Genomic DNA, 72,089 nt, shown 5'->3' with positions numbered 1-72,089 from the left:
TTGTTTGGGTCCTCCCTCTCGTCCCTTGGTCGATATCGAATTTCCTCCCTCGCCTCTCCCTCCAAATGATCAACCAAGAAAAATGCTTGATCAACCGAAGAGAGATGGCGAAGCCGCATGCAGGCCTGAGCCTCCTCCACCCATTCCTCGATCATAACGCCGGACCTACCGTTAAATTTCGGGCACTTACGATCTCGAGGAACAAAAACGAAACGATCAGTTGCTGATGCACCGGTACCAGTGAGTGGAGGATCTACAACGGCAGACACAGGAGCATCAGATGGGCCAGGTTGTGCAATTGGCACTTGCTCCTGTCGCAATCTTTCATTATCTGCCCTTAATTGGGCTACCAATTCTCTCAACTCACGTAGTTCGTCGTCCATAATTGCAAAACCCGCAATTACTTACCACTACTGATGCACATATGAAACTTGGGATCTACTCTTCACACCCACAAAATTAAAGGACTGCTGCTGCCCAGCCTCTGAAAAAGAAAAATGAAATACAAAATATCCAAAACAGAAATACACAAACAATACCCACGTCTTCTGCACTACACAACAGAGATCCTGCCGACTACGCCAGAATGTGGCGAGGAAGCGGTACAGGTTAACGCACACACAAGCTCAAGTTTGACTACTTGTAGAAAATTCGACTACGCCACCTGGGAGGGTTTCACCCAGGAAATATAAATAAACCCCAAAGTTTGTTATTAGGTCACACAGGTTCGATTCTCTTAAAAAGGAATGTAGGCAGGAAACGTGGGCATCATATAAAAATACAAAAATTTATTCACAACTTGAATTCAAGATAGAAAAATCACTTAAAATAGACTCAATGATATAGTACCATTCATAACAGCTCTATCTCAGTGACACTGCAAAATAAATTTACACAAAATGAAATTTCAAAAAGACAAAAACAGCACACAGAAATAATCACAAACTTAAATTATACCAAATTACAAAAAAACAACCTTAACAAAAAAGGAATGTCCTCACTGGTAACAAGGTCCAGTGACAGACAATTACACAAATAACAAAAACAAACAACCAGAAAGAAGAAACATTAAACAAAACCAATTTACACAACTTCCAAATAAACTAAGCAATATAATATAATTACAGGGCTGGGGTTACCCACCGGAGTGATCACCAGCGCTAGTTATCCAAAAGCACACTTCCACACACACCCCACCGTGAACTCAGATCACACACTCGTACACTTCAAAAGTGTCACACGGCAAACGTTGAAGCAGCACCACCACCACAAAAAGATCTTTCACCCGTGGGACCCCAGCTCCTGAAAGAAAGCAAAAACAAAATAAATAAATCTCAAACAGAAATAAATGAAAAGCAAATTACAGTCACAATTCCACCGTAACACGATGGGCAACAGTCACCACAACACAGTACAAGTCACCGTATACAAATCTACAAAAGAAACACAAAAATAAACGAAAAACTATTAAAAGTTTGAGGAAAACAGGACTCGAAGGAGCGGCCACGTCGTCCTTAGGCCAGCCCCAATAAATGTACGATCGTCCACCCCAAAATAAACAAAAGAAAAAAAGTCAGTTAAACCCAATCACAGAAACCAGACGGCAGCAGCAGAAGTCCCTTTAAATAGTTGTAATCCGATATCGTTCGCTCGGCGCGCTGCGGAGACAAAACCGAGCTGCAATAATAATCGCCCAGGACGAAAGGGAGAATCCTATAGCATGCGTGAATGATACAAACACAAAACAGGGTTACTATTAATTGCACAATCACACACCGAAATTCCCCCCCGTAAACCCAACAAAACTTACCAAATGCGGATAGACGAGTTTTACAATCAGTTCACTGCTCAGGATACACAGCCTTCAAATAACCCGCTGGTAAAACTGAAGTACAGGGACTGCACATTAATCAAACCACCCGCCCCTCAGTGAAACGAAACCTAGCTTACAATAAAACTTCCTCATACCTGAAAGGAGGGCAGTAATCGCATCCAAAACAGCATCCGGAGAAACACACAAACCGATGAAAAGACAGGCTGGTGTACAATAAGCAAGCTATTAGTGCAACAAGCAATAATAAACAGTTAGCAAAATGCTACGTGCTAACAGCACATACCTGAAACCGCTGAAACAAAACAGAAAAAGGGGGGGGGATCCGGACGTGACGCATCCCAGGCTGCAACCAACCAGCCCTGAAATAGTGCCCACTCGCTGCTGATTGGTGCTCATGAGCGTCAATCACCAGCCTTACCTCATTCATACTGTCACAAGTAGATTTATGATTTCACACAGAGTTCTTACTGTACTCCAGTTTCATTGAGAGTCTGGTTATTCACCCAAACCCAGTGTCCTTCAGTGTCCAGATCATTGAGACCAATCTAGTGTGACACTTTAATTTTAGAGACCAGAAAATCCTAAAGGAGAAAATTTGTTTTGATTATGTTACACATCTCATTACATCCAATTCAGATGCCAAACTCAAGCCGGAAATGCTTCATATACAACTTGGGTTAATAATTTCCTGCAACAGTGCAGATTGAAACCAGTGCAGGAAACAGGTGGTTTTGGTTATGATGTTGTTCAGCTTCTTCTTCTTGAGGTTGTAACGAATGTAGCGGTTATTAATCAATTTATGGATGAAATATGAATATAATAATTCATAAGGTTATGAATAAATTATGATTCATATATCGACCCAACGGGGAATTAAACATATATTGTGAATCAATTACAACGAATTATAATCAATTACATATATGATTAGTTCTGGTTTAATAATTATTTAGAGAAACTGTTCCGTTGTCCAGCAAACTAAGTCCCTCACAGAATATTATAAACTATGAAAATAACTTATAGCATCAAAGCATAAAGCGATCGAAAAACGTTAAAGTGACTTGGTTTTCAGCTGAAAGAACAAACAGAACAATCAAGCGTGAATAACGTTTTAATATATGCAAACTACGAATACAGAGGTTATACATCTAAATATATATACAAGGAAATACACACCTATGTACAAGAGTGGAAGTAGAGAAGGAAAGAGAGAAGGCTAGTAGCAAACTCACAACCAGTCCTAAGCCAGCACGGAAATCAGTTTCATCATCTAAGATTGAGAAACGGCAGTATACTTGCATTGGTTGTGTGTGTCGAATTTCAGGTTAGCGCTGGTGCAGTTCGTTGGCTTCCTCCGTTCCACGGGAAGGTTTAAACTGAGGACTTGAGAGTGAGTTTCGCTGGAAGATGGCGGTCCCAAAGCTGAGCGCGATGGCAGCGCGTGGTCACCGGAGATGTCCGGGAAAAACGTGCACGAGATGCTCGTGAGACAATCGGGGGAGAACACACAAGAAATTGTGCGTCTTTGCTTTTATGACAGATAAGCCGACACACCTCCTTGAGGTGGGGTAGCCAATAACATGGGTGCAAAGTTGGTGGGAAAGCTTTCCCTTTGTTTGGCCTCACGACTTAATCTGCATGATTTATGACTGTCAGATCAGATCTCCAAATGGAGTGCGTTCTTCACAGTATCATTAAACACATAGAAAAATGCATTTGTCAGCTGTGTGACATATCTCAGTGAATAGCTCGTGTCCGGAGCTTTACGGAGAGACCAAACTCGACAGATCAGAAAGGCATAGACAAGAAGTTATGGTTTACAGACAGAATTCCACTATTAAAATGCACACTAGCACAAATACACTCATTTAAACACTAGGAAACATGCATAGGCCCTAAAATATATGAAGTATATATTTCAGCATAGTGGTAGTTTACATATACAGTTAAAAATGTATGATTGTGTGTTTCTGTGTGTGTCTGTGTGTGTGTTTTTGTGTGTCCCTGTGTGTGTGGGGTGTTGGAATGTGGATCTGGTCAGTCTCTGGGGGGGGTGCTCCTTTTGAAGTCACCGAAGTGAGGAAGTTGGGAGTTTTCTGTTTACCCTCGCAGGTCCACAAAAGTGTCAAGTGGGCTCATCTTTAGCAGACTGATCGGAGCCGATTTAGTGATTAAGAACACAGTTCATCAGGTTAAAAGCGTTCTGAAAACTCCAAAGTTTATTGACTCTGAACGGATCCATCCAGACGTTACAAGGTTCACACCAGTGAAGTGCCTAAAATATAATAACAGAGAAATATAAAATATTAGGTGTGGCACGTAAAGATTAATTGCTCTTAAGAAGACAGACAAACCCCCACTGCATTCACCTCATAAATCTTCTAAGTTGTTGCCATTATGGCAGTATGTCTTCTTTATTTCAACTTCAATTTGAGGCATTAGAAGACCTTAGTATCTTTGAGGAATGCAGACAGCATTATATTACCTTGTCAGCAGTGTTTAGCAGAAAGAGCAGTCTAAACACATCTAAATCAAATCATGTGAGTACAGTGGTTCAATATTAATATTATAAAGCCACGAGAATATTTTTGGTGCGGCAAAAAAACTAAATAACGACTTATTTAGTGATGGCTGATGTCAAAATACTGCTTCAGAAAGCATCAGAGCATGATGAATCAGTGTATCGAATCATGAATCGGATCGCGGGTCAAACCCGCCAAGCTGCTGAAATCACGTGACTTTTATATAGCCATCACTATATAAGTCGTTATTTATTTTTTATTTTTTTTGGTGCACCAAAAATATTCTCGTGGCTTTATAATATTAATATTGAACCACTGTACTCACATTAATTGATTTAGATGTGTTTTTAGTACCTTTATGGATCTTGACAGAGGCCTATGTAGGCCTCACGGAGCCATCGGATTTCAACTAAAATATCTTACGGTTTTTTACAATCACTTTGCTACTATTTTCAAAACCTTGATGTCATTTTTCAAAACTCTAGACACAAAACTCAAAACGGTTATCACTTGTAACACAGGCTGTCTAGTGTTCAAAACATTGCATTGTGCTTTCACATCTTTAAAGAAATCTTGCACTTGCACAATCATTGGTTCAAAACACAAATTTACTGTGAAATACCATTGAAACATAACTATAGATCACCAACACACAAGCAACCGATAGTTTCACTGTGTCATTGTTTGTACAATCATTAGATATTGTAGAACAAAATAGGTGATACAGGTTTCATTATGGAACTACATGTACTCTGTAAAACTGCAGTAGAGAGAATATTACAGACACAGTGGAATGCAGCCAACAAAGTTTGTAATATATTGATGCAAAACACTACAGTACAATCACAACATAGGTTTATTTGAATCAAAGCAAAAATAATTAGCTATGAAATAGAAAAGAAAAGTCAGTACTGTAAAACATCAAATGCAGTGTTCCTCAACTTGCTTGTACTGTAAGAAACAAAACAGGAGTGCACTGCAAAACATGCTGTTCTTACTTAGAGTTTTTGTCTTGTTTCTAGTCAAAATATCTTAAAGTTCTTAAATCAAGAAGCATTTTCTTGACAAGTAAAAATTATTTTCTTGTTTTCAGGAAAAATAAGTCAAAATTAAGTAAGTTTTTCCTGAAAACAAGAAAATAATTTTTATTTGTCAAGAAAATGCTTCTTGATTTAAGAACTTTAAGATATTTTGACTAGAAACAAGACAAAAACTCTAAGTTAGAACAGCATTTTTTGCAGTGTGAGAAGGTGGTACAGTATTTGGGGCCATAGACAGTGTCTGATGAAGCATTATGATAAAATATTGGGCTACATCCATGGATATTGTAGTCTGGTTCATGCTCCATGCTAATTGGTGACAATGAATCTTGTTATCCTGAAACTTTCATGATTTACAGTAAACATGGAAGATTATTTGTCTGTTTCCATACAACTATGCATTAAGAGTAATGCAACAGTTACTTATCATTTTGAGCAGTTGTATCAATTGATAGTTAGATCATTGTAAGGAAATGAACAGACACTCATTTGAAATGTAATGTGTGAATTGCCTTTTGAAATAGTAGTAATTTGATGTTAAGTTGTGTCATATTGAACAGGTGATTTTTGTTGAATGAACAAATGATCTATGTTTCATGTGTATTGTATCCAAGCAATTGAGAAAAGGGTTAGAGTTTTGAAAAATGTGCATTTTGATCATTGGTTGTGAGTTTTGTGTCTAGAGTTGTGAAAAATGACATCAAGGTTCTGAAAATAGTAGCAAAGTGATTGTAAAAAACTGTAATTTGTGTTGTGAAGATTAATGGTCTTACGGGTGTGAATCCATTTCATGAGCCTGACAGAAGATGTGTCCACTACTGCTTTTTGTTCAGAATAAAATGTCATTCACATTAATACAGACAGAAAATAATGAAGAGTGTAAATAACACATCAAGCAACTAATATTTCATATTTGAATATATGAGATATAGTCTCTGAAATAAGGTATAATTGGGGCTATATATTTGATTCTCCAAGAGAGAAGAATGAGGATGTTGGCAATCGAGATATACTGTACAGTCTTAAAACATTATAAAATGTCTATTGCTTCACTAGCCCTATTGTTAGAGTTATGTTCTGTTTCATTGTGTTTCCCTGTGACCTAGTTTTCATGCGTGTATTCATTAGCCATTTAGTTCACCTATAGTGTTCATAAATTATCTCAGTTCCCTCATTTAGTTCTGGTATAAGCACTACCTGTTTTGTTCAGTCTTTTGTCCTGTCTCATCTTGTAATGTGGACGTTACCTGTGTTTCTGCCCTTTGTTTCTGCCCTGAATTTTTGTATTGAAAGACTATTTCCTTGTACTCTTAATCTTCGTGCACTCTATATACAGCAACCCCTGACACCTATTAAACATGAAATCTCAAATGATCAGCATCAGGACACCTTCTAAAATAATAATTTGACAGCCATTCAGTGGTAGTTGTGCACTTTTATTGCAATAATTACTGTAAAAACGCATCACCGAGTTTGGTACTATTTGTTTCTGCAAGACTTTTTCCTGTTCTCATCCGTTCAGATGCCTCATCCAATCAAAACAATATGCAAAATAACATTAATAAATTACATTTAGTAATTTATTACACTCTTTTATTATTAAAGTGACTTACAAATGATGAACATCACAAGAAATTTATCATGGAGGAGCCTTCAATAAAGCTCAAGAGGATGCTGCATTACTGACCTCTTGTAGAGAAAAGAACAGAGAGAAATGCAGAACAGGCAAAAGTGGCATGTTATAAAAAATGCAAAATTATCAGATTGTCAGTGATTGAATTCTGTTCTGTTTCTCACACAAACCTACAATAGTTCTTTACAAGACTAAAAATAGATGTAGCTCACATTAAATTTACATTATTCATTTAGCTATACCACACGGCTCTTATAGTTATTAAAGTTACTTGTTGCTGTTATTTTAAACACAAAACAGATCTTGTCCAACCAGAAGAACCTCCTTAAGCTGCATTCACACGGGGCGTCAATGGCTGCATTCCAGTTCGTTTTTTAAATGCCCTTCCCTCGGTCTCGTTGACTCGGATATATGTCATTGCTTATGTTGCATGAGTGCCCACTTCTGGCATAATGCAATGGGCTGAACTGGAACGTCCTAAGCCCTTGATCACTTGGAATCCGCAATGGAGCTGATTTATTATTTATTTTTCCCTCTTACAGGGGAAACAGCATTCTATATGTATATATGTGTGTTTTAAATGTTTAAAAAAATAATTAATATATCATAGAGTTGTTTGTGGTGGGGTAAATTAAACACGATATGCGGTGACATCATAATCGTGTTGCATTGTGGGTTATGGAGCTGCCTGAAGTGTACATATGAAGTAGACTCGCTCCCTCGGTTAAAATTGAGGGAGCGAGGGTCTGTCCATATAAACTTCCCTTGTCCACTTCACGAAGTGGAATGCACTTCAAAATGGCAGCAGGGATTCCCCAGACAGGAAGTGCTTAGGGAAGTTTGCGAGTGCGTCTAAAACTGGAGTGGAATGCAGCCAGTGTCAACACTTGACGGAGGGCGTGTCTGAAGCTTGTGTTGACGCGATCGTTATAGTGATTACAGCCAATCACATTACTTTCCAGTGTTGCACGAACGCAGTTGGCTAACGACTGCTCTAGGGTATTTGTATAGGGCGATCTGATTGGATGACGCTTGCGTTGGCGCTTGAAAAGTTGAGAAATCTTCAACTTCTGCCGCTTGCAACACGAGTGAAGCGAAGCGACGGAACCCACAATTCAGTTCGGCAATGCATGGCGTCACCCATTCAAAGTAAATGAGAAGCGTTAACGCCGGCGTCACGTATCCCTTGTTCCCTGGACTCCATTTCCCATGATCCTCCTGTTTCTTCACCTGCACTCACTTCCCTCGTCAGCTCCTCATCATCACGCATCACCTGCACCTGGACTCTATTATCATCACTCCCTTTATATGGCACTCACTCCCTGCACTCCTTGTCCGTTCTCTGTTTAAGTTAAGTGTATGTTCGGTGTTCTTTGCCTTCTGTTTATTAAAAGTATTGCTGTTATATTGGAAATCCGTATCAGCCTCATCTCTCTACCTGCATACGTAACAGAAGAACGGACCTTTAAACCGACCGGATTTCCATTAAGCAAAGGATGGAAGTTTCCTTCAGCTCCCGGGCTCCAGCTTCTCCCTTGCCTCCCATAACGATGACAGCGGCCGATAAATTGATCGGGCTCCTCCAGTACGGACGTTCGCTGGAGAGGTATGTGGAGGAGTTCGTAGAGCTCGCTTATCTGACTAACTGGCCCGATGCTTATTTAATCGCCCTGTTTTTGGATGGGCTGGATGACAACACTCTCCGTTTGGATGAACCTGATTATCGTCTCTCCTTAAGCGAAACTATCAATTTAATTTTGTTTTTGAATGATTCCAAATTTATGGTGGAACAGGTTCAGGATGAGTGGTTGTCTCCAGTCCGTCCAGAAACACGGTTAGCCAGGCCAGTTGGTCAGCCTCCGTATTCCTCCGCATACCCCTCCAGTGAACTTCCTGCCCATCCCACGCTGGACCCTCACTCTCCCGCTGGGTCCAGAAAGCGGAGGAGGAGGAAAAAAGCTGCCCCAACTTATCACGAACCAGCCGCCGCCGCCGAGCCCTCAGCTCTCAGCTCGCCACCGAGCAATCCGCTCCAACCTTTCACGGGCCGCCAGAGGATGCTGGCTGGTTGATAGACTTTGTTACAGAGCCCGTCGCTCCAGCCCTCAATGAATCCTCAGCTCCAGTAGCGGCCAACGAGCCCTCATCTCCAGTCTCCGCCGCCGAACCAGCCGCTCCAGTCTCAGCCGCCGAGCCAGCTGCTCCAGTCTCAGCTGCCGAGCCAGCCGCCCCAGTCGCCGCAGCTGAATCAGCCCCTCCATGCACCGCCAAGTCAGCTCCATGCTCCTCCACCCACATATCCACGGTATTTCTGGGACTCCTCGTAACTATCCTAAACATCCCCAAGTATTTTTTTGGGGGGGGGGCCAAGTACCCGTGGGTGGGGGACATGTGGTGGACACACATGTGGGTGGGGCTTTGCCATGGCCACCCAAGGCTCCTGACCCGCCATGGCTGCCCACTGCACCTAACCCGCCATGGCTCATGGACCCGCCCTGGAGACCTCCACTCCTACCCATGCCTCTCCCTGCACCGGCATGATGTCTCCAGGGCGCCCACCCCCCCTCCCCGGTGTTACATCTACGGCGCGAGGACACGCCTACCGGGAGGGGGAGGTACTGTCACGTATCCCTTGTTCCCTGGACTCCATTTCCCATGATCCTCCTCGTCAGCTCCTCATCATCACGCATCACCTGCACCTGGACTCTATTATCATCACTCCCTTTATATGGCACTCACTCCCTGCACTCCTTGTCCGTTCTCTGTTTAAGTTAAGTGTATGTTCGGTGTTCTTTGCCTTCTGTTTATTAAAAGTATTGCTGTTATATTGGAAATCCGTATCAGCCTCATCTCTCTACCTGCATACGTAACAGCCGGTGCCCCGTGTGAATGCAGCGTAATTGAAATGGCCCCCTGTTCTCATTTCTGTCACTGTACAAATCAGAAGTGAAATTATTTTGTAGTTTTGCCACTTTTCCTTCACCTGTAGTATTGTGGTTTTATAAAACGCAACAGTAAAACGGCACTGTTTAAACTCAGGCATCAGAGCAAATGAAGCGGTTATTAGAGATTAATTGAATTGCGTATGAGTTAAAATACCTGTGGAACATACTGACCTATATAACTAATGAGACATTTATATGTATATATAATGAATACATTTGGCAGATGCTTTTATTCAAAGCAACATACATTGCCTTCAAGGTAATATGTTTTATCAGTTCATGCATTTCCTGGGAATCAAACCCATGACCTTGGCATTACTAGCGCCATGATTTACTGTTTGAGCTAATGAAATGCAGTTGTTTTGACAGTTTATTTTAAAAATGCCAGACAAATCACAACTGGATACATTTCACTGGAGGAAAATTACATCACTTTAACAGAATAAGCAAGCAAATCCAAAAGAATATGTACAAAATAGACCTCTTTCATTACAAATCACTGATGGAGGTAAATTAAAATTTCTTTGCACAGATAAACTTCTTCTGATAATTGCAAGAAATATCAAACCAATCGTCTGAACTGATGACTTCATATTTCACAATAGCACAGTTCTCTCCAGTGGGATCTTCTACTCTCCAGTTATCAGGTTCACTTTTCTGAGTGTCGCGCTTGTGCCAAAACCTTCAATAGCAGAAACAGACGATCAGGGTTAAAACCATATTCTTCCTTTCGACAATATTTTGAAGAAAACCTAGCTGTAGCTGAAAACCCAATGGTGACAAAGTTAGGATACCCTTACTGTTATAGGAATTAAGAGGGTAAGTAACAGTCAGGCGCTGTTAATCAAATGTCTTTGATTAACTGATCACCAGCAAGTGTGATCACCTCTATAAAAGCTGAAGTTCAGGCAGTTTGAGCATCTGGAGACGTCAGGTGTGTGTTACAGTTTTTTACAATCGCTATGACAGTTTTTTCAATACATTTAACAAGTTTCCTAAACTCTTAACACGGTTAGCACAACATCCGTCTTTGTAGGCTATACAATTAACACATTTCTTGTTGCTTTGACACAAAATGCATACAGTTAACACCAATTTAAAATGCTTGAACTTCTTTTACACACAAGCTTAACCAAGACCAAAACAATGTAATTTTACAGTCAAATTTACAAATGCTTTCACACCGTATGTCAGAACAGATAACATCATGTTCTAAACATAACTTATATAGGCTAAAGTCAAAGTGAACAGCTGTTCATATTGTGAATTGAAACACAAATATATTCCCTGTATTTTATTCCATTGCTAATGAGAAACAGCTTATTGCAATTATGCAAATATATAAATCCAACATCACCATGTGTGCCGCAAATCTCCAACAATGGTGCACTCCTGCATATGTGAGATTGGCCCCTACAACTGTTGTGAATGGAGACTCAGGCAGGGGATCCAAGTGCAGCGTTTATTAAATAACAAGAGTGGTCGTACAGGCAGGGTCAAAACAGGAGCAAACAGGAACAGTGAGGAACAGGCAGAGTCGTAGTCAAGGGACAGGCAAAGATCAGGACAGGCAGCAACGGGTCAAAAACAGGGAACAGGCAGTAACGGGAACAGGGAACAGGCAACAGGGAACAGGGAACAGGGAACAGGGAACAGGCAGACAGGGAACAGGCAGACAGGGAACAGGCAGACAGGGAACAGGCAGACAGGGAATACAGGAGAACGCTCAGAATTGTAACAACAGTTAAACAAGACTTCGCGGTGAGGTGGTGTGTGTGAAAGTCCTTTATAGTCCTGGTAATGCGTATCAGCTGGGTGTGGTGATTAGTGTGGAGTGTGCATGACTGTATGTGGCAACAGGTGATTGGTGGAGTGAGTGCATGTGATTGACAGGGAGGATTATGGGAAATGGAGTCCGGAGTGAGCAGGAACGTGACAGGAACAGATGGTGATCGTTACAACAACACCGACCGCCTTCTCCTGTTTTTAGAAGACCTGCACGAAAGACTGGTGCCAGAGGTAGAAAGGGGACAAGTGGGAGACCACTTGCCAATATATGTTATCACATGGGACAATGTGGCATTCCACCATTCCCGTGCAGTCACAGCCTGGTTTGACGCCCATCCAAGGATGATGTCCCATTTCCTTGCCCCTTACTCCCCTTTCCTCAACCCCATTAAGGAGTTTTTCTCAGCCTGGAGATGGAAGGTTTTTGACCATCGTCCACATGACCAAATGTCCCTACTGGATGCTATGGATGCTGCATGCCAAGACATCACAGCTGAACACTGCCAGGGGTGGATAAGGCATGCCAAAAGATTCTTCCCACGGTGCCTTGCCAGAGAAGATATCAGGTGTGATGTGGATGAGAACATATGGCCAAATGCAGAAGACCGGGGAGATTAGAAGATTACTTTGTTTTTTTTAATTATAATTACGGTTCTTTTTCTGTTTGTATATCTTGCAGTAATGTCCTTTTGCAAATAAAGTCTTCACTGCAGCAATTCTGTGTCTGTACTTTTTTTTTTTTTTTTTTACATAAACTGTACATTTTATAAAGCTACTCTGAGATGGTCATTCATTTTTTGTATTGAATTTCTGCAGCAAAAGAAACAAAATGCATGCATTTACTAAACACAACAAAACAAAAATGTAGAGAGGCTTCAAAAGAAACTACAATGCAAAACACAATCTATGATCAATACAATATACTGTCTATTGTATAAGGGCAGACCTGACACATAAAATAATGCAGTTTCTGTAATTTTAGCTGATGATAGTGTTTTTTTTTTTTTTTTTTTTTTTTTCATTGTGTTATGATTGACTAAATTTTTTGTTGGAAGAGAACATGTGTTAGTGTTTTGAATAATTATTTGATTTTAAAACATGTTTGCAGTGTTTTGTTAGACATAGTGTATTGTGTTAGTTTATTATTGTATTTTGAAAATTAGTTTTGGGGTTTAGTTTACAATGTGTGATTTTGAGCATGAAATTAACCATTTTGCCAATTGTGTGTTTTAGGTGTGTTGGTGCGTTAAGAGTTTAGGAAAATTGTTAAATGTATCGAAAAAACTGTCATAGTGATTGTAAAAAACTGTAACACATTGCCAAGGAGGTAAGACATCAGCAATGATTTTAGAGAAGCAATTATTGCTGCCTATCAATTTGAGAAGGGTTACAAGGCCATTTCCAACAGTCTGAAGTCCATTATTCTATACAGTGAGATTATTCACAAGTGGAAAACAGTCAAGACGGTTGCCAATCTTCTCAGGAGTGAACTTCCTAGCAAATTCAGCCCAAGATCAGAGCTTGCAATGCTCAGAGAAATTGCAGACAACCCTAGAACTACGCCACAGACTCTACAGACCTCAGTTAACATGTTAAATGATAAAGTTCAAGACAGTACAATTAGAAAAACACAGGACAAGTATGGAATGTTTTGAAGGGTTTCCAGGAGAAAGCCTCTTTTTGCTAAAAAAAACAAAACATGACAGCATGGCTTAGGTTTGCAAAGTTGAATCTGAACAAACAATAAGACTTCTAGAACAATGTCCTTTGGACAGATGATACCAAAGTGGAGATGTTTGGCCATAATGCACATCACCAAGTTTGGTGAAAACCAAAAACAGCATATCTGCACCATGCTGGTGGAGGGCTGATGAGTTTGGACTTGTTTTGTAGCCATGGGCCCTGGGCATCTCACAGTCATTAAGTCGACCATGAATTCCTCTGTAACCAAAGTTTTCTAGAGTCAAATGTTAGACCATCCCAACAGCTAAAGCTTGGCCAAAATTTGGTCATGCAACTGGACAATGATCCGAAGATCACCAAACAAATCTACAACAGAAATGCTGATAAAGTAAAGGTGTTGCAATGGCCCAGTGAAGTCCAGACCTCATCCCGACTAAAATGCTGTGGCGAGAGCTGTGCATTAACAAATGCTCACAAACCTCAATAAACTGGAGCAACGTTGTAAAGAAGAGTGGGCCAAATTCCTCCAGAATGGTTTTAGAGACTGATAAATTCATACAGAAAATTATAAAAAAAAAAAAAAAAAAAAAAAAAAAAAAAAAAAAAAAAAAAAAAAATATATATATATATATATATATATATATATATATATATATATATATATATATATATGCTATTTCTGATAAAGGTGGATCCACAAGCAATTGAACCATGGGGTGTCCTAACTTTGTCACCCATATCTTTTGCATCTTGGCTTTATTTATGTTGAATAAATGATGACACAGTGTGATGCGTCATCTGAGGTTTTATTTTCCAAATTTTAAGACCTGCCAAGGACCAGATGATTTTTTATTATGCCTTGATATAGAAAACCATGGAATTCAATAGGACATATATACAAACCCGATTCCAAAAAAGTTGGGACACTGTACAAATTGTGATTTCAAATTTCAATATTTTATTCAGAATACAACTTAGATGACATATCAAATGTTTAAACTGAGAAAATGTATCATTTTAAGGGAAAAATAAGTTGATTTTAAATTTCATGGCATCAACACATCTCAAAAAAGTTGGGACAAGGCCATGTTTACCACTGTGTGGCATCCCCTCTTCTTTTTATAATAGTCTGCAAACGTCTGGGGACTGAGGAGACAAGTTGCTCAAGTTTAGGAATAGGAATGTTGTCCCATTCTTGTCAAATACAGGCTTCTAGTTGCTCAACTGTCTTAGGTCTTCTTTGTCGCATCTTCCTCTTTATGATGCACCAAATGTGTAAGCTGCCCATGCCACACGCACTCATGCAACCCCATACCATCAGAGATGCAGGCTTCTGAACTGAGCGCTGATAACAACTTGGGTTGTCCTTGTCCTCTTTAGTCCGTATGACATGGTGTCCCACTTTTCCAAAAAGAACTTCAAATTTTGATTCATCTGACAACAGAACAGTTTTCCACTTTGCCACAGGCCATTTTAAATGAGCCTTGGCCCAGAGAAAACGCCTGCGCTTCTGGATCATGTTTAGATATGGCTTCTTTTTTGACCTATAGAGTTTTAGCCGGCAACGGCGAATGGCATGGTGGATTGTGTTCACCGACAATGTTTTCTGGAAGTATTCCTGAGCCCATGTTGTGATTTCCATTACAGTAGCATTCCTGTATGTGATGCAGTGCCATCTAAGGGCCCGAAGATCACGGGCATCCAGTATGGTTTTCCGGCCTTGATCCTTACGCACAGAGATTGTTCCAGATTCTCTGAATCTTTGGATGATATTATTCACCGTAGATGATGATAACTTCAAACTCTTTGCAATTTTTCTCTGAGAAACTCCTTTCTGATATTGCTCCACTATTTTTCGCTGCAGCACTGGGGGAATTGGTGATCCTCTGCCCATCTTGACTTCTGAGAGACACTGCCACTCTGAGAGGCTCTTTTTATACCTAATCATGTTGCCAATTGACCTAATAAGTTGCAAATTGGTCCTCCAGTTGTTCCTTATATATACATTTAACTTTTCCGGCCTCTTATTGCTACCTGTCCCAACTTTTTTGGAATGTGTAGCTCTCATGAAATCCAAAATGAGCCAATATTTGGCATGACATTTCAAAATGTCTCACTTTCAACATTTGATCTGTTATCTATATTCTATTGTGAATAAAATATAAGTTTATGAGATTTGTAAATTATTGCATTCCTTTTTTATTCACAGTTTGTACAGTGTCCCAACTTTTTTGGAATCGGGTTTGTATAAAATATATGTCTGTATGTTGCATTAATTAACAAGCAATTGCAGACAGCGTTCTTACTGTACTCCAGTTTCAGTGAGAGTTTGGTTATTCACCCAAACCCAGCGTCCTTCAGTGTCCAGATCATTAAGACCAATCCAGTGACTTTCTTTAATTTTAGAGATCAGAAACATCTAATAGAGAAAAGGCACATAATTTATATATAAAGCTAAACATTCAGTGGACAGATATGGTTTTGTAATAAATCAATTTTGAATATTATACATGTTTATTTTGTGCAAAATCACATTGTGCAATACTAGTTCTTTGACATCCAACATCAGTTACTTCAAAATTTCTCAGTCTTACCTGTTCTGATTGGCTGGTTATGATCACCAGATCAGCTCCTTTTGAAACACAGAAAGCACGACTGCTTGACCAGTTGAGTTTATGAGAGCTGAAGAAGTACAGCGTTCCACCCCAAGCTGTCAAGATCATTTCACAGTTCAAAGACTGAGCTGTGAATGCTAAAATAATAAAGCATGTAGAAATTATCCATACTTCAGATCATAAAAATCTTGAAGTTAATCAAAGTTTGGTTTAATGTGCAGAAATTTTCCCTTTGTCTAAGCCTGTGTTATGTGTCTAGAAGAGAAATAGCTCACCTTTGTAAAAGGATAGTTGCTCTCTAACTCTGGTGTAGTTGTCTGTGAGCTCTGCCGTCATGACTGGTATAGAAAGAAATATAGAAGTTATGAAGAAAATAAAATACAAAAAAAAACAAAAAAACAGACAAAATCATTAAGTACTCATTTCTTTTTACAAACTGTTAATGAAACGTTGTACTGGGTGCATTCAATATATTTTACTCACTTGTGCTGGTGGTCTCTTGGGCAGACAGTTGCATTGAAACATTGATATCTGATTAAAGAAAAAACAGTAACACTTTACAATAAAAGTACATGAATAATCATGTACTAATACTAATACTAATGTTTGATAATTAATGCATTTATTAACATTTAGGGTAAACTAAATCAAACAGTTTAATAATTACAGTAACATTTGTGTGTATGTCTGACTGAACTGAACTGTTATATATATTATATAATCAGTCCCATCTGAACTGCTGTGGTGGTTTTCTGTTCCGCCATGGGGGTCTTCATCCATTCATCATCCATCAAATCGCCTGAGCATCGTGGCTTGTAGCACTGATCTCGTTATACGAAGTGAATGCCCGTGAATGCCAGTGGCAAGGTTCCATTCATGGAGTAGGGAGGAGATAGAGCCGCCCCCAATCTGTTGAACCCATGTTCGACGAGGGCGATCTAGTAGTCTGCTCCAGCCAATGAGAGCATGTCTTTCAGAGCGCCAGGCAAAAGTGCAGGGCACCATAGGCAGTTGTATGACTTGCAAGCCGAGTTACATGTCCGAACAAAGACATGCAGCGACAAGCAATTATGTCTGTGATTGTTGACAGACCAGTATGTAGGGCGACAGACATGGTTGTTATTGGGTCGAACCAGCGATCTGCATGATTTTAACGCTGGCAGCACATAAGAAATGACTATCTTTTTGGCATCTTGAGATTGAAGAGTCCAAGTTTCAGAATCATACAAAAGGTTTGGCAACACACAGGTGGAGTAGAACCTGAGTTTTGTGCTAAGATGGTTCCTGTGTTGACACCAAAGGTTCTGAAAAGACTTCATTGCTGAAGCACCCTGACCAGTTCGGCTTGCAATATTGGCGGTGCATCTTCCACCTGTTGACCCATGATATTCCCAATATTTGATCCACCACCCAGGCTCTACAATTATTTTATTTTATTTTATTTTTTTTGCCATGATACATCTAAATGTACATGTATGTACATGTTCTGGCAGCTTACACCATTCTGAGACGCTATTCAGTCAAGGATCCAATCCATGGCTCTGCAGAAACGTGCTTAAGCCAGAACGCAGCCATGCCTCACTCCGGAGGTGGTTGTAATCTCCTCAGAGACTGAGCCATTAACCCACTCTGGCAGTTGTGCCTGAATGAAGATCCTTAATTAGATCTAGCAGGAAATTTGGAATGCTGATTCCCCGCAATGCTCTCCACAGTGCTTGACGATCCACAGAGTCAATCACTGCCTAAGGATTGAAATAGGCTACTATGAGTGGATAGATGAACTCTGGTGTATTTCTGATAAAAGCCTAAGAGCGAGGTTGGCATCTGTTGTAGATCTGCCCAGGGTGAAACCTGACTGTTGAGGGTGGCATTGAGACACAAGGAGAGGTTAAATCCTTGTTAATAGGAATAGCGAATACCTTTCCTGGAACTGACAAAAGTGTAATGGGTCTATAACTGGAACATTCGTTCCTTGGACCCTTACCCTTGTACAGAGCCATAATAATGCCTTCTTTCCACTAAGCAGGAACATGCCCAGAAGATTACACCCTTAAAAATAGTTTGTGGACAGCTTTGGTGACAGAGTTGATGGTGCATTTCAGTAGTTCTGGTGAAATACCCTCAGGGCCAGCTGTCTTTGGTGGCTGTGGGGATAGTGTCACTGATTGTTGCCCATGCGATCTCGACATCCTCTGAAAGATCAACCAGTGCTGACAATTTATTCTCAATGGTGATAATGTAGTGCTGAGCCATCTCAAGGTTGTCTATCAGCATTTGCAGATTAAATGTTGGCTGTGGCTTATGCTTGTATATGGGTCTAAATGGAATTGAAATGGCCACAGTAAGCAGGTGGTGATCGCTATTTGGTGGTGCCTCGGCACCACGGAAAACTCAGTAAGATCTAACAATGCCGAGCGGTCCTGCCAGGATGTGATCCAGTTCCTTCCTTGTACAGCCATCATTAGATATCCATGTAAACTTGTGAATATCTCATCTTCGAAACCATGATCTGGTGGCCATTATGCCCTCGGAGGAACATAAAGAAAGAAGTCAGCCTGAATTGTCATTTGTAGTACCCACACCAAATGGTCCGACAACGTCTTCAAAACCGGCAGTCTGTGGCCCTGGATTTGCATTCATGTCACCAAGAATGAGCAACTTGTCGTGTTTTGGCACTGACTGTATTGTTGAAGCCAGCTGGTGGAAGAAACTGTCCTTTGCCGTGCCATCAGCATCCTCTGTTGGGGCGTAGGCAACTATAAGTGAGAGATATCCCCACTGATGGAGAAGCCGTGCATACAGGAGTCGTGGTAAAATTGGGTGTCACATTACCAGTGAGTAGGGACTTACGCCAGGACTAACACCACCCACTTTGTGTGATCCCTGTCACCTGAGTGGCACCATTGACCATTCACTGCTCGTGGCCTGGCAGCCGCGCCTCTGTGATACCGGCTGTGGCAATGTTGTACTTAGCCAGATCATTGACAAGCGCCACCTGATAACCCAGACCATTCAGGGTAATGACATTCCAGGTTGCAAAGTGGGTAACAGAGAAACGGCCCTGAGAAGGGCTTGAGACGGTCCTCTTCATAAATTCCACCACACCCTCGTGGCACTGTCGCTGTTAGATCTGCAACATTTTTTCTCTTTCTCCCAGCGTGCTTGCATCACCTTTCTCTGTTGCTCTGTGCACCTGGCCTGTACCGCTACCTCGCTATCTTCGGAGCGTGTGTCCCCCTTTCTTCTTTCGCATAATGGTATGATCCTAGTCTGTCATTCCATATGATTGGCTGCATGGTGTGCCTATCCAAATAAAATCCCACCCCTGCCTGCGGCTGAAGATTTGGCACTACAAAGAGTCAGCTACTCGAAACAGTACGTAAAAATATAAATATGATAAAAAAAATTATACAGGGCATTTTTGCCCTTGTATCTTGAATTTTAAGGTCATTGTACCTATATATACAGTGCTGCTTGAAAGTTTGTGAACCACTTGTAGAATCTGTGAAAATGTGAATAATTTTAACTAAATAAAAGGAATCATACAAAATGCATGTCATTTTTTATTTAGTACTGTTCTGAAAAAGATATTTTACATAAACAATGTTTACATAAAGTCCACAAGACAAAAAAAAGCTGAATTTATAAATATGACCCCATTCAAAAGTTTGTGAACTCCAAGGAATATTGTACTTAATTGGTCTTCTGACAAACATTTAAGTGTCTTCTGTTGCTTCCGAAGGGCAGTGCTAAATGAAAAAAAAAAAGAAAAAAAGATATTTAACAAAATAAGAAAAACTTGGACACATCTTCTTCCTGTTCAAAAATGTTCACCCCTGACTCTTAATTCATCGTGTTTGCTTCTGGAGCATCAGTGAATGTTTGAACCTTTTTTAATACTTGTGTTTGAGTCCCTCAGTTGTCCTCAGTGTTAAAAGATGGTTCTAAAAATCATACAGTCACTGCTGGAAAGAGTTCAAATAAGCAAAAGATGCTGGAAATCTGAAGAATTTTCGGGACCTGGAGGATTTTTCTGAGGAATATTATGACCACTGACAGGTGAAATTAATACATTTTGTTCTCAAAGTTGATGTGTTAGAAGCAGGAAAAATGGGAGAGCGTAAGGATTTGAGCGAATTTGACAAGGTCCAATTTGTGATGGCTAGATGACTGGGACAGAGCATCTCCAAAACTACAGCTCTTGTGGGGTGTTCCCAGTTTGCAGTGGTCAGTATCTATCAAAAGTTGTCCAAGGAAGGAACAGTGGTGAACCGGTGACAGGGTCATGGGCAGCCAAGGCTCATTGATGCACGTGGGGAGCGAAGTGCGTCGCTTACCTGGGGAAAACATGGCACAAGTATGCACTGTGGGAAGAAGGTAAGCCGGCGAAGTCAGTGTGATGCTTTGGGCAATGTTCTGCTGGGAAACCTTGGGTCCTGCCATCCATGTGCAAGTTACTTTGACACATACCAACTACCGAAGCATTGTTGCAGACCATGTACACACTTATATGGAAATCGTATCCCCTGGTGGCTGTGGCCTCTTTCAGCAGGATAATACGCCCAGCCACAAAGCAAAAAGGGTTCAGGAATGGTTTGAGGAGCACAACAATGAGTTTGAGGTGTTGACTTGGCCTCCAAATTCCCCAGATCTCAATCCAATTGAGCAAACAAGTCCGGTCCAGGTCTCACCTTGAAACTTGCAGGACTCAAAGGATCTGCTGCTAACATATTAGTGCTAGATACCACAGCACACCTTCAGGGGTCTAGTGGAGTCCATATCTCGATGAGTCTGGGCTGTTTTGGCAGCAAAAGGGGGACCAATACAATATTAGGAAGGTGGTCATAATGTTATGCCTGATTGGTGTGTGTGTGTGTGTATATATATATATATATATATATATATATATATATATATATATATATATATCTGAGATAGAGAGAGAGAGAGAGTTCACATAGTACTCACATAGTATCCCCAGAACACAAAGACCTCCAATAGCCAAAACAAGAGAGACACTGAGAATGATCAGAAGAACTTTAGTGCACTTTGATGGACAAACTTCCTGGTCTGCTTCTTGCTTTTTAGTGGAGTTACCTGTGGATAGTTATTTGATAAGATAAAGGAAATAATTTCTGAACCTTTTTTTTCATCGGTTTAGCATTTTTGTCTGGATCTATTCCTTAATTTATGTTACATTAATAAGTAATGGATATGACCATGTTGAAATGTTTGGTCTTGGTAGAATAGATCTGCTGATGGTTATTGCTGCTGCAGAGCAAGTACAGGAGTTGCTGCTGCCAGTACATAACACTATATGCTGCTGTGAACAAGTAAGACATGCTGCTCATGGGTGCAAAAATGGGGTACGCAGTATGTGCAATGCATGTCATTGTGCCAAATCCATTCTTTGAAAATCTTTAATAAAATTTTAATAAAATTAAGATTATTTGTCAAAAAAATAGATTTTGTTTAGCATTTTAAATTTATTTTGATTATATCAATATCAACCACTCACCCTCCGACATTACTTTAAATTATGTTTTATTAACAAAGTTCGGGAGGAGCAGGTTAAGATAATTAACCTAATCAGCACAAATGGAGAACATTCAGTCAGTCAACTCAGCCAATGACTAGAGGTATATATACAGCAGACTTACCTCTGTTTGTTTGACAGCTTATCAGCATCCCTCCACCACCCCATCTCCACACATCTAGTTATATCTATTCTTACCACAACCGGGGGGAGTACTCTGGGTTCGGGCTAAAATTCCAAGCTCAAAGCCCTACGCCCAGACAGCACAACAAATACGCATATCTTTTACTCTATTTAATTATATGTAAATGTAAACTTATGAAGTCTGTCCCATGGCCAAAATGGATAGAGGTGGGATGCATTTGGGGCACAAAAAAGAAAAAGAAAAGGGGGGGATTATAAGCTTAACATATTTTTTAGTCTTGAAGTTAATCAACATTTAACATTGTTTCGTGAGATGGCAAATTAATGAATGTTATTATCAGTTAATTTCCACTGATCTTGCATACCCCTCAACAATTGTGCAGTTGTACCCATGATGCTGATGCTGTACAAAATAGCATACATGAATTAACCCCCAACAGAGCAGGTGACAAAAAAGGCTGAATAATACAAGCCAAGTGAACATTATAGAAAATCATGCAGGAGAAAAAGGAGAAGACATTTTGGGTCCCCCCAGCAGATCTACCACCTAAACATTTACTGCTGCTCCAATGAGAAAAGAATGACAGGATCTAAAGCTTGACTGACTCTAGTGGCTCAAAGGGAGTTCTCTGCAGTCCAGAGAGGACCACAGAGAGATCTCAGGAGGGGATGAAGCACAGTCTTGGAGGATTTAACTTCCTCACCTCTGATGAACTGAATCAGAGTGGAAGTGAGGTTGTGTAGCATCGCTCACTGCACCTGGTATGACCCAGAGATTGAGGATACTGCTCTTTTTTTTTCTTTTTTTGATGATGTGGCGGAACAGAAAAAAGCACTTTCTGAAAAAAACAAAAGCTTCTTCGCCTGTCCCTCCAGGCGCCCAGGGGACGGGCTGCATTGCCTTCTTGCAGGAGGAGCGGTTGCATAGGAGCAGGTGTAAAAGCCACAGGGGCCACCCTGCGAGATGGGGGCATCAAGAAAGTGCACTTTGTTGACATCCTGCATCTCTACAAGGTTTAGCTAGAGATTGCATTCCTGGACCACCAAGGTGGACCTCATCTGGCTGAGGGCCCTCACCATGACTTTCATCACCCGGAGGGCGAGGTCAGTCGCCATGTGCAGTTCCTGCATCAACCCTGGCTAAGAACTACCTTAGTGCAGTTCTTTTAGTTCTTTGACCTGATGGACTTGCAGGATGGCCATGGCATGTAGGACACAGACTGTCTGTCCAATGGCACTGTAAGCCTTAGTGGCATGGTTCCTTCAGGTGGCAGCACTTTGTTGGCACAAGTTCACAGTAATAGCATGGTCCACCTGTGGAATCTCCACGTACCCCCTGGCAGTCCCACCATCGAGGGTAGTGAGAGTGGAGGAGGCCGCAAAGCCTCTTTGGGCAGTCAAAGGCGCCTGTCACAATTTGCGAAACTCCTTGTGCATCTCAAGGAAGAATTCACTGGGGCAGGACACTGCTGTGAACCGTGAGCTGCACTCAGGAACCAATCATTCAACTGCAAGTGCTCGTGACATGGTGAAGGATTCCACTTGAGTCCGATGCCCACGGCATTTCTGAATTCAATTCAGTGGGGTGGAAGCTCAGCTTCATCTTGCTCTACAGAGGACAATAGCCCAGTGTCTGATGCAGCTATCGGCATCTGGTCCTCACCCGGAGCGCCAAATGACACACTGGGTCCCCCTGAGAAGAACCCGTGCCATCATCCGGCAACTTCATGGCACAAGACATGCTGGAGGATTGGGAGGTCCGTGGGGACTGGCTCAGCAGAAGCACTACCACTGTAACCCTTAGGACTCACAGAGTGATAACCACCACAGCCCTGTGGTGTGCAGAGGGGACTCTTGCCTCTACAAAGAAGTAGAGTCACGACCACCATGTCAACATGGTCATGTTCTCGCAATGAGGACATGAACCATCCATGAACACTGTCTCGCATGCTCATGGCCCAGACATGTGAGACAGTGATTGTGACTGTCAGATGAGGACATAAACGGCCGCATCCAGAAACACATGGATGGAAAGGCATCTTTAAAAAGATGCTAGCTGCCTGTGCTCACTTTTAGAGAAATCTGCTCTTTTACACCAAAGCACCCAGGGGGAATCACTGCACTTAACAGTGCACACAGTGACTGGTAAAACACCACTGAATGCATCGTACAGTTCCAGCAAAAAATACCTTTTTGGGGAGTGTGTGTCTATACCTTCCTGTCCTTGTGTTGGGGGCTTCCTGTCTATGTCATCATTGTGCAGATTTATGCATATCTGTCGATGCAGCAGCTTGTTTCTCACTCAAAAGCACCTGTATAGTACTTGTTTTGTCTAAATCTCCCATTAACTGTGTAGGGTGAAAAGAGCTTTACTGGCCTTCTTCGGTCATTTCTGACCGAAAGATTTTATATTTTGAATTGTTAAAAATCGTAGCTTTGTCGGAATGAGATGACACTTGGTGACTTTTGTAGCATTACCAATATGAACACACAAAAAAATCAAGGACATGATTCGGACATGTTAAGGCATCGTAAAAAAAATAGTCACACTTACCTTCTTTTCGGTCAAAAATGACCGACATAGAAAATGAATGGGAAATACGAAAAAATACAACAACTCAGAGAATCTTTTGTTGGTACAAACTACAAATCAGACACTGTGCAGAAACAAAGTGTGCAGCACTGAAGGGGGGACACTCTGAAATGCCAAGAGTGCAAAATAGACACAACCACCCCCCCACCCCCCTCCCCCCACACACATATATATGAACCAGCACGACTATAAGACAGAGCAAGTTTATGCAAATGTGTGAAATAAAAGCAAAAATTCAGCCACAAAGCAGTAAAAAATGAACTGCAAGAAAGGGGTTACACTCTAAAACACCAAGAGTACAAAATAGAAACACCCACTCACTTACACACATTCACAGACAAACACACACACAACACACCATTATACACATACAAATGAACCAGTGTGGCTGTAATAGTATGGTAAAATTGAGCCAAAACTCAAATAAGAGGATGAAATCAGATCAAACACAGATTTTTTAAGCTGTTTTTTTGTTATTTTTTATTGAATTTTGATGTTACGTGTAACAAAATGGCGCCCTCTATGTTCAGGTTTGACTGTAGTAAAATTAATGCAAAAACCGACGCTTCAAATCAACATAAAAAAAATAAAATAATCTAAACCTTGACAAAAAGTAGTCTTTGAGAATGTCTAAGTTTAAATCCATATCCAAAACTTAATAAAAATAAGTGTTTGTGTCCAAAAACCACTAGAGAATTTTATATAGAGCTCTATGGGAATCTAGTGGTTACGACATGGCATTGCATAAGTTTTTCTTTTTTTACTCTCACCAAATGGCACTAATCTACCTTCAAAAAAATGTATTTTAAATGCCTTGTCTCTATTTTAACATGGAATACTGCTTTAATTGAAAAATAATTTAAAAATATGTTAGAAATTTTTTTATTATTATTTTCAATGGGGAAAAATAGTTAATAAAAATTGTATAAATATTGCATAGTATCATAAAATACCCTCAAAATTTTATATAATAATCAAAAAATATTATAGAACAAGAATATATTACATTGGTTTTCCTGAGGAACAAAAAAGTTACTTTCCAAGGCTTCGGTCACTTTTGACCGTAAAGAAGGTAAGTGTGACACCTAAACGAAGAAGGCCAGGCACCACAGCTTTATTGCCATTGCCTGTACACCTTTATTAATCTGTAGATGTTTATGTTAAAGAAGGCTATTTCCTGCTTTGTTTGACTGTCATGTATGTTACATGTACAGCAGCAGCATGTCTTACATGCTCACAGCAATGTCTGTGAATGTAATGGCTGTAGCAAGTCTCCGTACTTGCTCTGCAGCAGCAGCAGCAGCAGCAGCAGCAGCAGTGTAGCAGATCTATTCCGCCAAGACCAAATATATTAACAATGTCATATCCATTACCATGCCAATCTCAATTACCATACCAATATTCTGAGAGTCATGACAGAATTTTAATTGTAATCATTGTTACTCAAAATATATAAAACAATTGTACTGAAAGTTTGAAGAATATAATTCATACCTTAGGATCTTAAGAGTTTCAAACTGGATGTTTGAAATAAAACATACAAAACATCATTGTTGCTTTAGGCAGTATATCTAAATAATTGTTAATTCATGCTTTTGGCAGATGCTTTTATCCAGAACAACTAGTATTACATTTAACATTGCATGTGAATGCTTTCTTCTTTCTGAATCCATGACCTTGGTGTTGATATCATTATGATCTGAGTTACAGGGAAGACAGAGCTTTATTTAAATGACAGTGTTGAGAACGTTTGATTCCCAGGGAACACATGAATGGATACAATTTATATCTTGAATGCAATGTAACCTTCTTTGGACAAAAGTGTCTGCCAAAATGTGTTATTTTTGAATGGACATACACTTTAAAATAAAGCCTCTAAAAGGTGGTTTTCATAGTGATGCCACAGAACCATTTTTGGATCCCCAAATAAACTTTATGTGAACAGTTCTTAAAATGGCCTTTTTTTTTTCTTACAGTGAAGAACATTTAATAATCTGAAGAACTTTTTTCCAATATAAAGAATCATTTAGGGAATGGAACCATCTATACCAATAAATAAAATGTATTTTTAAGAGTTTACAAATTAAAACCTTGTACAGCATTACTACAGTGCTAAATCTTTAAAATAGAAATGAATGAGAGTCAGTCAATCTCTTACCTTTGAATTGAGAGCAGTTTTCATCTGAAGCAACTGTTGAAAGTATGACACCAGGATTTTCATACATTAAATCCATTTCATGAGCCTGACAGAAGACGTGTCCACTGTTGCGTTTTATTCAGAATAAGGAAGTCACGTAAAATGTCATTCACATTAATACAGACAGGAAATAATTAAGTCATAAGTCTCAATAAGAGATCTAGCTACTAATATTTCATGTTTGAATATAATGAGATATAGTCTATAATTGGGGCTATATATTTGAGTTCTCCAAGAGAGAAGAATGAGGATGTTGGCAAAAGAGATATATTGTCTTAAAACATCATTAAAATGTCTATTGCTTCACTAGCCCTATTGTTAGAGTTATGTGACCTCTAGTTTTCCCATGTGTAGTCATTAGCCATTTTGTTCACCTATAGTGTTCATCAATTATCTCAGTTCCCTCATTTAGTTTTGGTATAAGCACTACCTGTTTTGTTCAGTTCTTTTTTCTGTCTCATCTTGCAATGTGAACCTGTGCTTCTGTCCTATCTCCTGTGGATTTTTGGCTTAAAAGACTATTTCCTTGTACTCTTTGTCATTGTGCACTGTATATACAGCCACCCCTGAGACCTATTAAACATGAAATCTCAAATTTTCAGCATTTAGATTTTGCTGCAGCAGATCATGACACCTTCTAAAATACTCATTTGACAGCCATTCAGAGGTAGTTCTGACACTTTTTTTTTTTTTTTTTTGTATGTCATTATTTAAATAGAAAAAAAAAAAAAAACCCATCAAAGTAGAGTAGGCGTTCTGTTGTTTTTGGAGCTGTCAACATCATATTAACGTCTTGTTATTTCCAACCATGTTGTCGATAAAAACGTTCAGGGATATACATTTTTTTTTGATTTGTTAAACCTTATGACTTAAAATAGGGCTGTCAAAAGATAAAAATAACAATTCACATCCAGCTACTTTTTAAGAAAACAAAACAAAAAGAGTGGTTCTTTGTAACAATGGTGTATAAAAACTTTGGAGAGATATATTCTTGCAGCCTTGTATGTGTAATTGTTGAATGAACACACTTGACATTGACACATGTTATGGTGACCCGATCGGCTCCTTTAGAAAGACAGACATCTCGACTACTCCACCAGTTCAGTTTCTCAGAGCTGAAAACAATAGCAGCAGCAGCAGTGGGGTCAAACAGTTTTGGGCAAGTCAGAAAGTCTACCGCTCTAAACTATGAACTACAGAAAAATAACTATTTGAAAGCTATCCTTCAGAGAACAGGAGTTCAAGATAATATTGGAGGAAATTTTGTCTCATTATAAATGTACTTGATGCTACAAATGTAAACATTTTATTGATAACCTCAGTTTGGAAATACCAGTGGTTAAAAGGATGCAAGTAGATGTATAAACAGACCAATCACAATTCAATATGCGATTTAGTACAGTTAATTATATTTAAGTAATGAACATGTTCAGGGCTTGACATTAACTTTTTTGGTCACTAGCCATTGTGGCTTGTGGTTTTACAAAGTTACTAGCCACTCAGCATTTTCACTGCCCACAATTTTGACATCGATACCATGGGGAAAAACTGACACAGATATTTTTAATATTATCTCATAATTTGGCAGCAGGTATATTAGGCTGCTTAAGACTTGACACATGGATCCATTATTCTGTTACACATGTGTTTCCTTCTTAACTTCATTTAAAACATAACAGACTGTGTTTACATGAATATTCAACAAGACCGGCATTTTGACATTAATATGTGTGTATTTGACTGTTTAAGCGCAATAAGCAGTGAAAAAGAACTCGATTTAGGACTGAGACAGAGACAGCATTATGTGTGCACACGTTAGGAGGTGTCAGCACAAAATCTGCAGGAATGAGTAAAGTTATGTGCAATACGCTCAGGCCCACCCCAAAATTCAACCCCTGTAATACCAATAATATTCATCTGGAACAAATGAAGCAAGGGAGTGAGGGGAGGAGGGTTTGTGTGTCAACTCGGAGAGATGAGAGAGAGAGAAAGCACAGCTAGTATCGTACGTCTTTTCTGTGGGAAATGAGTATTGAAAGCGATTTCCTTTTAAAAATATATAGAAAAATCAATATTTTTGATAATACTACACTGCACTTAGTTTATTATTTTAGATGCCTTTTTAAAAGACTACAACTGAAAAATGTATACATTATAATATTCAAGCCACCAAAGCTAGTAGGAGTGACTGCGTTACACGCCACTGCTGAAATCCACCCGCATTTGGTGGGTTGGCAGGGACAATACTTCCAATATACACTCAAAAAATAACTCTTTGAACGAACATAAAAAAATTATGGAAAAAAATGTAAAAAATGTGGAAATACATAATTAAGTTGCTTTATTTCAGCATTATGCAATTCTCTTATTCCAATTTAATGTACTTACGTTGGGTCAACTTAATTTATTAAGGTTGATTCAACTTATTTACTATGGTTGGGCACAGCTTAATTTAATAGTGTCAGTCCAACTAATTTGCAATGTTTTGGAAAATAAATAAAAAGCAAAAAATAAATAAATAAAAAATAAATTGTTTTCATATACATTGATTTTTACAATTAATTCTTCTTGTTTAATTTTGTGATTTATATAGTTTTTGTGATGTTCTGTGTTAGAAATCTAGATGTGATACTGGATTCATCCTAAATTGCCTTAACCAAAAACATTGTAAAGCCTAAATTGATCATAAGTCCATTGGTGGCAATGGTTTTACAATCGACGTAGGATTACAGTGCTTTTGGGAAATGCAACCCAGAGCACCACAGTGATTACTTTCTTATTAAAGTAATTTGAAAGTTTGTTAGCAGGTCCTCAACCCAAGCACAAGTGCAACAATTCACCACAATGGTAACCCTAAAACTATTAATTAACAGAAACTTTTAAATACCAACATAATAGAACAGTAAACATTAAAAAGTCTTTCCATGTTCTCATCTTCCTAAAAACTGCTTAAAATAACACTTTATTTCAACATTTACACTCCTAGTTCAGCCCCTTTGCAAAGCATGATGTGAAGTGAAAATCCTGTTTGATTGAGTCCTGGTTGGGTTTACTTGATTGAAACATGTTATTCCAATATGAAAACATCAAGTTAAGTCAAAGAGTAATCGTTTCAAGTCAATTTAACATGAATCAATCACATTTAAACCAGAAACCTGATACAATGGTGTTGAATCAAAATAAATTGTTTAAATAAACTGAACAGCATCAAAAAATCTTTTTTTGATTAGTATATATATATATATATATATATATATATATATAAAAATATATATATATATATATATATATATATATATATATATAGCCTATTAATATTTGCAATCAGGATGTAAAGAGAGTAACTAGTAGAGTTACTAGAGAACTAGTGCTTATGAAAAACACTTTAAGAGCAAAAAATGACTAAATGAAAAATGAATGGGCTGTCTATATAAAAAGCTGTGTTTATATGAGTGGACTAGTTTGACTGTTTTGACATAATTTAGAGCTTCTAAATTTAAGAAAGACTTACAGAAAAGGATAGTTTGGATAGCACCCTTATTTGGATTTGCTTTTTTTGTGGTAAGTTAAAGTTACATGTCTTCCAGTGAAGCGCTAAAGGACATACTTCACTGGAGAAAAGATACATCGTTTAAATAGGCAAATCCAAAAAAGGATTGGATTCGATCCAAACATCTGGCAAAAATCACACAGAAAGGTCTTTAAGACATTATTGGCATGTTTTAGAAATTATATTTCTACTTTTAAATTACATAACAAAGATCAGAGTGAATCTATTAGAGGGAATTTCAGAGGGAATTTCTGGGAATCTAAACATTTCTTTTGTCTATATGGAGGGTGGAGGAACAGCTGTATAAACTTGATGTTTTTCTTTCTTTTTTTGAGCTGTTACTGTTCTTAATGCCAAATTCACAATTCTTTGAGGCTTTGGAAGGACATTAAGGACATGCTATAAATTTACTATAATTTGGATTGAGCTGGAGTAACTGATTTGGGGAATTATTAACAGAGTCTCCAACATCTGGCCAGCACTCGTCTGGTGAATGTTTAGTGAGAATGTCTATTGACTATAAGAGGATATTACTCTCTTGATCATTGACAGTAATATCCTAATATTTATCCAACACATTTAAAAGCATATAGCAACAATCAGCATAATTAGGGACTCCAAATTATAAGCATAAAATACAAATGACATCAGATGCAATGCAAACAAGATTTTATTAACTAGACTAAATGCTTAAACTAGTTGAACAAACATGCACATTGTTTAGCTTAGACATGAAATTATGGTAGTATTTGAAATCCAGCAGATCCTCAGTGACGAGGAAGGTGATACTTAGTGCATCAAAAGAAAGATAAAACTTGATACTTGCGTGACCTGCCTGTTTGAAAAAGCTTGTCCTGCAATTTGTTGAGGCTGCAGTTGATCTCTGCTGAAGTTGTATTGATGAGCGAGAACAGGTTTGATGCAGAGGGTCTTTGATAAATGAAAAGGGGTCTGTCAAGGGGGTCTCCCTCAGAACATGAGCAAGCCAATAAAAAGTTTGGAGAAAGTTGACTCTTTGTTTTACAGCTTAGTGCTTTGGATATGGTAAAAATTTGAAAATTGGATGTTAAATGTGAAATGATTCATTTGTAATGTTTGACGGCTGTTAAAGTTAGAGGTTGCTGCAATAGTGTCATCTAGTGGAGAATAGATAAAAACAACCAGAGAACAGGCGCAAAAATAAGTTGTCTAAATGTTATTGTTAAAACATAAAAGTTCAGTTGATGCAGTTTTTACAGCACATACTGTACACAAAATAGATTTTGTCGTTACGTTCTTTCATGAGCATGAAAAAAGACTACAAGAAGAACATTCCAGGATTATTCTCCTTATAGTGGACTTCAACTTCAAAGTTGAAGGTCAAAATTACAGTTTCAGTGCAGCTTCAAAGGGCTTTAAACAATACCAGATGAGGAATAAGGGTCTTATCTAGCGAAACGATCGTCCATTTTTGAAAAAAAAAATGTAAATGTATATTTATATAAACAAATGATCGTCTTCTAAGTGCTTCCACCAAATAGCATAAGCTTTTTGAAGAATAAGAAAATGCGGTTTTGGCGGAAGTACTTGGAAGGCGATAGTAGGCTATGTGTCTATCAATTATCAAACGATCAACATCATATTAACGTCTTGTTATTTCCAACCATATTGCACATAAAAACTTTCAGGGGATATACATTTCTTTGTAACAGTGATGTATAAAGACTACAGATAGATACATTTCTGCAGTCTTGCTCGTTACTCATGTTTCTACAAGACTTTTTTCCTGTTTTCATCCCTTCAGATGTCTCACCCAATCAAACCAATATCAGACTAGATGCAAAATAACAATACTAAATTACATTCAATCATTTATTACAGAACAGAGAGAAATACAAAATGACAGAACAGTTGTGCATGTTGTAAAAAAATACAAAATTATCAGTGATTAAATTCCGTTCTGTTTCTCACACGAGAACCTATTGCTTCACAAGGCTTAAAATAGCTGTATAGTGCAAGTTACATTTATTCATTTAGCTATAGCACATAGGTCTTATTGTATAGTTATAGTATAGTGTCTTATAAGTTACTTTTAGACACAAAACTGATCTTGTCCAAACACAAGGCTGCCGTCTGCTCAACACAGCATTTTCATACAAAAGCATGATTGCAAGTGATGTGTGAGGAATCAAAACAAAAAGCTTTTGTATTAACAGGTATAGTCTGCTTTAGAGCTTATACTGTAGATTAAAATATAAAGTTAATCAAGACATGATAATGGAACTTTCAATTCAGTTCACTGGAGGAATAATAGAGCATTTTAACTTGATGCGAGTAAGCAAATCCAAAAGAGCCCTCCCTCTATTTTTATGTGCATATGTAAAATCAAAATAGACCTCATTAATTAGTTCCACTGATGAAGATATATTAATATTTCTTTTCACAGATAAACTTCTTCTTTATTTTACAAGAAGCATCAAACCAAGATTGAAAATTGCCATAATGATCTCCCAGACTAGCACAGTTCTCTCCAGACGGATCCTCTACTCTCCAGTTATCAGGTTGTCTCGGCTCCTCGTTGAACCAGAACCTTTAACACACAAACAAGCAAATCCAAGTAAAAAACACATTTTCCCTTGCACTAATTTTAGCTGTATTTTTAGTCATTTTTGAATGATCGTGTTTATGACTCACTTTTTGTTGGTTCTCAGTTGTCATAAGTTCACAATTATGTCATTATTTACATTACAAGTATTTTGATAAAACAGATCACACATGCAGAGTTCTTACTGTTCTCCAGTTTCAGTGAGAGTTTGGTTATTCACCCAAACCCAGCGTCCCTCAGTGTCCAGATCAGTGAGACCAATCCAGTGCGTAATTTTAATTTTGGAGACCAGAAAGTCCTAAAGAAGAAAATGACAGCTTCAAACAAATAGTAAAATTAAGGCCCATTCACACCAATAATTATAACAAAAGATAGCTAAATTGTCAACACAAGTGGACGATATCGTTCTGTTCATGGATTCTTAATTGGCTGTCAATGTTTTTAACATTCATCAGCTGGAAAAACAAAAGTCATTGTGAAAGTGATTCCAACTACATTATTCCTCTGTGCTGTTATGGACTCTTTTTTTCTTTTACTTGTATAACGATTTTTAAAATTATAGGCTATATCGTTGTCAGTCACTATAGTAATTGTCTTTGGTGTAAACAGTCTTAAAGGGATAGTTCACCCAAAAATGAAATCATTTACATTTCTGTCATCATTTACTCACCCTCAAGTTGTTTAAAATATGTATGAGTTTCTTTCATCAACAGAACACAAAAGAAGATATTTTGAAAAATGTTTGTAACCAAAGGTTTGGAACAACTTGAGGTGAGTAAATGATGACAGAATTTTCATTATGGGTGAACTATAACTATAACCCTTTAAGTGTGCTGGGTATATGTAAAGGTGTGTTATGAAAGGATGTAGTCATAATTAATTTTATTAACTTGCATTAACTTCACTCAATACTGTGCTCGGCCAGCTACAGAGAAACTGGTAGCCAGGCAACAGACAAATGACCAATCCTGAGTGGCGATGTCACGCATTCTACCAGCATGGTTTGACATGGTTAGCCAACCATCATGCTGAGAATGGGCTATATGCACGGAGCGTTCTTTAGAACTTCCGCAATAATATAAGCCAGCTTAAGAACTTCCGGTGAGAGTCATTTGCTGGTGTGTTGAGCATCAGTAGTATAATACTTAGTTTATAATCAGAATACAGTCACTTAAATAGTCAGGCATAGCATTAAAGGTGCTATGAATGAATGAATGAATGAATGAATGAATGAGGCATTTATATAGCGCTTTCCTATGTACTACTGTACACCCAAAGCGCTTTACAATCATATCAGGGGTCTCTTCTCATCCACCACCAGTGTGCAGCATCCACTTGGATGATGCAACAGCAGCCACAGTACAACGGTGCCAGTGCACTCACCACACACCAGCTGTAGGTGGAGAGGAGAGAGAGTGAAAGAGCCAATTCAATGGATGGGGATTATTAGGAGGCCATGATTGGTATGGGCCTATGGAGGGAATTTGGCCAGGACACCGGGGTACACCCCTACTCTTTACGAGAAGTGCCATGGGATTTTTAATGACCACAGAGAGTCAGGACCTCAGTTTAACGTCACATCCGAAGGACGGATGTACAATTTTTGCAGTAAAATATCCAAAAACCACTAGGTTATATGTTATATATTTTGTTCACTTGAGTACTTACAATATCCCAAATGTTTCCAACTATTTGTAAATCGTGAGAAAATTGCAATTTTAACCAAGGCTCTGGGACGTGTGAGGAGTCGCCTGTCAATTGCGTCATATCAGCGTTACCCTCGGTTTCTGGTTTTATTTTGTAGAAACCATGAAGCGAAAAGACGCTTTAATATATTATATGTTTTGATAGACAAGGGAACAACTGTTTTGATATATTTATAGACAGAAACCTATTTATTGTTATAAATCTATTTATTGTTATATAGCTCTACATGTTTAGTATTATTGTTTAAATCTAATTTTCTTGAATTTTTGCGAGTACCATGCTTTACCATGCCTCAGAGAAAAAACACTATTTTGTGTAGTAGCTAACATAGCATAATCAGATGCAGCTTTATTTTTAGTAACAGTAATACAGAATTTTTTCCATCATACAATACGTTTTAAAATTAATTGCATGCCATTTATCAACACAAGACATCCAGCATTTAATATGATATTCTAAAATCGATCTATCTTACTGCAGTGTGTCTTAAACAAGTGTCTCACAGCAGCCGCCGAGCGAACACTCAGAGTAACGTTATAACATCATTTTCAACACACTCAAATGTATCTAATATGATAAGCAGAGCTGTGTTACCTCTGTAACAGTTCCTCAGCCACCAGTTCCCCACCCACAGGTATATGCCCCCCCCCCCCTCCCCCTCCTGCTCCCCCTCCTGGTTTTCACACTTTTATGTGGAAAGAAAGCTTCAAATTTAATATTTATTGTGCACTTTAGTTAGATTCATTGAATAAAATGTGTGTTTTTACAAGTGTGCTGAAATCATTGATCTTGCACTGCACTGACTGACAGCTGCTGTGGTTACAAAGGGAAAGTGCTGTTCTCGCTTTCTGTGTCATACATTCACAAGAAAATTATTGTTTTTCTTAAGATTTTTTGACTTCACATTGACATACTTCACATTGACAAAATGTATTTTTAAACCTAGTTATTTTGCATTTTATTTGTTTAATATTTAGTCAAAAACAAAGTGAAAAACGACTTTATTGCAATCAACAAAACTGGTTTATTGGCAAAATGTGATAACTGCATGAAAATATGAATACAACATTAAAAAGTCAACCATTGATGGTTTTGCGTCAATGTACAGTGAGTACAGAATGAACAGCTAACAGTTCACCGGAAATGCCCGAGTTGGCTTAACGACAACCAGGAAGTAACTGTGCATACAGCCTATGCGAGAACGGTTTGTAGTCATGCCATGCTGAACCAAACTCAAGTGGAAATATAACCATTTCTTGCTGTTCTTAAATGTTCGTCAACAATCAAAATTCGGCTCTTGATCGGTCGGCTCTTGACATTCCGAGGTCTGATATTTCCTGTTAATGACTGTAGTCAATAGCAACGCTGTATCAGGGTTAATATAATTAGCTGAAACTAAAACGAAACCCTAAAATGAGTAAAAAAAAAAAAAAAAAGTTAACTGAAATACAATAAAATATTAAAAACTTATTTTATTTCAAGGCAACATTTCTCATTTTCATTTAGCTTAACTTGATGTAGCCTACTAAAAGTAAAGTGAAATGAAAATCTTTTTTTTTTTTTTTAAAAGTCAAAATATTTATAAAACTATATGACATTAATATAACACTGCGCTGTATAACTGACAACTTATTGAAAATGAAATCAGAATACTTCGATCATTATTAACAGTACTGCAATATTGTTACAGTGTTTGTCTTGTTGCCAGAACAATTGTTTCATACACTGATAAATTATAAGATAACAAACAGATAAGATTTTAAAAGAGTTTCAACTCAAATCAGTAGTTCATGTCCACATAATTATTTATTTGTGGTGAAAAGCCGCTTCTTCAAAACGCTTACGCTGTATGTCCTATGCCTTCCTTATCCATGGGTTTCATGTGACGTCACTGTATGTTATCGCCGCCATATTTGTGTCCGGTCACAGCTGCGCGCCCTGTTTAAGTCTATGGTGACAGCAGCTACAACTACCAGAGGAAGGCCAACAAAACGCTCTCAGAAGGTTCACAACAAGTTTACAATATATCTGGGATATGTTGTGTTATTAGCCGTTTTAACAGTCGTCAGAGAAACCCCGAACTACAATTTTATTCAATCCCAAAGGAGTTAGATCGGCGGAATTGTTGGCTTCAATCAGAAGGGACCACACCACTGGCAGCCAAACAGCAATGCACAACATTAATAACTGCTGGGACTGTCATTTACATAACATTATAACGAGAACACTATTGTAATAAAGCGTTGTGAATCCTCTATGTTGTTGTTTCAACGTGTTGTTGTGGGAAGAGCGCGTCTACTGGAGTTAAACATTGATTACACAACTTGTTCAAACTTCACTTGTGCATTAGCGTCATTATCCGATTAATCTAATAAAGGATGTGTTTCGTTGAGGTAAATAACCTGCAGAGCTGATGATAGATAGCTTCAGCGCGAGCGCTCAAAAAGTAAGGCAAAACATTAATATGATTGGGACTGTCTTCTTATACATGATATTTTAATCGTATACACTTGTAATATAACGTTGTGAATTCTTTGGGCTTATTTGCTGTGTTTCGGAGTTTTTGACTACATTACTTCAAGTTCATCTGTGCGTGACTTTGTGCAAATACTAGTTATAATATTTTTATTTTGTATAAATATCTGAATTATCTTATATAGGATGTGTTCCGTTGAGTAAACCTTCAGTTTATGGGTTTTTATTCTCTTCAGCTTCAGCGTGCGCAGCTCAAAAAAAGCAATGTTTACTACTGTAATATTAAAGGTGCCTTAGAACTTTTTTTAAAAAGATGTAATATAAGTCTAAGGTGTCCCCTGAATGTGTCTGTGAAGTTTCAGCTCAAAATACCCCATATATTTTTTTTAAATTCATTTTTTTAACTGCCTATTTTGAGGCATAATTAGAAATGAGCCGATTCAGGGTGTGTGGCCCTTTAAATCTGGTGCTCCACGCCCCAAGAGCTCACGCTTGCCTTAAACAACATAAAAAAAGTTCAAACAGCTAATAGAACCCTCAAAATGGATCTTTACAAAGTGTTCGTCATGCAGCATGTCTAATCACGTAAGTACAGTGTTTATTTTGATGTTTACATTGATTCTGAATGAGTTTGAGGCTATGCTCCGTGGCTAACGGCTAATGCTACACTATTGGAGAGATTTATAAAGAATGAAGTTGTGTTTATGAATTATACAGACTGCAAGTGTTTAAAAATGAAAATAGCGACGGCTCTTGTCTCCGTGAATACAGTAATAACGATGGTAACTTTAACCACATTTAACAGTACATTAACAACATGCTAACAAAACATTTAGAAAGACAATTTACAAATATCACTAAAAATATCATGTTATCATGGATCATGTCAGTAATTATTGCTCCATCTGCCATTTTTCACTGTTGTCCTTGCATGCTTACAGTCTGATGATTCAGCTGTGCACATCCAGACGTTCTGCCCTTGTCTAATGCCTTTCATAATGTTGGGAACATGGGCTGGCATATGCAAATATTGGGGGCGTACATATTAATGATCCCGACTGTTACGTAACAGTCGGTGTTATGTTGAGATTCGCCTGTTCTTCGGAGGTCTTTTAAACAAATGAGATTTATATAAGAAGGAGGAAACAATGGAGTTTGAGACTCAATGTATGTCATTTCCATGTATATATATATATATATACAGGTGCTGGTCATATAATTAGAATATCGTGAAAAAGTTCATTTTTTTTGTAAATTATTTTTAAAAATGAAACTTTCATATATATTCTAGATTCCCTACATGTAAAGTAAAACATTTCAAAATTTTTTTTTTTTTTTTTTTTTTTTTTTTTTTTTTAATTTTGATGATTAGAGCGTACAGCTCATGAAAGTCCAAAATCCAGTATCTCAAAATATTAGAATATTTCCTAAGATCAATCAAAAAATGGATTTTCAAAACAGAAATATGCTGGTCCCAGCAGCCATATCACCCTGTAGCCCAAGACTGGTTGCCCACTGAAGCTAAGCAGGGCTGAGCCTGGTTAGTACCTGGATGGGAGACCTCCTGGGAAAACCAGGTTGCTGCTGGAAGAGGTGTTAGTGAGGCCAGCAGGGGGTGCTCACCCTGTGGTCTGTGTGGGTCCTAATGCCCCAGTATAGTGATGGGGACACTATACTGTCAAAAAGCACCGTCCTTCGGATGAGACGTTAAACCGAGGTCCTGACTCTCTGTGGTCATTAAAAATCCCAGGATGTCCTTCGAAAAAGAGTAGGGGTGTAACCCCGGCATCCTGGCCAAATTTGCCCATTGGCCTCTGTCCATCATGGCCTTCTAATCATCCCCATACACTGATTGGCTTCATCACTCTGTCTCCTCTCCACCAGTAAGCTGGTGTGTGGTGGGCGTTCTGGCGCAATATGGCTGCCGTCGCATCATCCAAGTGGATGCTGCACATTGGTGGTGGTTGAGGAGATTCCCCCCTTCTATGTAAAGCGCTTTGAGTGCCGAGAAAAGCGCTATATAAATGTAAGGAATTATTATAATTAAATTATATTAGAAGTGGCTTGGTAGTCCTTTTCCTGAAGATGTCTGAGTGTGGTGACTCTTGATGCACTGACTCCGGCTTCATTTGGCTCATTGTGAAGCTTTCCCAAGTGTTTGAATCGACTTTACTTCATCCCTGTTGCTTGTGCACCTTTGCCTACCCAATTTCTTCCTTCTAGTCAACTTTGCATTTAATATGCTTTGATACATCACTCTGTAAACACCCCATTCAGTAATGACCATCTGTGACTTACTCTCTTTGTGGAGGGTGTCAATGATTGTCTCCTGGACCATTGCCAAGTCAGCAGTCTTCCCCATTAGTGTGGTTTCAAAGAACAAGAGATACCCGGAATTTATACTGTAGGGATGGTCATTTAACGAAACTCAAATGTAAATATTCTAATATTTTGAGATACTGGATTTTGGACTTTCATTAGCTGTATGCTCTAATCAACAAATTAAAAAAAAAAAAACTTTTGAAATGTTTTACTTTACATGTAGGGAATCTAGTATAAATGAAAGTTTAATTTTTTAAAATAATTTACAATTAAAAAAAATAAACTTATATTCTACACAATATTCTAATTATATGACCAGCACCTGTATGTGTGTATATATATATATATATATATATATATATATATATATATATATATATACATATATATATATATGAAACAAAAAACAAACAAATAAATCTTAAATTTCAATAGGAAAGAAACGGTGGCGCTAAACCCGAAGGAGGATTTATAACCTGTAATTAAAACCATTTCACATTTTTATTACACAAAAATCATCATATTACATTAACACCACCATATAAAATACTCAAGTACCTTCTAAAATTATGCTATGGATCACTTTGTTACGTCTCAGTCAACAGTAAAGGGCAGAAATGGATTGCAAGTTGCAACAGTCTATTCTGTATGGTTGTCCATGAATGCTGGCACTCGTAACTCAGTATAAACACGAAGCGATCCTAAAAGGATACATACTAGATTTATGGCACCGCATTTCATAGCAATTACAACTCGTCAATGAACTTGACTATACACTCACATTGAAACAGTCTTGTTAAATGGCAGAAGTGGATTGCAATTTGCAACAGTCTATTCTGCAAGATTGTCCATGGATCGTAACTCAGTATAAACACAAAGCGATCCTAAGAGAACACATACTAAATTTGACACCACATTTCATATCAATTACAACTCATCAATAAACTTGACCAGAGTTGCACGCACACAGCGTCTTCAAATCAACAGGTATTCAGCACACAACCAATCCTAAAAACACATTAGCAGGCATATTAAACATTTCTCATTAAAATCTACTAATAAGGACCCCGTTTACTCATACTGAATTGTTGAGAGCAGTAACCACGCACAAGCAGTTCTTCCAATGCGCCAGAGAACCCCACACACACTCATTCATCAAATGTTGTTTCACCGAAACCCGCAAGACTTTTAAAGTAACCTGCCCTATCACGTCACCTGCCCCTTAAAGGCATACTCATTTCGGTTACATCGATAATAACATTACTGATTGAGCTAACGTTACACGCGCTGAATGAACACCGTAAACTGAAGTGCTTTGCTAGGTTAATTAACTCAACAGAACACATCCTATGGTAATTATATTTATACAAGATAAACATAAAAATACAACTTATATTTAAATCATGCGCGCATGAACTTGAACTAGTAACGTAGTCAGAATAGCTCCTTTTGTATATGCGTTCTTCCTGTAACAACACGCCGAAACACAGCAACTAGAATTCACAATATTTTAATACAATAGTGTAGACAATTAAAATGTTATTAATATGACAGCCACAATCGTAGATAATGTTTTGTGTTGCTGTTTGAGCACTCGCGCTGAAGCTAAAGATGACCATCAATACAATGAAGCGCTGCTGTGTTAGTTGCCATCTCGGACACAACTATGGCGGCGGGCATAGAAGGAAGTGACGTCTTTGAAACCCATGGATTCTACTTACGGAAAAAAACGAAACTGGCGCTACATTCGTTCCGTAAGTAGAATAGGGAAGGCGTAGGACATACAGCGTTTTCAAGAATGCGGAAAGAGGAAGTACGTTCAAGGCGATATTTTGTGTTTATAAAGCATATACACATACAGTTGTATTTTTTTCGAAAATGACCGATCGTTTCACTAGATAAGACCCTTATTCCTCGTCTGGTATCGTTTAAAGCCCTTTGAAGCTGTAATTTTGACCTTCAACCATCTGGAGGCCATTGAAGTCCACTATATGGAGAATAATCCTGGAATGTTTTCATCAAAAACCTTAACGACATGAACATCTTGGATGACATGTGTCACGAATACGGCTCCCGCGGCTCTTCCTCCCGGTCGCCGGAGGGAGCCGTCACCTGAGTTTTGAGCTGCTCCCATCTGGACCACATTACCCATAGGCCCTCATTCCTGGGACTGATTGCACACACACACATGCACTGCATCACACTCACACTATTTAAGACGCACACACACATCCATACACCACAAAGTCTTGATTTGCCTTAGTGATTAATTCTGAGCGTTTTCTTGTGGACTGTTATTCTGTTACCGTTTGGACTGCCTTGCTTTCGTGAACCTCTGCCGCCAGCCTTGACCCTTGCCTGTTTCCTGGACTGTGTTTGCCTGCCGCCTGCCACGATCCCTGCCTGTAGTAAGACCCTGAATCCTTGCCGCCTGCCTCGAATTAAGCCTGTCCCTGTTTACGCTACTGTCTTGCCCCTGTTTGTACTGTGCTGTGTTTTCATAATAAAGATGCTGCAAATGGATCCTCACGCTGTTGACCCATCATTACAACATGGGGTGAGTAAATTATCAGGAAAAGTTTATTTAAAAGTGAACTAATCCTTTAAATGTTCTTGGAACGTTTGTAATGGATCAAAGCCGCTTGCTAGGAACTGTTTTTCTTTGCGCAAGCTTTACAAGTGAGATAATAATAATAAAAATAATTATTATAATAATTATAATATATCTGGGTTTATTGTGCAATAACAGACTCCCTGCATGGCTCTCTGAAATACATTAATCTGATTGGTCATTCGCAACATTCCTCTTTCTGATATTTCCTGATAATGGCTGTCGGCAATAGCAACGAAGTATAACAGACCGCTCTCTTAGGCCCAATCCCAATTCTATTTTATACCCCTTCCCCTTCCCCTTACCCCTACGCCTACCCCTTCCCCTTGCCCCTTGAAACAGAGTGTCAAGGGGTAGGGCTGAAAATATTCCCCTAAGAAATGGGACACCACTACTAGACCGTTACACGTCATCATAAGTCGTCGCTAGCTCCTACGTCATAGATGCGCCGATGTTTATCACACACTTCTTAAGGCCAATGGACTACTTGCACTGAGCCTCGTGACGCACATCCGGTTTGAAATATTACGGCTCAGTTGTTTCCGGTTATATATATTTTCAATGCGCCGTTATCACATAGATAACTAAACCCCTCTTAAAACGAGAGTCCTCGGGATGATTTTAAATTCCAGACATATTCAGAGACAAGAGAAGAGATTCTGATGATTACCGTGTACAGACCTTTCCAAACTCAACGGGACTTTAAGTTTTAATCCAACATAAGCTGTGATTCTTTCACCACAGGGTGTCAGCGCTCTACTAGTGATTGCGACGCTGCAGTGTGAGACGTGATAAATAAGATCAACATAATATTTTAGTCTCTATTCTGTGCCATTTTTTCTGACAACTATTTATGTAATTCACACATTTATGCCAAAAATCCTAATAGTCAAGGTAGTTGCGCTGTCATTGCGTTAAACTTTAAGATTAATTAATAACACCGTTAAAGCAGTTATCACATTCATTCAACTGTTTCAAACACTGGAATAAAAGAGCAGTTTTAACTTTTTTTTTTTTTTTTTGTCTTGCCATCGTGATAATGCGTTGTCACCCATCGTTACTACACTTACCATAGTAAAACACTTCCTGTGTTTATCAGTCAAATTCATTTAAATGTAAATTTAACAGGTATGAAATATGATGATTAAGAGAAAAACACTGCTAATTAGAAGACGAGCACTTGACGGCGGAAGGTTAGTGGGGAAATATATTTATTTATTATTCAGAATGCGCATTTGGAAGGGAAATATATTAACATTTCAGCAGGTTGAAGATAATTAATGTTAATGCAGAGAATATGATTAATTGTTTAAAAAACATTTCGCAGCCCTAAAATGTAGTAATAATCTGCGTTTTCACAAGAAGCTCTCTGTATATAAGTGCGCTGAACGCTGACCGGAAACGCTCGAGCCGTAATAAGTAGAAAGCGGAACTAGCTGTGCAAGTAGTCCATTCACACCGCACCGACAACACTCGTCTGTTGGAGTTTGTTGGATCGGTGTGATACCCCTGTTGGCGTCTGTTGGAGTCGGTTTTCACCCGACTGAACATGTTTAATCGGCGTTTGTCGGGTCGTGGAATGTCTGCGCGGTGTGAACAGTTTTCCAACAGACGGCAACAAACTCTGAAGTAATCTGACCTGTTCACGAACCGTTGCCATGACGATGAGGCAAGTCCCCTGCAAAGACAGCTGTTTGATCGCGCCCGCGCCTCACACACACAACAAAGCAGTGGAAACGTGACATCGCAGCTTGTTCATTATAAAAAATAAAATACTGTTAAAAAAAAATATACAAAAGGTACAGTAGTCCATAGTGCAATCCGTGCCATTGAGCAAGAGCAGCTGCTCCACTTCACCGAAAGAGAGAGGTAACGTTAACCATGAGAGCAACGCAGGTTTACCTTCAGTTTCGTTTTTAATAATTCGTTTTGGCTTGTTTAGCTACATGGTTGTATATGCTTATGGGTCTCGTTAATAAAAAGGGTCGCGCTAAAAAAATTGTTTGTTGGTGCGGTGTGAATTGGCCTTTAAAGATGCCATCGATAGCTGTAGTGATCTCTGCTGCTTGGGCGACAGCTATTTTTTTTTTGCATTTGTCTTCAGTTCTTCGCATAAGACAAAGGAGACGAGCCTGCGTGTTTCCTCAGGAGTCCGTGGTTGATACAGAACATACGATAGGCCTTTTTCACAAGAATCGGAAATCACGTGACGCAGGGTAAAGTTAGTTCCGCTATGCGTCTACGGCTATTACATTGATATGCTCTTTTCTCAAATATCGCTTCTTACCTTTTCTGTTTTGTCTGTTTTCCAAGTCGCTTTTGTATAATCTACAAAGAAATTATTTTCTACTGGTTTGTAGTTTGTACGGCCGCTCAGACCGTTGCTCGAATTTACCGGCAGGTGGATTTATATCACCAGCTGTCATACAGTAAAGGCTACGCAGCTACTCATTCAGCAATTTCCCCGATCGTATTACGTACGACGAACATTATTTATATAATTTATTAATTAAAAAAAAAAAAACAACTCCCAATATATACTTTAATGGGGGATATAAAATCGAGATACATAATATTGTCATGAGTTTAATATGTTTTAAAAATATATAGCATGTAATCTCATATGGCATCACATCCCACATTCAAGCATGTTATAACTAATTCTGATCGATTAAAATGATTAAACTAAGACATAATTAATTTCCAACACCACACTGTACAACCATCAGTCTTTGCATTAATGTTGCAACAGCACAACACTGCGCATAATACACACTTTAAGATGATGACGACAGGAAAATGAGTGAGAGACTGAAGTGTTTATATCCAGAAATATCAGGGTGCGAGCGGTCCTGTTTCATGAATCAGAGGATCTTGCGTGATAAGGGAACTTCCAGCTGATAATTTCCCCAGCATGTCGCTAAAAGCACTCTATACATCCCAATGTGCATAGCCTACTATCCACACTAAATAGCACTGAATATTACACATAGACTACTATTTAGGATGGATAGTATGCACTTTGAGACGCAGGCACTGTCTTTACAGCACATGGAGCACGATATGCACAGCCGCGCCAAACAGGCACGAATAATATAACTAGTTTAACCGCCATAAATTCACATGATTTATTAAATTTAGCTCTTAATGAGAGCTCTGTAGTCTCACCAATAATTCACCAAGAACGTTCAGACATTTTCATGACATTTAATTCGTAAAACGACTTTGATTTCCGAGCTGGTTCTGATCGAGGCTATCTATCACTGTAACCGGAAAAACTTTTACACTGCGTGGATCGTTCCGGAAGCCAAAAACCCGGAAGTGTGAAATTGGCCTATACTGATGAATAAGCACGCAAACTGAATGCACTTTTTGTTTATATCATGTAACGTACACGTATTTATGGACGTAACCACAACAAAACAATACATTAATCAGGCATGCGGCAAAAAGACAAGTTAGCTGCCACCGGATTTGAATTTATGTTGTCAAATCAACGCGGGTTTCAATAAAATATAAAAAAAATATGTTGTGGAACTATCATAAAGTAAAAAACATTAGCGAACTGTTTTCATAGCGATTTTAAGAAATCTTTTTTTGGAGAACATAACCGTATACATGAACACAAGATTAAAGGCAACATAAAACAAGTGATTATTTATTACGTAAAAAAAATACTTACATTTATGGGTCTCTCTGCTCGCTCGGTCGGCCATGTTGGAAATTTATCATACCCCTTCGTCTGAAGTGTGGTCCCGAAAAATCTTCGTTTGAAGGGCTACCTGGCCCTTCCCCCTACCCCTTCCCCTCCAACCAAATGAGAATTGGGACACCCCTACCCCTTCACGTGAACGCGCGAAACAAAGGGGAAGGGGTAAGGGGTAGAATTGGGATTGGGCCTTAGTCTCGACTCTCACACAGCCGTCTAGGGATAATGTACACTGAGCCGGTTCTTTTCACAAAATAAACTCCCTCAGGGTGATACAAGACTTATTCTTCATCACCCTGTTATTTAAGATATTATCTCATTACCTTTAGATATTATTAGGCCCCATGAGGAGGTGAGCAGATCCTGACTAAGTCACTGATATGGCTGAATTTTTCATCTCATACTTTTAAAGGTGCCCTTGATTCAAAAATTGAATTTACCTCGGCATAGTTAAATAACAAGAGTTCATGGAAAAGACATACAGTGAGTCTCAAACTCCATTGTTTCCTCCTTCTTATATAAATCTCATTTGTTTAAAAGACTTCCGGAAAACACTCGTATTTCAACATAACACCGACTGTTACGTAACAGTCGGGGGCTCCACCCCAATATTTGCATATGCCAGTGTTCAAATGCATTACACAAGGACAGCCAGTAACGTCTGGATCTGCACAGATGAATCATCAGACTAGGTAAGCAAGAACAACAGCGAAAAATGGCAGATGGAGCAATAATAACTGACATGATCCATGATATCATGATATTTTTAGTTATATTTGTAAATTGGCTTTCTAAATGTTTCGTTAGCATGTTGCTAATGTAGGCTACTGTTGGTTAAAGTTACACCGTTTATTACTGTATTAACGGAGACAAGAGTGTTGCTATTTTCATTTTTAAACACTTGCAGTCTGTATAATTCATAAACACAACTTCATTCTTTATAAATCTCTCCAACAGTGTAGCATTAGTCGTTAGCCACGGAACACAGCCTCAAACTCACTCAAAATAAAACGTTGACATCCAAATATATACTTTACTCACATAATTCGAAGCATGCATGCAGCATGCATGACGAACATCTTGTAAAGATCCATTTGAGGGTTATATTAGTTGTGTGAACTTTGTAAATGCGCTGTAATATAGTCAACAACTCATGTGGCAGGGAACACGCTCGCTCTTAAAGGGGCGGCGTCAGTGAAAATCAGTGCATTGTTAATGATGCCCCAAAATAGGCAGTTTAAAAAATTAATAAAAAAAAAAAACTATGGGGTATTTTGAGCTGAAACTTCACAGACACATTCAGGAGACACCTTAGACTTATATTACATCTTTTAAAAACATGTTCAAGGGGACCTTTAAATGTACAGTATTTATCAAAAGTATGCTATTTTACTACTATTCAGTAAAACATTTTATTGAGGAAAAAATAACCTAGTGCATCTTGAGAACTAAAACAAATATTCAAACCGCCAAAATCACATGTGATTAAAACTTTTTCATAATGCTACTACATCTACTATCAATTATTTAATAATTGATCTGACTTGCCTGTTCTGATCGGCTGGTTATGGTGACCAGATCGGCTCCTTTAGAAACACAGACATCTCGACTGATCGACCAGTTCAGTTCATCAGAGCTGAATAAATACAGCTTTCCACGACAAGCTATCCAGCCATCCACAGAGAGATGACAAGACTGAGCTGTGAGTAATGAATAAAGTGTGAATAAACCTTCCATTATTTAGATCATGAAGTTGATCAAACTGGATCCATGAGCAAAAACATTCACACTTTGTGTCACATTAAGCATGTAAACTGACACTCACCATCATTAAAGGACAGCCATTCTCTGAGTGTGTTGTATCTGGCTGTAAGATCATTAAACTCTTTCTTCAGGGCTGATGGAAAGACAATTAAAACATAAAAGAGAAACAAGAAGCCATTTAGAAATATGAACTCTTCTTATGAGTTCTTTTAGCTCTTTCATTTTAGCTTCAAGAAAATAAAAGCAAGCATTAATTTTCAGTTCTGTGAATGAAACATCACAAACATGTACTTTGGCATTTACTAAATATGGTTTTCTCACCTGTGCTGTTGATCTCTTGAGCTGCCAGTTGCTTTGAAACCATGATGTGCTGCTCATTCAGTGATTCGATATCAGCAAGTTTATTATTATCTGATTAAGACAAAACAATAGCAGCAGCAGCAGGGTCATGAAAGGCAGGCAAGATCAGTTACAGTTCATGATGCAAATAGATGTATAAACAGACAATTCAATATGCGATTTAGTACAGTTAATTATATTTAAGTAATGAACACATTCCGGACTTCACATTAACTTTTTTGGTCACTAGCCATTGTGGCTTGTGGTTTTCCAAAGTTACTAACCATCCATTATACTGTTACACATGCGTTTCCTTCTCAACTTCATTTAAAACATAACAGACTGTGTTTACATGAATACTCGACAAGACCGGCATTTTGACATTACTTTGTGTGTATTTGTCTGTTTAAGCACAATAAGCAGTGAAAAAGTACTCAATTTAGGACTGAGACAGAGACGGCATTATGTGTGCACACGTTGGGTGTGAGCACAAAATCTGCAGGAATGAGTAAAGTTATGTGCAATATGCTCAGTCCCACCCTGAAAGCCATGTAACTCCAACAATATTCATCTGGAGCAAATGAAGCAAGGGAGTGAGGGTTGTCCTGACCTCAACCCGATAGAATACTTTTGGGATAAATTAGAGTGGAGGCTGCGAGCCAGGCCTTCTCCAACATCACTGCCTGACCTCACAAATGCACTTCTTGAAGAATGGTCAGAAATTCCCATAAACACACTCCTAAACCTTGTTGAAAGTGTTCCCAGAAGAGTTGAAGCTGTTATAGCTGCAAAAGGGTGGGTCAACTCTATATGAAACCCTACAGATTAAGAATGGGATGTCATTAAAGTTTGTGCATGTAAAGGTGTCCCAAAACTTTTGGCAATATAGTGTATATTATAATATTCAAGCTGCCAAATTGGCTAGTAGAAGAGACTGTGTTACACATTGCTGAAATCCACCCGCATTTGGCGGGTGTTAATGTCAAGCATTGAACATATTTAATAAAGTATCAGTTATACTCACAAAGTGTCCAAAAAGCGCAGAGACCTCCGAGAGCAAAAACAAGAGAGAAACCCAGAACAATCAGAAGAACTTTAGTCCTCTTTGGGGAAATGACTTCTGTCTCTCGTTCTTGAATTTGAATGGAGCTCACTGGGGTCAGAAATTATGTGTTAAAGTGATCTAAACTAATAACTTCTGAATCCCTGACTTTTCTTTATGGAGTCAGTGATGTTTTCCTGATACATCACTGCCTATAGCTATTCTTGAATTTCACAAATTAAAAATGTAACAATTTCTTAGTCATACCATGTTCTTCAGCTTCCCCAGGTGAAAAAAAAGTTATAATAATTTCAATAATGTACTTGTACTATGTACATTTGTAATGTTACTTGTACATGTAATGTACTAAGTGCTCTATTTTTGCACACTAATTTTGTACTTAATATACTAAAAATTCTTCTTTAGTACTTCTTAAGAACATCTAAGTGTACTCAACTGTGCTATTTTGAGACACAATGAAAATTAACTAAAATGTGCTTTTAATATACTATCTCTGTATTTAAAAAATATATTTAGTTACCACTTGTAGTACACTATGGGTTCAAATTTACTATAAGTAGTATCTAAATATATTTTTTTAAATACAGAGATAGTATATTAAAAGCACATTTAAGTTCATATTTCATGGTTCTCAAAATAGCACAGTTGAGTACACTAGATGTTCTTAAGATGATCTTAAGAAAGTACTAAAGAAGAATTTTTAGTATATGAAGTACAAAATTAGTGCACAAAAATAGAGCACTTCAAGTACATTATAAAAATGTACTTTTTTTTTCACCTGGGTCTACAAAATGTCATTTGAATTTTGGACATTTAAAACCAATACAAACAAAATGGGGATTCTCGTCACATGATAAACAGTATGCTGTAACAATTGATAAGAAACACCAGATTCACATTTAATTTAAAGGGGCCATGACATGAGAAATTTACCTTGATCTTTCGACATATATGAGGTCTTTGTACCATTAGAAGTTTCATAGCTTCTAGCTTTCAAGCAGGATTTTGAATCAAGTTTCAAAAATGGTTTACACGGCAAATTCATTTGCACATGATTGCCTTCAGAGCAAGATATTGACGAATAGTTTTACATCATCGCACAATATGCCCCGCCCACTGGCATGCTTTGATGCGTCTATATATTGAACAGCTCATTTGTGTCTCTGTACAGACTTCAGAAGGATCCCAGCATAAGAAAGAAGTGAATGGTTTATTTTTAATGTCGTCAAGGATCCCGTCGGAGTTGTATGTTTGTTCGGAGCATTTTGTTTTGTAAACATGGCACATTGTATTTGGAGAGTTCATAAAGAAACTATTGTTGAAAGATGAAGCAGTCAACTGTATTGGATCTGACAGCAGCTACATCACAAACCGTAAGTAAATGATTTCATAATGCTTTGTCTGTAAATGATGGTTTTATATGGATAATGATTTCAAAACACCCTGCACTCTGCAATAGCGAGTGGGCGTTGAAACATGGGGCGTTCCCATGAAATTATGTTAGCCAATCATAAAAGTGTTAGTTTACTGATGAGCCTTAACAGAGTAGTGCCTTAAAAACAAGATCATTTCAGAACATTATATGTGGACCTCAAGGAACATATTAAAAAATATTAATGACATATTAATAAAAAAAAATCCATGTCATGACCCCTTTCATTTAACAAATGCATGAAACATTTTACACAAAGTTCTTTCTGCTGTGATAATCTTGCTATATGATCTCGATGTCTGTTTTCTTCTCAGAAAGTGTTCAATACTTTACCTCTCTGAACTCTCTAAACAGTAATGAGCAGAATATAAATTCTAAAACATGACAATAATATCTCACCTTTGTACCGAGAGCATTTGGCACCTGAAGCTGGCGTGTAATCATTACTTTCATTGACTGAATCCATTTCATGAATCCAATAGAAGACGTGCCCTTCTGGTTGAACTTTTGCTATAAACAAGAAAGCCATAGATGTACAAGTACAGTAATAAGAGTGATTTTTGTACAGAAAGGAAATACAAAAGGCTTTTAATAAACATTTAACAGAGCATAATGACATTCAGCTTGAAAACACCCATGTCCTTTTACATTTAAACAAACACTTAAGTATGTAAAATAGGCTATGCATCAGTAAATACACAGTGTAATGTGCAGTACATACCGACATTGAGGCTGTTTCACTGTTTAAAGTTGTTGAGTATATGTGCATCTGTGGTTGTATATATTCACATGCAGTTACAAAACCAAAATGATCAAAAAAAAAAAAAAAAAAAAATATATATATATATATATATATATATATAAAAATATATATATATATATATATATATATATATATATATAAAATTTAGAGTTTTAAAAATAGTTTGTTCATTAAAAATATTATAGGTTATAGTTGGAATGTTCCAGCAAAGTAAAGTTCCATCATCAGTAAAGGGGAATGAAAAGGAATGGAATAAAACTTTCCTAAACCTTTTACACTATTCTTTATTTTTAAGAAATGCAAATCTATTTTGGGAAATATAACTTTTTTTTTCTTCTTTTTCTTTTTCTTTTCTTTTTTTTTTTTTTTTACAGTGTAGGTTCAACAATTTGTTATCATAGCAATTAGCTGTGGATTTATGAAAATAAATCTGGTCAGCTTATTGTTATTCACTCTCTTATTATTTCCTTCCTGATGGTGTCATTATGTCAACTGGAAGCAGTGAACAGATCATGTTTGTTTTCATGTGGTTTCATTAAACCACAAATGAGGGACAGGCAGGAATGGACTGCATGGGTAAGTTGTCAGCTTCACTGATTAATAACACAAGGAATGTATAACATAACATTCAGAAGAATTGTAGGAAGTGGGAAGGAATAAAACAAGTGGAAATCTTTAGTAACATTGAAACGTGATGTCCAGATATAATTGAGTGCATTTAAACTTTAAATCAAACAAAATGACTATGAAAAATATGCTCTTTATGAAAACCAGACAACTCAAGAAAATCACGTTCAAAACTGAAACTGAAATAGTATTTATCTGGTTTTGACAGCAAGGAGCCTATACAGACATGTGCAATTTGGCCATATTATATAATAAAAAGCTGTATAAACTACTTGATGTTTTTCTTTCTTTTTTTGAGCTGTTACTGTTCTTAATGCCAAATTCACAATTCTTTGAGGCTTTGGAAGGACATTAAGGACATGCTATAAATTTACTATAATTTGGATTGAGCTGGAGTAACTGATTTGGGGAATTATTAACAGAGTCTCCAACATCTGGCCAGCACTCGTCTGGTGAATGTTTAGTGAGAATGTCTATTGACTATAAGAGGATATTACTCTCTTGATCATTGACAGTAATATCCTAATATTTATCCAACACATTTAAAAGCATATAGCAACAATCAGCATAATTAGGGACTCCAGTTTATGAGCATAAAATACAAACATCAGATGCAATGCAAACAAGATTTTATTAACTAGACTAAATGCTTAAACTAGTTGAACAAACATGCACATTGTTTAGCTTAGACATGAAATTATGGTAGTATTTGAAATCCAGCAGATCTTCAGATTGACGGAACAATCAGTTTTTTAGTTAACGCACCTCAGTGACAAGAGGAAGGTGATACTTAGTGCATCAAAAGAAAGATTAAACTTGATACTTGCATGACCTGCCTGTTTGAAAAAGCTTGTCCTGCAATTTGTTGAGGCTGCAGTTGATCTCTGCTGAAGTTGTATTGATGAGCGAGAACAGGTTTGATGCAGAAGGTCTTTGATAAATGAAAAGGGCTCTGTCAAGGACTTCTTCTAGTCGAGGATCATCATCATCATCATCGTATTCATGTCAGAACATCTAACTCTCCCAGACTCTCCTCCCTACTTTAACTAGTTATCTTTTAAAGCATGAAGAGGATGCCACTCCCTCAGAACATGAGCGAGTTTGGAGAAATTTGACTCTCTTTGTTTTACAGCTTGGTGCTTCAGATCTGGAGATTCTGATGATCCCTACCTAAAATTGTGCCGATATGTCAAATTGTTTAAAAGATCTTGTTTTTTAAAAGATCTAATTTTTGTCATGTAATTTGGAATAACCAACTACAATTTATAAGTATATGAACTGTGGTCTGTGGTGTGACTTTTCCAATTATTCTAGAAATATTACATGTGGTTCTAGAAATATTTATAAGGTCATATTAATTAGGAAACAACCTAGAATATTTGTATTTAAAAAAAAAAAAAAAAAAAAAACACTCATCGATTGATCAATGCCTTAAACCAGTGTTTCCCAAACCTGTCCTGGAGAGCCCTGCACATTTTTTATGTCTCCCTATTTTTGACACCCATTTCAGGTCTTGCAGTCTCTACTAATGAGCGCTTGAGTTGAATCAGGTGTGATAAATGAGGGAAACATACAAAACATGCAGGGCTGGGGGTCCTCCAGGACAGGTTTTAGGAAACACTGCCTTAATCTAATCTTCCTGTTGTAGTGTGTCAGTCTCTGTATCTCTTGCTTACTGAGCCGAATGTCCTTCCGCTTTGCTTACGCTGTTGTCTTCTTCTAGCACTCTTCCTCCTCTTCACCTTAATCTTCACAACAGGCTACTCCACTGGTAGTGTACATACTGTAGGAATTCATTTCAAATCTTCTTAACTCTTTCCCCGCCAAGAATTTTCTGTCATTTATAACACAAGGCTTCCTCGCATTGATGAAAGTTTCCGGCAATCCATGTTTTCACTGTTATACGGTGGGGGGCGCTATTACGCATCTTCCGAAAGAGTACAGAATCTCTGGATCAAAACACAGGTGAAGAAACAGCAGAATTAAGCATTGCTTACGCGATCATCAAACATTAAACAGCATATAAGTCAAAACTGCCTAACGTTACAGAATGAAATGTCGACCTAGGATCAGTTACAGGACTGTGAAGCTTTGGGTGTGTTGATGGAACCAATCCACTCCATCTGTTTTGATCGTCATTCCAAATCCCATCCGGGCATAGTCTTTTGACAAAAAAAAATCTCAGCTTTTTGTTCAAAATGTTGCTTTAAATAAAACTTAAAAACATTCAAATGTTGATTAAAAAAAGAATGAATAAAGCCTAAAAATAAATAATAATAATAATTAATAACTATGACCATTTTCCATGATTTGAAACCATTTATTTGTTCAGTTAAATAGTCAAAGAATTAACAGGGTCGGAGTTGGTAAATGTTTAATCTTGCTGGACGTTTTGCTCATCATCAGCATCTGCGCCTAGAGGCTGACTTACATCTGCTTTTAAAAATTCAAAACAATCACTTTTTAACAGAGTGATTTCTTTATTATTTTCACTCTTCAGAAAGTTCTGTAATTCCTCCAGGGGCCGTGCACTGATAGTTTTGCCTCATTTTTTGCTCTCATCTTTGTTTTCATCCCAGTGAGCTTGAGACACCCATTTTCCCCTCTCACTCTTATAGCAGCAGAACACTGTCCACATGTGTGAGGGAACATTTACTTTGTTATTTAGTTTGTGTGGGGGTGTTTGTCTTGGCACAGCTGCTGTCAGCACATAGGCCAAGATATTCCCAGGGTTTTTTTTTTTTTTTTATCACGGCAGTGAGAATTCATGATGCTTCGAACTTTTTGCTCCATGTGACTCCAGCTAAAACCGTTTATGTATTGCGGCACAGCATTGTGTGAATGTAGATTTGGCAGTGAGATGCATAGCTTCTGGGAAATAAGAGACCACGATTCAGATCTTTAGACTTACTGTAGTCTTTGTTGCAAGCCTAATTGACAGAATTGACTAACTGATCCTCTGTCTTCATTTAACCATCTACAGGTGCAAGCTACTGAACAGAAAGAAATGGCTAGTCAATTAAAAGTTCAAAGAACTTGAGGAAATGAATAAAAAGGTACACTATTATGTGTAGAAAAGTCAAATCAGATAAATAAATAAAGAAATAAAGTAAATTTAATGCATATAAGGTTTCTCTCAAATATAACAATAAACTCAAAACATTAAGAAACTGTAACAAACCACCATTAGAAACGTCATCTGTGTCTCAATCATCCATTTATGTTTCTTTGTGGCACTCTCAGGCTCAGACTGAGAAAACAGGGATCCTGTTTGTTGTGTTGAAGTTATACCAAATAAAATTTATACAAGTTTGCACTTGAAAGGAGAACTGATGCTCATCTATTTACTATTATAGCCTATTTTTTTTATTATGAATCATAAAGACAGATGCATGTTTGCTATTGTTATTTGAAAATTTGTAATCATGTGTTGCTGTTGTAGAAGTTGTGCCAAATCTTTGCTGTTTGAGAAACATATACATTTTTTGTAACCTAATATTAATATATTATATGTATGATTTTATTTTTCGAGCATGAACTGTGAGTGTTTCAGGTGCTGCTACAGTGGTGTACATGTCTGGACTTTGACTAGGCCTAATTTTCTAGGGCAGGGATGGACAACTCCGGTCCTGGAGGGCCAGTGTCCAGCAGAGTTTAGCTCCAACCCTAATCAAACACACCTGAACCAGCTAATCAAGGTCTTTAGGATTAGTACACAGCAAAAACTGCAGTGTTAAATTTCCTCTTGTGGGAGTACATGTGAGACCATACTCAAGAGTGTTAAAGTGTTAAAATAAGAGTGTTAAAAGAACACTGAAAAGTGTTAAAGTTAATAAGATAATTAAGTGATTAATTGAGTAATGATTGAGCATTATTGAAGACACCTGATGATAACAAGCAGAATCACCAAAGGAGAAAATCACAATTTTAAGCCACCAGTTTAGTTGGGCTCTTGTCCCTTAACTTTTTAAAATAATTTTTTGTTTGGGTTGTTTTATCTGAGTTATGACATCCAGACAAACAAATGGAAAAAATGATCAGGTGTTGGTTATGTTTTCACATAATCATTGCTTGATCTGAATCACTGAACTCATCTAGAGCCCAATCTCTGAGTTAGATTCACGTTATTGATTACAGCAGAACTGTGATTCTACAGCACAAGATCAGCTTTATCAATATAATCTGAAGGATTTCACATACAGTTGTTTGAGCAAAGAAAAAAAAAATCTTTCTATTAGGCACACACAGACATCAAGAATCAGTCTGTGAATCTCAACAGTGGTGACCATCAAAAAGCATGTTGCAGTGCATTCTGGGAGCCACCAATCAAAATTCATCCATGGCTCCCATCATGCATAGCTGCATGAATAAATTATGAGCTTAATTGTTTTAGTAATTTCCTTTATTCTCATATTTTATTTTGTTCTGTTTATGTGACTTTTTAGTAGCTTGTTTTCTAATGTTCAGAGTTGATCTGTTGATCAGAATATGTTGCTTGTCACCGTCATTGAGATTCACAGGCTGATTCTTGATGTCTGTGTGTGCCTAAGAGAAAGGATTTTGTTTTTTTTGTTGCTCAGAACAACTGTTTGTGAAATCATTCAGATTATATTGATAAAGCTGATCTTGTGCTGAATAATAACAGTTCTGCTGTAATCAATAATGTAAATCTAACTCAGAGATTGGGCTCTAAATGAGTTCAGATATTAAGACCAAGTAATGATTATGTGAAAACATAACCAACACCACCTGATCATTTTTTCCATTTGTTTGTCTGGATGTTATAACTCAGATAAACAGCCCAAACAAAATATTATTTTATAAAGTCAAGGGACAAGAGCCCAACTAAAGCAAACCCTCATCTCCACGATGGTGGCTTAAAATTGTGATTTTCTCCTTTGGTGATTCTGCTTGTTATCATCAGGTGTCTTCAATAATGCTCAATCATTACTCAATTAATCACTTAATTATCTTATTAACTTTAACACTTTTCAGTGTTCTTTTAACACTCTTGAGTATGGTCTCACATGTACTCCCAGGAGAGTTAATTTAACACTGCAGTTTTTGCTGTGTACTAATCCTAAAGACCTTGATTAGCTGGTTCAGGTGTGTTTGATTAGGGTTGGAGCTAAACTCTGCTGGACACTGGCCCTCCAGGACCGGAGTTGTCCATCCCTGTTCTAGGGGATAAAGCACAGCACAGTATGCTAGTTTCACCGCTAGAGGTCGCTTATTCAAAATAATAACAAAGCGTAGCTTGATGACTCCGTAAATGAACGTTTAATTCACTGTTACTTTCTGTTTCTTTGAAAATTTTTGTGAAATTTAGCAGTTTCCAAGTAAAAACTGTTTCTACACCAAATTATTTTCAGTTTAGTCACACAACTGTCAGACCTGACAAGAAGCTCTTGCCAACATGAAGTCCGTCTTGATGTAGGCTACTGATTTCTCCTTTGAATCTAAAGGATACTTTACTTCACTTAACTTTTTGAGCTGTTACAATTGATAATTTTATTTTATGCCATTTTATGTTTTAATAAATGGAATGGTAAAATGTTGTGTTCTTTATTACTAAGGTTAAGACCTAAATGAAGAAGTTAGAAGTGAGGTAGTTCCAATAGTGACCTCCTGTGGAGAAGAGAACAGGAGCAAAAATTAGTTCATTGAATAATGTCTCAATATGGGGCAAATGTTTAGATCCCGCTAACATATCTTTATAGGAGCTCAATTCAAAACATTGTAGATCATTTCTGTACTTCTGTACTAAAATGTTTATCAGCAAGTATAGTCTTTCTGTTGATGCTGGCTGATCAGCAAACATTTTTTAGGCTTTAACAGAGTTTTAAAGATCTGCAGAAGATGCTTTCAGACCACCAAAGATTGAGTCCTGCCTAATATTTTCTTTTGTGTTTCAGACATTATAATGTTGTGACAGTCATTTAACTAGATAACAGGTTTTGGGATGCTGTTCTAATGGGCTTTTATGCTTTATCAATGTCTTTCTGCTGTGTTGAAATAAAGCATGAAATGGAAGTTGCGATTGTCTTTTCTTCCCTATTGTGATGCATATCTGAGTGAAACGGCTTCTCAAATGAGAGGAAATGTAGAGAGTGAGTTGATTTTGTCTGTGAGGTATTGATTGTACTGTTGGATGCTTGTGTTTTGCTATTGGTCATTCTGATGCGAGTGACAGGTTGTCCCGCCCTCGTCATCAGAGAAGAGAAGAGATGTCACTGCAAGAGTTGTTTTATTATAGACTACGAGAGGACATAAATTTGACAAAATAATGATGTGCACAGATAAATTATTTATAATAAATATGCATATATCTGCACTTCGGACTCAAACCTGAACATCCGGGTATCTTTAGAATACACATTTTGACATAATACAATTTGGAACACCAATTCTAATTTCGAATACTAGTTAGGACGGATTGAATGTGAATTGGGACAGCATTTTTTTCTGAAGAAAGACAAACATAAACAGTGAGGAAAGTCAAAAATAATAAATGTCATGGGTGATTAGCCTACTGAGTAATTTGCTATTTAAGAGGGGGCGCTATTTTCACTTAAGATTTAAAGATAAAAATGACTTTAGAAAGATGGCAGCATTTCAAAACACTGCTTCATGAAGCTTCAAAGCTTTACAAATCTTTTGTTTCGAATCAGTAGTTCGGAACTTGCATCAAACTGCCAAAGTCAGGTTTTTTCAGTAAACGAGGCTTCGTTATGTCACAAGTGTTTTGAAACATTTTGAAATTTCAATGGTTCACGTGACTTTGGCAGTTTCGTACGCGCAAACCTTTAATTGTATGACCTCACATTTTAAAGCTAAAAAATACTAAACATGAGAACAATTTATTTTAAGTGATTTGAAAATTAAAAAATATATATATTATATTATAAACAGTATTGTTTTTTGTTTATTCAAAATTTAAAAATTATGCATTCAATTCCCAGCGATATTAACATTCTTAAACTGATGAAAATTGATTTCTTTGGATGAATGTGTCTGCCAAATGCATACATTTAAAATTAAAAACTCTCAGAGGGTATTTGAGAAACTAACATAAAATATACAGCAATTTTTTTGCTGCAGTTAACCATGAAATTACGGGTCAAATTGTCCCTCGAACATCAAAATTGTCAAAAAAAAAAAATTGTACACGCATTCTACAACACCAGTGTCAAAACTTTGCGGGCAAGTTCATGATCCTAAATGAGAAATTGTCATAAAATAACAAACAAACCAACAAAAAAAAAAAGTATTTCTAATGACTCATGCATAATACATAAATAACAAAGCACTTTTAATTCTTATGAATGTTTAAATACTGAAATGTCAAAAAAAAAATTCCAACAGTAAATAAATAAAATTTGAATAATAAACCTTTAGACTTGTGACTCAGTTTAGACTTTTAAAATGTTTCTGAACATAACAAAAAGGCACTTGTGTGGAGATTTTATCTACAGATTTTTCCTTTACCTTCTTTTCGCAGTAAAGTGGGGTGCTCACTATTGCTGAAAACACAAACCTTTCTTAGCAGTAAGATGTCAATATGAACAAAGGCACAGATCCCTTAACTGCCAAATCTATTGTTTTTTTGTTTGTTTTTTAAGTTGAAGAGCATAAAAAGTGCTACAAGAAGGGATATGAGAGCGCTTAATATAAAAAGCTACTTTCGCAGTTGGTTTGACATAGTTTAGAGCTTCTAAAAGCCAGACAAAACACAAACAGATACATTTCACTGGAGGAAAACTGCAACATTTGAACTGAATAAGCAAATCCAAAAGAAGATGATGTTTTTCTTTTCACTAAATTTGCATGTACAAATAAAGACCTCTTTCATTATATGTCACTGATGGAGATAAGTTACATCTTCTTTTCACAGATAAACCTCAACTTATATTTGCAAGAAACATCAGACCAACTGTTTAGCTGTTTGACGTCTCTTATCATAGCACAGTTCTCTCCAGTGGGATCTTCTCCTCTCCAGTTATCAGGTGCCCAATACCAAAACCTTTAATAGCAGAAACAGGCAGTCAGGGTTAAAACCATATTCGTCCTTTCAACAATATTTGGAAGAAAACATAGCTGTCGTTTTTGTACAATATGGCAATATTGCAAAGAATATTTTTATGTTCCTTTCAGTACTATAATGATAATTATGATTATGATAAATGTGATTTTCTTAAGGCTCCGGTATACTTCAAACGAACTTTTTTTTCGTTCTTCGTTTAGGGGTAAAACGAAGTTCGAAATGCGTGACCAGTGATATAACGAACATCTGACGCCGCCCACACTGCTGAGAGCGACGGTTAGATGAATATGTAAATATGTGCCGTGCACTTTCTTCTCAGTAACAAAATAAACACAACAAAAATGAGAAAACAGTAAGCATTTATTATAGAAAGCATAAGAAAAGCGTCTGATCATAACAACATGGGAATGTTAGCACGAGCTCTGCAAAGTAGCACTCCAGTCACGTCACGTCTTCATATAGCACTTTATTCAATGGATTGCTTAAAATCAAGCAGCTTTACAGTATCAAACATGAAAAACAGTGTTAGTGCCTCATTTTTTTACAAGCACAACTCCATTTTGTACTATAAAGCGGCTATCCAGTGTGTTCATGTTTTCACCCGCGGAGATCTTACCTCAACAAAACTCAACAGATCAAATGAATCAGAGACGCGGTCCACGCGAGTGAAGGCGGAGCCTCAGCGCACACCTCCTATTACGTTATCGTCACCGACCAATGGTAGTACGAAGGTGTTTTGCAGCTGGAACGAACTTTTCCTGAAAGTTCGCTTTGGCAAGCCGTTTCGAACTTCCAAAAAGAACACAAAACGAACTTCGTTTTGGCCTGATTTTGTTCGAAATTACGTCACATCAGTTCTTTCTTCGATTTCGTTTGTAGTATACCGGGGCCTTTATAGTTATGTTGATTAACAAACAATTGCATTCAGAGTTCTTACTGTACTCCAGTTTCATTGAGAGTTTGGTTATTCACCCAAACCCAGTGTCCTTCAGTGTCCAGATCCCCACTGAGCAAATTACGTCCAGAAGACGTCTTTTTCAGGTCTTGTCTCAGGTTGAAAAGACGTCCACTGAGGGGCCAGAATGAAAGTTTTTATGACGTCTTTTTTGGACGTCTTCTGGACATCCGATATAGACGAACACGCAGAATCACCAAAGGAGAAAAATCACAATTTTTAAGCCACCATCGTGGAGATGAGGGTTTGCTTTAGTTGGGCTCTTGACTCTTGACTTATTAATATTAGAGTTTGTTTGGGCTGTTAACTCAGTCATAACAGCCAGACAAGTAAAGAGAAATGATCAGGTGTTGATTATGTTTACACATAATCATTATTAGACCTGAATCCTTGAACTCATTTAGTGACTGATCTGTGAGTTAGAGTTACATTATTGATTACATCAGCACTGTGATTATTCAGCACAAGATCAGCTTGATCAATATAATCTGAAGGATTTCACAAACAGTTCTGAGCAAAAAAAAAAAAAAAATTATCTCTTAGGCACACACAGACATCAAGAATCAGCCTGTGAATCTCAATGACGGTGACAAGCAACATATTCTGATCAACAAATTAACTCTGAACATTAGAAAACAAGCTACTAAAAAGTCACATAAACAGAACAAAATAAAATATGAGAATAAAGGAAATTACTAAGACAATTAAGATCATAATTTATTCATGCAGCAATGCATGATGGGAGCCATGGATGAATTTTGATTGGTTGCTCCCAGAATGCACTGCAACATGCTTTTTGATGGTCACCACTGTTGAGATTCACAGGATGATTCTTGATGTCTGTGTGTGCCTAAAATAGAAGTTTATTTTTGTTCAACACACCTTTTCTGAAATCATGTGAATCGTATTGATAAAGCTGATCTTGTGCTGTAGAATCACAGTTCTGCTGTAATCAATAATGTAAATCTAACTCAGAGATTGGGCTCTAAATATGTCCAGTGATTCAGATCAAACAATGATTATGTGAAAACATAACCAACACCTGATCATTTCTCTTTGCTTGTCTAGCTGTTATGACTGAGTTAACAGCCCAAACAAACTCTAATATTAATAAGGCAAGGGTCAAGAGCCCAACTAAAGCAAACACTCATCTCCACGATGGTGGCTTAAAAATTGTGATTTTTCTCCTTTGGTGATTCTGCGTGTTCGTCTATATCGGATGTCCAGAAGACGTCTAAAAAAGACGTCATAAAAACTTTCATTCTGGCCCCTCAGTGGACGTCTTTTCAACCTGAGACAAGACCTGAAAAAGACGTCTTCTGGACGTAATTTGCTCAGTGGGTCACTGAGACCAATCCAGTGCCATCCTTTAACTTTAGTGTTCAGAAACATCTAATAGAGAAAAGGCACATAAAGCTAAAAATTCAGTGGAGAGATGTGATTTTGCAATAAAGCATTTTTGTATATTATACTTGTTTATTTTGTGCAAAATCACATTGCTAGGAACTGTTTTTTCTTCTCGCAAGCTTTACAAGTGAACTTATAATATATATATATATATATATATATATATATATATATATATATATATATATATATATATATATATATATATATATATATTTGTTATCACAAAAGAAACCCCTTTAGCTGATACAAGACTGATCACCCTGTCTGGATTTATTGTGCAATAACAGACTCCCTGCTTGGCTCTCTGAAATACTTTATTCTGACTGGTCGTTTGCAACATTTCTCTGAATAAAGTTATTTATATTTTGGGGGGGACCAGCAGGGTTCAGGGGTTTAGAGGAATGTGGACACCCACTGGCGGAAACATAAATCTGCGCCTTTGACTGTCATCAAAAGCATTCGACTCTCACACAGCCGTAGGGTTTATGTACTTAGAGTTGGTTGTTATCAGAAAATGAACTCCTCTCCTTTGTTTTGAGGTGTTCTTCACCTTGTTTATTTTAAGATAACACCCAGCTCAATTTACACTATCCTTTACATATTATTATTAATAATAATGCCCCATGAGGTGGTGAGCAGATTCACTAGCCCTGACTGAATTTTTCATCTCATTCAAGTGAGAATATGTTTAAACATATTTGTCAAAATAAAGTATCCACAACTCCTACTACTACTATCTACTATTCAGTAAATCTTTTTAAAGAGGAAAGCTGACTTATGCTTACATCTAATATCATTTATATAACAATTGATCTGACTTGCCTGTTCTGATTGGCTGGTTATGGTGACCAGATTGGCTCCTTTAGAAACACAGACATCTCGACTGATCGACCAGTTCAGTTTCTCAGAGCTGAATAAATACAGCTTTCCACGATAAGCTTATCCAGCCATCCGCAGAGAGATTACAAGACTGAGCTGTGAGTAATGAATAAAGTGTGATTAAACCTTCCATTATTCAGATCATAAACTCAATCAAACTGGGTCCATGAGCAAAAATATTCACACTTTGTGTCACACTCAGTTTGTAAACTGACACTCACCATCATTAAAGGACACATTAAGTGCGTTGTATTTGGCTGTAAGATCATCAAACTCTTTCTCCAGGGCTGATGAAAAGACAAGTGAAATGTAAAAGAGAAACAAAAAGCCATGAAGCATTTTAAATGCCAAATTATAAATGTCAACTGGTTTTAAGATCACTTCAAGAAAATTGGGAAAACAAGCAGACATTTTCAGTTCTGTTAACGAAACGTCACAAATGTGTACTTTGCCGTTTATGAAATATAGTTTTGTCACCTGTGCTGTTGATCTCTTGAGCTGCCAGTTGCTTTGAAACCATGATGTGCTGCTCATTCAGTGATTCGAAATCAGCACGCTTACTATTATCTGATTAAGATAAAACAATAGCAGCAGCAGCAGTTTTAGACAATTCGGTAACAGTTTATTTTGATGGTCCTTTTTAAACATTCTGTTGACTACAAGTAACTACATGTCAACTAACTCCCATTAGAGTATTAGTAGACTGTCTGCTTAGTTCTGCTAACTCTTTATTGTAATGAACAGACATTCTACTGATTATATGTAACTTTGCAAGTACATGTGAACTTATTCTAACCCTAACCCTACCAGTCTACTAATACTCTACTCACACTCTATTGAGAGTTTGTAGACATGTAGGTGCAACATTACTTGTAGTCAACAGAATGCGTTAAAGGGACCATCAAAATAAAGTGAAACTGAAATATCACCTCATTATAAATTTACTTGATATTACAAATTTATGTTTTTCATTGACAAACTAGGTTTGGAAATGGCTAAAAGGCAGCAAACGCTATAGTTTAGCCTAAATTAACCAAATGCTTATATTAAAGCTGCAGTCCATTAGTTTTGCCTCTTTGTCGCCATCTCTGTTTGAAACCTGCAATTGCAGTCATTTGCGAAATTATCATGTTTACGTGGGTTCACTGGGTTGTGCCTCGGCACGGCTCCTCAGCGCGGATGAATCTAATGTTTGCTGTCAGTCACAACATCAGTGTGAATACTGTACTTCGGAATCAGATTCTGCGTCTTGGAATTTTTACCAGAAAATGTCTTCTGAACAAGTAAGTAACATGTCTGCCACATTTGATCTGACCAACTGAGAAAAAAGCAATAAATCGCACTACCAATGGTAATTAAATCTAACGATCACTTAGCTCAGATCACGTCAAACCGTGCAAATTATTATTATTGTTATACTTTGTTCTCAGGTTGCTAATGTTAACAACATCAGCATTGCGTGACTGTGTATTAATGTATATTAGCGTTACCTGTAGATTTCAATTTCTGTTGCTACTCCGCAGTCCGAAGCCTTTTGCTTTTGACTAAGGGTGACTCTCCAGTTGTCACTGATGATTGTCATTTGGACCTTTCTAGATTACAATCCGCCATCAAAATGATACGTTTAATTACTGCAGCTGCTGTGAGAAAAGGCTATAAATGATCCGCTAATAGAAGCATCCTCACATGTGATTTAGCCTACTAGCTGGGACTCGTTCTTTATGTAAACAGACATGATGTAATGACGCAAAGACAAACGGCTGCATGCTTGAATTTCCTGTGGAAACCCACCAGTACTGATTTTATTATAAAAAATTATTACAATCTTACCATTGTGAATCGGGCTAAGGTAAGGAGATAGTTTTGACAACTGGCTGGTTATGTACTTGCTCAAAAATTGAATTTGGATCATTTTTAATCAAAAAAGTTATGGACTGCAGCTTTAAGTAGAGGCTCTACATATGAATCAACATCCGTTATATAAATGATTAAATAATATGAGAGGCAGACAAGATCAGTTACAATTCAGTATGCAAATATATATAAGAAACTAATTCAATATAAAATTTAGTATAATTAATTATATTTAAGTAATGAACACATTTAATAAAGTATCAGTTATACTCACAAAGTGTCCAGAGAGCGCAGAGACCTCCGAGAGCAAAAACAAGAGAGAAACCCAGAACAATCAGAAGAACTTTAGTCCACTTAGGAGAAATGACTTCTGTCTCTCGTTCTTGCATTTGAATGGAGTTGACTGCAGGGGTCAGTAATGTTTTCCTGATTATTTACTGTCTATTCCTGAATTTCACAAATTACAAATTTGATCAATTTCTTACACATACCATGTCTTCAAAACACCTCATGGCATTTGTGGCGAAATTAAAACTAATACAAACAAAATGAGGATTCTTGATATTTGTCACATGATAAAACGTTACTGTGCTTATTAAAAAAAAACACCAATTTGATATCTCCAATATACCAATATTTGATGAATGAATGAAACATTTTAAAAGGTCTTTCTGCTGTGATAATCTTGCTAATATGATCTTGATGTCTGTTTTCTTCTCAGAAAGTGTTCAATACTGTACCTCTCTGAACTCTCTAAACAGAAATGAGCGGAATATAAATTCTAAAACATGACAATAATATCTCACCTTTGTACCGAGAGCATTTGGCACCTGAAGCTGGCATGTAATCATTACTTTCATTGACTGAATCCATTTCATGAATCCAATAGAAGACGTGCCCTTCTGATTGAACTTTTGCTATAAACAAGAAAGCCACAGACATACAAGTACAGTAATAAGAGTGATTTGTACAGACAGGAAATACATAAGGCAAGATTTAAATAAACATTTAACTGTCAGTGTACTATCATTCAGCTTGAAAACACCCACATGTCATTTTACATTTAAATAAACATAGCCTATATTTTTCTTTATGTAAAATAAACAGGCTACATATCATTATACAATGTAATAGCTACATAGCCATGTTGAGGTTGTGTGTCACTATTCCCAGATACAGAGTGTCTATTTACAATAAGTGCAAATAGCCTGCCTTGTTGGCAGAGGCTATTTACACTAACTCTGCCCACTGACTGAAAATTACAGAAGACACTTGAATTGTCAACAATAGCATGAGTGTTGGGCTAAGTTGTGTGGCAGATAGATTAGACCCAAGTTCAAATCCATTTTTAGTGAATCTATATTGCTCCAGTTGGTTCATGGAACCTTCCAAATCTTGCCAACCTGTTGAACTGAGATTGAAAAATGTCTATTTTATGCTTTATTCTTAACGATCAAGGTTGACCGCCCACTGACTTATTAAACCATCGCTGAATCAGTTGTCTATGGAAGCTTGTTTCTGCCACTGAAGTAGAATAAATGGAATATTTTCTTGTAAAACATACTGCTTATTTCCTTCCTGTCATTATGTCAATGGCCTAATGCAGAGGTTCTTAAACCTGTCCTGGAGTACACCCAGCCCTGCACATTCTGTATACCTCCCTACCAGGGATCATACAAAATTCATGTCATTTTTTTTATATAATACTGTCCTGAGTAAGATATTTTACATAAACAATGTTTACATAAATTCCACAAAACAACAACAACAACAACAACAACAACAACAACAAAAAATAGCTGAATTTATAAATATTTTGTTCATGAGTTTGTTCTGAACAGTTAAACTGCCCAAAATTCTTCAAAAAAATCCTCCAGGTCCAAAAAATTATTCAGATTTCCATCATCTTTTGCATATTTGAACCATTTCCAGCAGTGACTGTATGATTTTGAGATCCATCTTTTCACACTGAGGACAACCAAGGAACTCAAACACAAGTATTTAAAAAGGATCAAACATTCACTGATGCTCCAGAAGGAAACAATTTTTAAGATCAAGAAATATTATACATAATTTGTTTTCGGGCAAACATTTAAGTGTATTCTGTTGCTTCTGAAGGGCAGTACTAAATGTAAAAAAAAAAAAAAAGAGAGAGAGAGAGAGAGATATTTAAACAAAATAAGAAAAATTTGGACATCTTTATCCTGTTCTAAAGTTTTAACCCCCCAGCTCTTAATGCATCATGTTTCCTTCTGGAGCATCAGTGAATCCTTGAACCTTTTTTAATAGTTGTGTTCAGTTGTCCTCAGTGTGAAAAGATGGATCTCACAGCTGGAAAGGGTTTAAATATGCGAAAGAAGCTGGAAATCTGAAGAATTTTCGGGACCTGGAGGATTTTTTTGAAGAATATTGGGCAGTTTAACTGCTCAGGACTAACAAGGGACTCCTGAACAACCATCACAAAACAAACAAACAGTCGTGGATCATCCAGGTAAGCACACACAGTATTAAGAACCAAGGGCTGATATTTCAACTAAGTATTCACATCCTTTAACTTCAAAAGCTAACGCAAGAGCTAGCTTCCTCTTTCTCGACATTTCTTATAGCACTATAGGCTACTGTTGCTATAAAAAAGTGTTTTCGTCGCTTCATAACATTAAGGTTGAACCACTGTAGTCACGTTGACTATTTTAACAATGTTTTTACTACTTTTTTTACTACTCGTCATTGAATTCCGTTTGCTGCGCAACAGTTAATCGCTGTTTGCGGATACCATAGAAATTAACGAGAAGTGCCGTAAACTGAATCGCAGCCTGCCTGTCGTGAAATTGTCCATGACTTATAAAACTCTTATTTTTTCAGTGTGAACTCTAAAAATAGATCAATCCAAAATGAATGTTTGAGCAATGTTTGAACATGTTGAAGATTAGACAATGTCAGATGATTTTGTATTGTTCTTATGGATTGTTTCAATAAACCTTTTTTTTTTTTTTTTGAAGCATACTGCATGTGGCCTCTTTTTTCACTCTTTTTTTGTGTTTGCACGTTTTTTGTGACATATCAGGACACAAATGTGTATAATGACATGGGTATGACATAGGTATTACAAAAAGAGGTGACTTATGAGGACATTACCCCATGTCCCCACTTTTCAAAAGGCTTATAAATCATACAGAATGAGTTTTTGTGAGAAAGCAAAAGTGTGCACAGTTTCCTGTGATGGGTAGGTTTAGGTGTAGGCTTGGTGTAGGGCGATAGAAAATACAGTTTGTACAGTATAAAAACCATTACGCCAATGGAATGTCCCCACAATTCACAAAAACGAACGTGTGTGTGTGTGTGTGTGTGTGTGTGTGTGTGTGTGTGTGTGTGTGTGTGTGTGTGTGTGTGTGTGTGTGTGTGTGTGTGTGTAATTGTTATAATTTACCCCAGCATGTGGTACAACCTACCCTGGTAGTGGGGTAGATTGTAACAAAGAAACACCATGTATTTGACATCAACTCTTAAAGGCTGGAATATTGCTATAGAGGTTTGAATTGGTGGATTAAACAATGGGTGCTTTGTATAAATGTTTGAACAATCTAGCTCAAACATTCAGTGAGTTACAGATGTTGAAGCAAAAAGTGTTACAACCATTAGTCTCCTTACTGTCCACAATTATTTTAAACTAAACTCTTCAAATTATTCTAATAGATAATAGCATGTCACAGGACACAGTTGAAGCTCAAAATTGTGAGCTTTTTTAAACAAACCTGGGTCTGTTTTTTGTTTTTTAAACAAACCTGGGTCCCCTTTCTCTCTAGATAAAAACAGTACCATGCACTGCAATCATAAACTATAATTCTTCTTCTTTTTCTTTATGTTTTATTTCACTTGGGCACAAAATAAACTATGACTGCCACTAAGGTGCCTGACGCCCCTGCTTTTTAAAACATAAGATCGGAAATGAGTGGGCTGTGTGTATAAAAATCTGTTCCCATTAGCGGTTATAGTTTGACTGCTTTGGCATAGTCTGGAGTTTCTACCTTTAAGAAAGCCAAGCAGACAGTTAGAACAATAATAATTTGGTTAGGATCATATAGAATATTCTTTTTTTTGTGGTAAGTTAAAGTTACATTGCTTGCTTCCAGTGAAATGTAGCAGGACATGCTTCACTGGAGAAAAAATATACATCACTTAAACTTACCAAAAATAAGACTAATACAAAAGAGGATTGGATTCCATTCTATCCAAACATCTGGCGGAAATCACACTGAAGGGTCTCGTGCAAAACGCTTTAGTTTGCTGAAATGATTACTGTCAATATTCCTACTCACACCAAAAGGTATTACTAAAGGTTGTTAATAATAATCAGATCTGAGGATTAAATGATCTGAGACAGAGTGGAAAATGATCATTCATTATTAAATTATACAATGATTAGTAGTCATTTAGAGATCTGGTTTTTCTGGGAATCTAAACATTTCTTTTGTCTATGGAGGGTGGAGGAACAGCTGTTTATGTTTTTGAGTACTGTTACTGTTCCTAATGCCAAATTCACAGTTATTTTGGGCTCCTGAATGACATTAAGGATATGCTTTGCTATCATTTCTCAGAAATCTGGCCAGCACGTGTTCAGCAAATGTTTAATGAGAATGTCTGTAGACTGATAATACTCTCTTGAACATTGACAATAATCTCCTAATATTGATGCTGCAACACAAGAGCATATAGCAACAATCAGCATGATTAGGGACTCCAGTTTATAAGCATAATATACAAATGAGATAACATGAAATAGAAAACAAGACTTTATTAACTAGACTTAATTCTTAAACTAGTTGAACAAACATGCACATTTTTTAACATAGACATGAAATTATGGTATTATTTGAAGGTACAAACAGTTTTAGTTAACGCACCTCAGTGACAAGCGGTAGGTTAAACTTGTCCTGGAATTTGTTGAGGCTGCAGTTGATCTCTGCTGAAGTTGTATTGATGAGCAAGAACAGGTTTGATGCAGAGGGTCTTTGATAAATGAAAAAGGGCTCTGTCAAGGACTTCTTCTAGTTGAGGATCATCATCATCATCATCATTATATTCATGTCAGAACATCTAACTCTCAAAGACTCTCCTCCGAGTCCTCCCTACTTTAACCAGTGATCTATTAAAGCGTGAGGCGGATGCCACTCCCTCAGGACATGAGCGAGCCAATGAGAAGTTTGGAGAGAGAAAGTTGACTCGCTTTGTGTTACAGCATGGTGCACCATCTCAGTAGGCCAAAATGGAGCGAAAAAGATGCGTTTTCAAATGAAAACTTATCAGCTTAGGCCTTATAATCACAACTTCAGAAGTGGGATGCAGGACATTTCCGATAGCACGTGAATGCAGCATTAGATAAGAGAAATCTCAAAAATGTGCTGGACCGGGATTGGCAAACATTAATTTACAGTGACAAGTTCTTAACAAACATAAATGAAGATGGGTGTATACACTTCACACAATGTTTATTTTCTTTATATTTCAGTTTTGGTCATGAGCCTTTATTTACAGTATGGGATATTGCTGTTTTGACTGGTTAATCTTTCATTGTCATCTTCAAAAAGACATTTCATTTGTCTTCCAAAATTTAAATGCCACTGTAAGTCCACATGTCGCCCCAGTTTGGACCCTCAATTAATCCTGGTATAAAGAAAGCATCATATATAAATGATTATGACTGAAGTTCAGTTAGCCTGTTCTGTTAGCTTGATAGAAAAATAACAATAGGCCTAATTGTGGAATTAGGCCGCTGCACAATAACATATTGAATTTGCTTGAAGTTTCTCTTTTTTTTTTTTTTTTTTGTAATTGCGTCCTCTCGTGGAGAACAGATGGAATAACAATAGGCTAGTCCAAAACATTAGTCTATTTGCAGCATATTTTTCGTGATGTCTATGTACAGTATATTGTCTATACAGTCCCAAAGCTTTAAAATCGTGAAAAAATGGAAAAGAGATATGTCAAGGCTGAAAAAGCAGATGTGGCGCAAACAGGGTTGACAGGTTTTAACAACAAAACCCACCAAATTGCTGGTCAGAACTAGCCTGATCACGTTTCAGGGGGGTCCCCCGGTAAAAAAAACAAAACTAAATAGCATTCCAGGGGCTAAATATCATGTTTTTTGGGGTCGCTTCAACGTGCAGACATTAAAAACAACTCATGGTAACGGTGTTAAAGTAGCCCAAGTCCACGGGAAAACCACTCACTTGGAAATACTGGGCGCAATGGTCAAGACGTCTATATTACAGATCAAAACAACATTTGCAGCATCTCGCGCATGTCACGGCATTTTAAAAACGCGGTGCTCAAGTTCAAATCAGATAAACTTTATAATAAATAAATAAAAAAATGTAAAGATTCAGCTCAGATTACATTTATGAATGTAGAGCAATTGCGTGTGAATTAATTCTACCTCGCAGCTTCTCTCTACAAATACAGTGAATCTGTATAGTTACTAAGAAATATCCCAACAAACATTGGTCCGATGGCAACGTCGTGTCCCTGGCCAAAAATATTCATGATAGGACTGCATAAATCAGTAAAACTATAACACAGCGTTTCCTAAAAAATGCAAATGGGGGGTGAATGGGAACGCGGGGGCACCGCAATGCGACCGCAAAGGGCACTTTCACTTTCGCGATCAAAGGGGCAGGGGCTCAAGCATATCTTGTGGAGCACTCTTGGAGCATGCATTTATTTGCCATTAACTGTTGGATACTGAGCGTAAATGTGGACTTTGTAATCCTGCTGCGCCCTGCGGCCATGACCAGCGAGTAGTCGAAGTCATGCTTTTCGAAAAGACTTGGTACAGCGTATCTATCTTTTATAAATATGATAAAACTAAAGATTTTTCGGAGATATGAAAGATGCAGTACTAAATTTTAGGTACTCAAGATTAACATGGTATTGGCGGAAACTGTGTGTGTTATTTACCCTTTAAAACGTCATGTCAGAGCAATAAAGTCGACTAGTCTAGTCAGTGCAACCCCTACCAGCAGGCCTAAGGGTCTTTTATTTCTGTTGATAGTATGTTTGCAAACTCTGATCTCATTTTTGATGGTGCCAATAAACAACTTTGTTTCCTTCTTAAGTTGTAGTGAAATTGCTGTCCTTACAAACACCACTACACCCCGATATTCCTCTTTTTCTTCAGTCAGTGAGATGACTCTGATATGTAAACATTTGCACAAGCTTTATTAGAGAAAATACAGTTTGCACACAATTCAATATAATATGATCACAGACGTGTGTTTAATAGATGTGGGAGAGCTATGAATTAAGAGCACAATGCTAAGTTAGGATTCTGGAAGAGCTCAAAGAAAGCATTTGATGGACTTCTAATCCAATAAGCAGAATAAATGATTATTCAGTGATCAGATATTTAGTTTGCAGTTATTCTCAAACAGTTGTACATTTTGCACAAAGTCTGCATTCAGAAATCCCTGTAATT

General features: G+C 37.5%; 3 protein-coding genes and 1 pseudogene across 3 annotated transcripts in view; 1 reads left to right on the top strand and 3 right to left on the bottom strand.

The window, feature by feature from the left end:
• Positions 1-15,747: 15,747 nt before the first annotated feature.
• LOC137002170 (C-type lectin domain family 4 member F-like) lies at positions 15,748-26,601 on the bottom strand. Its single transcript, XM_067361674.1, has 6 exons — positions 26,492-26,601; positions 21,029-21,157; positions 16,544-16,591; positions 16,336-16,398; positions 16,040-16,197; positions 15,748-15,864 (listed from the first exon to the last, which is right to left on the bottom strand). The coding sequence occupies exons 1-6, from the start codon at positions 26,565-26,567 to the stop codon at positions 15,748-15,750; spliced, it is 591 nt and encodes a 196-aa protein (XP_067217775.1). The 5' UTR covers positions 26,568-26,601.
• Positions 26,602-31,980: 5,379 nt separating this feature from the next.
• On the bottom strand, positions 31,981-50,590 carry LOC137002175 (CD209 antigen-like protein E). Its single transcript, XM_067361681.1, has 7 exons — positions 50,486-50,590; positions 48,616-48,744; positions 47,574-47,663; positions 47,314-47,385; positions 47,037-47,188; positions 32,850-32,962; positions 31,981-32,649 (listed from the first exon to the last, which is right to left on the bottom strand). The coding sequence occupies exons 1-7, from the start codon at positions 50,550-50,552 to the stop codon at positions 32,487-32,489; spliced, it is 786 nt and encodes a 261-aa protein (XP_067217782.1). The 5' UTR covers positions 50,553-50,590; the 3' UTR covers positions 31,981-32,486.
• On the top strand, positions 38,320-38,436 carry LOC137002268 (5S ribosomal RNA; annotated as a pseudogene).
• A 21,422-nt stretch (positions 50,591-72,012) lies between the features above and the next one.
• LOC137002169 (endonuclease domain-containing 1 protein-like) overlaps positions 72,013-72,089 on the bottom strand; it is a 1,419-nt gene continuing 1,342 nt past the window's right edge. Inside the window, exon 2 of the mRNA XM_067361672.1 lies at positions 72,013-72,089. This exon is cut by the window's right edge and continues 454 nt beyond it. Coding sequence (XP_067217773.1) covers positions 72,013-72,089 — 77 coding nt within the window.

Source organism: Chanodichthys erythropterus, chromosome 15, assembly GCF_024489055.1.
Source record: "Chanodichthys erythropterus isolate Z2021 chromosome 15, ASM2448905v1, whole genome shotgun sequence".
Taxonomy (NCBI): Eukaryota; Metazoa; Chordata; class Actinopteri; order Cypriniformes; family Xenocyprididae; genus Chanodichthys; species Chanodichthys erythropterus.
The sequence above is the reverse complement of the archived record's forward strand: the minus strand, read 5'-3'. Positions and strand labels throughout refer to the sequence as shown.

What these genes read in the sequence shown, in the direction of transcription:
- LOC137002170 (XM_067361674.1), bottom strand. Translation starts at nt 26,567, where the DNA reads ATGGATTTAATGTATGAAAATCCTGGTGTCATACTTTCAACAGTTGCT. An exon ending in GCAACTATCCTTTTACAAAG is followed by an intron (nt 16,198 to 16,335) that starts GTGAGCTATTTC and finishes TTATTATTTTAG; the next exon opens with CATTCACAGCTCAGTCTTTG. An exon ending in TAACCAGCCAATCAGAACAG is followed by an intron (nt 15,865 to 16,039) that starts GTAAGACTGAGA and finishes TTTCTCTATTAG; the next exon opens with ATGTTTCTGATCTCTAAAAT.
- LOC137002175 (XM_067361681.1), bottom strand. Translation starts at nt 50,552, where the DNA reads ATGGATTCAGTCAATGAAAGTAATGATTACACGCCAGCTTCAGGTGCC. An exon ending in TCAAGAGATCAACAGCACAG is followed by an intron (nt 47,386 to 47,573) that starts GTGAGAAAACCA and finishes TCTTTCCATCAG; the next exon opens with CCCTGAAGAAAGAGTTTAAT. An exon ending in ATGGCTGTCCTTTAATGATG is followed by an intron (nt 47,189 to 47,313) that starts GTGAGTGTCAGT and finishes CATTACTCACAG; the next exon opens with CTCAGTCTTGTCATCTCTCT.